Below are 65166 nucleotides of genomic sequence, written 5' to 3'. Positions count from 1 at the left end.
CAAGATATTTGAATTTTTCTACCTCTTCGAAGGATAAATCTGCAATTTTTATATTTCCATTTCGTACAATATTCTGGTCACGAGACATAATAATATACTTCGTCTTTTCGGGATTTACTTCCAAACCTATCTCTTTACTTGCTTCAAGTAAAATTCCCGTGTTTTAACTAATCGTTTGAGTATTTTTTCCTAACATATTCACGTCATTCGCATAGACAAGCAGCTGATGTAGCCCGTTCAATTCCAAACCCTCTCTGTTATCCTGGACTTTCCTAATGGCATATTCTAGAGCGAAGTTAAAAAGTAAAGGTGATAGTGCATCTCCTTGCAACACAGTTCAACTCCTTGCTTCCCTGTTGGATGCTGATAGCCGATGGACTGCGCGTGAGTTAGCAGCGGAAATCGGAGTATGTCACAAAATTGTGCTCCACATTCTGCAAGACATTCTGGGTTACCGCAAAATTACAGGGCGTTGGATACACCATGAAATTTCCTAAGTTTAACAATGGCATCGCTATGCAGTCGCACAGGCCTTGTTGGACCGGTACCAAAGGAAAGATGACTTTCTTGGACGAATCGTCGCTATGGACGAAACCTGGACTCGCTCATACGAACCAACCAAATGAATGGAAGCAACCAGGTTCTTCTCGCCCGAAGAAAGTGCGTCCTACACAAAGTGCTGTGAAAGTGATGTTCATTGTGACGTATGACATTGATGGGGTAATACTGCACCACGCTGTACCTCCAAGGCAGACGGCAAACGCGGACTACTACTGCAGGTTCCTGTAGCACCACCTTCTTCCAGACCTCAGGAGAAAACAACGACACTTGGTAGTACAGAATCCTATCATTCTTCATGATAATGCAAGGAGTCACACCGCTGCTGCTGTCAAGGACCTCTTGCGCCGCTGGCAATGGGAGATTCTGGAACATCCACCGTACTCACCCGATATGAGTCCATGCGATTACGATCTTTTCACCAAAGTGAAAGAACCACTGCGAGGGACCCGGTACAATACCAGAGATGAACTTATCCGTGCAATAGGGCGGACAATACGGAATATCAACAAAGATGGACGCGCTGATAGTGTACGACGATTTCCAAACATTTGGCAAAAGGTAATAAATAAGGGGGGCGACTATATAGAAGGTACGTAAATGTTGTACCCCTGTGAATAAAGCCATGTCAGAAATATCGAACTGTTGCCATTACTTTTTATCCAGCCCTAGTATATACTACATAGCCGCCATTCAGTAAATTATAGAAATGAAGATCTAATTTCATATATTCTCTACATCTACTTATATAACCCCAAAAGTTTCACTTTCATATCATCAATATAGCATTAATAGGTATAATTAATGAAAAATAGTCGCATCATGGCATTAATTATAATAACATTTAATTTCTAATGGTACTAATGTCATCAAACCACCTCAAGTTTTGTAGATTTTAATATCCAATACACAGCTGTACTCATAAAATTACACACCAGCAATCAGCCTGTAAATTATTTTTAGTAAGCCTTGAAGTTTTTAATAACCAATTGAATTTGAGCTCTAAATATGTCAGCAATCCTGCAGGTCATGGCCTTCGTGTAATAGTCTATTGTTTATTGTAGGCTAGTGTGTTTTGTTTTATTCTGAAATGATGCAATTAGTTCTCAAAACTGACGAAAGATGGTTTTTGGAAAATATGAAAATTCTGTAGGAAAACTAACGCTTCACTGAAAGTTACTATTTTTCTGAAAAACTTCGGGTTCTAAGCTTCAAAATGAGGGGTCATTCATTAAAATCCGTTCAGCCGTTTTCCCGTAATTTCCATTACCAGTTCAAATTATATATATTCAAAATTACCTGATCTGCTACAAGTCACGACGACTGCAAATGAAATGTGGTTGTCGTCCAAAAATGAACCCATCAGCGCCAGTCTGTCGGGCGTGATAATCTTTGCTTGAAATAACTGAACTTCGAGAAGGAAAATGAACATCAACAACAATGACCGTTCCAGATACAACATATTGCCAATTTGCGCAGTTTTATGAAATGAGAATTTGTTGTATCATTATAAATCCGTATCACTGATTCCGATACATTATATGAGTTGGAGTTTCAGTTTACAGTTGCCATTCTACAGTAATTATCTCAGACCAAACGCCATTATCTTGCTTTTATGTACAATCATGTCGGGGGATACGACTGCGCAGTGCTATAAATTTTCACATAAATATCACAGATGATAAAGTAGCATTTTTTGCATGAAACTGATATGTTTACAATGTAGTTACTCAACAGTATTTTTATATCACTTTCCGTAAATTCTTGCATTTATATTCAGATGCACAAATTCAATGATGGACAGTTACGATGTTTAAATATTTGTATAAGAATTGAGTAAGATTGTGGCCAGATAACACGAAACTAATCCTGTGTTTGGCGTGTCATTTATTCAGCGTTTATTTGCAAGAGGAGATTTCTAGAACAAAAGTTGAGGTTACATAGGACTTCGTCCAGACATAAAATCAGTACCGGTATCACTAAGTCTCAGAAAAGGTAATGGTTAATTACATTACAAATAAAATGCTTCTTTCCACTTCTACATTGCTTCATCCTCTTGCATTTTTTAGCCATGACAATTTCACTTCAAAAGCTATTTTGTCGTGCATAACAATGTTAACTTAAGACATTTCGAGAGTGATAGTGTCCATTTATCTTACGTCAGTGTTTGGTCAAACTGTGCAGTTTCATCTACGTCAAAACCAGTTAAGCAAATAGCTGCTTTAATGTAGTTTACTGTTCGGACATGTAACATGTCAGAAGGGGGGAAAAATTAGATAAAATACACGAAAGATATAGAAAGACAAGAGAGTAAAGCAGAAGTAAAGAAGAAAAGAAAATCTGAGAGAAAATAAGGAATGGAAAGCAGAAGGAAAGTAAGGAAGGAAGAACAGACGGAAATTAAGGAAAGAAAAGAAAAGCAGAAAGAAAATAAGAAAAGAAAACCAAAAGGAAATAGGGAAAGAAGAACACAAGAAAATTAAGAAATGAAAAGTGAAGGAAATTAAGGAAAGAAAATCAGGAGGAAATTAAGAAAAGGAAATCAGAAGGAAATTAAGGAAATAAAATCACTATGAAAATAAGGCTAGAAAAGCAAAAGTAAAATAAGGAAAGAAAACGGAAGAAAAATAAGAAAAAACTAAAGAAATACTAGGAAGAAGAGTAGAAGAAAGGCAAAGAAAGAAAAGGAGAAGATCTTTAAAAAAAGAAAACCAAAACAAAAATAAGAAAAGGAAAGTATAAGAAAAATAAGGAAAGAAAGGCAGAAGGAAATTAAGGAAAGAAAAGCAGCAGGAAAATAAGGGCATAAAATCAAAAGGAAAATAAAGACAGAAAACAGAAGAAAAATGGGGAACGGAAAAAGAAGAAAAATTATGAAAATACTAAGGAAAATAAGAAAACTTAAGAAATACTGGGAAAGAAAAGAGAAGATCATTAAAAAAAAGAAAAGCAGAACAAAAATAAGAAAGGAAAGTATAAGAAAAATAAGGAAAGAAAAGCAGAAGGAAAGTAAGGACATAAAATCAAAAGGAAAATAAAGAAAGAAAACAGAAGAAAAATGGGGAACGGAAAAAGAAAAAAAATTATGAAAAAACTAAGGAAAAAAGCGGAAGAAAAATAAGAAATACTAGGAAGAAGAACAGAAGAAAGGTAAGGAAAGAAAAGGAGAAGATCATTAAAAACAGAAAAGCAGAACAAAAATAAGAAAAGGAAAATATAAGAAAAATAAGGAAATAAAAGCAGAAGGAAATAAGAATAGAAAGGCAGAAGGAAATTAAGGAAAGAAAAGCAGCAGGAAAATAAGGACATAAAATCAAAAGGAAAATAAAGAAAACAGAAGAAAAATGGGAAACGGAAAAAGAAGAAAAGTTATGAAAAAACTAAGGAAAAAAGCGGAAGAAAAATAAGAAAACTGAAGAAATACTAGGAAAGAAAGGGAGAAGATCATTAAAAAAAGAAAAGCAGAACAAAAATAAGAAAAGGAAAGTATAAGAAAAATAAGGAAAGAAAAGCAGCAGGAAAGTAAGGACATAAAATCAAAAGGAATATAAAGAAAACAGAAGAAAAATGGGTAACGGAAAAAAAAGAAAAATTATGAAAAAAACTAAGGAAAAAGGCGGAAGAAAAATAAGAAAACTAAAGAAATACTGGGAAAGAAAAGAGAAGATCATTCAAAAAAGAAAAGCAGAACAAAAATAAGAAAAGGAAAGTATAAGAATAATAAGGAAAGAAAAGCAGCGGGAAAATAAGGCCATAAAATCAAAAGGAAAATAAAGAAAACAGAAGAAAAATGGGTAACGGAAAAAGAAGAAAAATTATGAAAAAACTAAGGAAAAAAGCAGAAGAAAAATAAGAAAACTGAAGAAATACTAGGAAAGAAAAGAGAAGATGATTAAAAAAGGAAAGCAGAGCAAAAATAAGATGGGAGTGTCTCAGTGTCCAACAAAATGTGATAGTTTGAAGAAAGGAGTCTCAAATTCATATTCTTCTATTCCACAGTACATTCTTTCCGTCATCAAATGCCGTATATTGTTAATGCTGAGTTCCTGGTAATAAAGCCAAAGGGAAGCAAAAATGGACAAAGTTCCATTGATCAATTATGCCTTGCAACACTTTTATAGGTATTAAAAAATGTTAATGTGGTCCGTTGGGCAAACAGTATTTATATATTTTTATTCGTATCCACAGCAAATAATTTTTTGTGTATATCTATTGAACAGTCCACACCTGTGGAGTAACGGTCAGTGCGTCTGGGCGCGAAACCAGTTGGCCCGGGTTCGAATCCCGGTCGGGGCAAGTTACCTGGTTTAGGTTTTTTCCGGGGTTTTCCCTTAACCCAATACGAGCAAATGCTGGGCAACTTTCGGTGCTGGACTCCGGACTTATTTCACCGGCATTATCACCTTCATTTAATTCAGACTATAAATTACCTAGATGTTGATACAGCGTCGTAAAATAAGCCAATAAAATAAAAAAATCTATTGAACACTGTTTCAAGAAAATAAAATATATACGCATAATATTATAGTACATGGCATCAGTTGTTTTTATAGTACGTTCTTATAGTCATTCACTGCCTCAAATAGCTTGTGTATCTTCTATCTTATGGTCTTGATTTCTAATTAGTTTTTTTTTTCGTTGTTGGTAACTCTAGAGCATCTATTACATGCTTTATGGTTGTGCTAGCAGATGGAGCTACTTGTCAACAATGTGACGCTGAAACGTGTGTTCAGGTGTACTGCCCAGCGACAGTCCTGATGTATTTTTATTAATTTGTGATGATTGGTTAATTAATATTAACCCGGCACACTCACACTCACATTCATACAAATTTCCAGACTCTAGACACCCAGGGAATTCCTCTTCTTCAAGAAAAATTCACCGAGAGCCGAGCCCGGGAATCGAACCAGGGACCTCCTGATCTGGAAGCCAGCATGCTCACCAACAGACCACGTAGGCAGTCCTAATTAGTATTGATTTACTTTTTCCTTTATAATAAACTCCGTAGACAAAACTATGCCATGTTCAGAATTATTTCAACAGTTACTGGTATTGTGAATGCACATTATAAACAAAACATCCTCTACAAATACCGGTATTGCCAACTTCTGTTTCAGTTCGGCTAATTATGGAATAGATAAACTTCGAATAAACGAACGTCGCGTCATACAAAACGATATTCCGCTTATTCTAGTGAATTAGACCATTCTATGTACGAATTCGATCGTATAACTCAACCTAAATTCGGTTAACTTACTTATTCACATCTCTCCTGATGGGATGCTGTCACCACCACCACCACCACCACCACCACCACCACCACCACCACCACCACCACCACCACCACCACCACCGGGTTTTATATTGATTTTTATTTGTAACTTCGAAGTTTCCATATTTTCCTGTTAATGTCTACTATCTTCTGTTAACTTAAAGAAGAGACTATATTTTACCGGTACACTTGATGTATAATGAATTTACATGATCTGCAAATTGTCTTACCAGGTCCGTTGATTAATTGTAATTTAGTTTAATTGCTTGTCTATGCGGATGACGTGAATATGTTAGGAGAAAATCCACAAACTATTAGACAAAACACGGGAATCTTAATTGAAGCAAATAAAGAGGCAGGTTTGGAAGTAAATCCCGAAAAGACTAAGTATATGATTATGTCTCGTGACCAAAATATTGTACGAAATAGAAATATAAAAATTGAAAATTTATCCTCTGAAAAGGTGTAAAAATTCAAATATCTTGGAGCAACAGTAACAAATATAAATGACACTCGGGAGGAAATTAAACGCAGAATAAATATGTAAAATGCCCGTTATTATTAGGTTGAGAAGATTCTGTTATCCAGTCTGCTCTCAAAAAATAAAAAAAAAAAACTGAAAGTTATAATTTCTAAAACAGTTATATTACCGGTTGTTCTGTATGGTTGCGAAACTTGGACTCCCACTTTGAGAGAGGAACAGAGATTAAGGGTGTTTAACAATATGTTGCTTAGGAAAATATTTGGGGCTAAGAGGGATGAAGTCACAGGAGAATGGAGAAAGTTACACAACACAGAACTGCACGCATTGTATTCTTCACCTGACATAATCAGGAACATCAAATCCAGACGTTTTAGATGAGCAGGGCATGTAGCACGTATGGGCGAATCCAGAAATGCATATAGAGTGTTAGTTGGAAGGTTGGAGGGAAAAAGACCTTTAGGGAGGCTGAGACGTAGATGGGAGGATAATATTAAAATTGTTTTGAGGGAGGTGGGATATGATTGTAAGGACTGCATTAATCTTACTCAGGATAAGGACCGATGGCGGGATTATGTGAGGGCGGCAATGAACCTGCGGGTTCTCTAAAGCAATTTTGCAAGTAAGTAAGCTTCAATTCGAACCTTTGCGTCCTCATCGTGATAATTAGAAAAGTAGTGGATGACTTGTTAGAAAAAAGTAGAGTGACAAGTTGTATCCTATCATCACTACGGTAACAAATTGGCGATAACCATGAAACTCCAGCCTAGACTAACAGAGGCAATGGTGAAGTCATCGCAAGCACAATCACCGGCACGATGGATTCATTCAGATTCAGAGAATATTAAGGGGAGAGGATGGTATTTTTTGGTGAAAAATGAGTAAATTTTCAAAAAAAAAAATCCTTTAGAGTACTCTGTGATATGTGTGCAATGCATAGCATAACATTTTTTGGGTATTTGTGCCCTTATCGGATGTTGAGACGTCATTTTTAAACTTCCTATATTATGGATTTTTAAATCACTCGCCCACTTTTATTGTTGTTTCCTGTAAATTAAATTTAAAAAAAATTCTCTAAAATACCCTTTGATATGTGTGGAATTCATTGCATAACATTTTGTGGGTATTTGTGCCCTTATCGGATGTTGAGTCGCCATTTTTATAATTCCTGCGCTATGGATTTTTAAATCACACGCCCGCTTTTATCGGTTTCCAGTAACTTCATTTTTTTGCTACATTGCCAGACAAAAATGGATATAATTTCTGAACTATTAAAGATACATGCATGAAATTTAGAACACACATTCTTTAGACTATTAGGAAACTTTTCTCTGTAACAGAATTATGTTAATTGATTTCATTTTAAAAATATGTCCGTTTGTTTGCAAGAAAGGAAATCAGAAAATTGTTATTAAATGTAATTGTTTATTTTACAAACGTAGGGACTAATATCAAAATTCTGTTACAGACAGTTTATAGAACATGCTTTTGCAAATACATTGCAAAAAACTGTTTGATTCTATCTTTAAGAACGGTTTACATATATTGGTTGTAGTACAATCCTGCATTGGGTATATTTTTTTCAAATTTGGGTCCCCAATTTTTTTTTTTCAAAATATTTTTATTTGGTTGAGCTCTCTACATACAAAAAATTAATATTTTACACCAAATAGGAAAAAAGTTAAAAAAAATACCATTCTTTCCCCTTAACAAAAAAAAAATAGAGCCAGGAAGATAATCCAAAGACGTCTACTCGAAAAAATGGCATATTAATTTAAGAACGTGGATATTTTTATGAACTCTAATGCCAAAACACAATTTCCCTATAACCAATTTCACGTGCGCCACATAATCGTGCAGTTATCGTGCATCTAGACATCTATAAAAGTTACATGCGGCCAGCTTGCACTAAAATGTAGAGAAACTCAACAAGTATTTTATGTCGTGAAATTGGCGAATCTGTTATTCCTATTGTTGTGTATACACATATTATTTTCCAAAATGGCTCCATTCACACCGCAAGAAAATTCTCGTTAGTAAAATGAAAAATAGCCATACCTACAGTAAGAAAGAAATGTAAGGAAAGGAGTGACAAAGAGTACAACGTTCACAACTTTATTGTGTTCCTTCTTAACTACAGAGCATATATTATAAAAAGAGTGAGACGATATAGCCTATACCGTACTACACACAAGTTTACCAGTTACATGTAGTTATTGTAGTATAAATTGATCTACTTCTACAATCTACTTTATTTCGCCACCACCTATACAGTAAGAAACCTAACTACAGCAAAATACACCGTGTCCGAAATGAAACCTACCGATAAAGAAATGAATTAACTAGACATCTATAAAAGTTACATGCGGCCAGCTTGCACTAAAATGTAGAGAAACTCAACAAGTTTTTTTATGTCGTAAAATTGGCGAATCTGTTATTCCTATTGTTGTGTATACACAGATTGTTCTCCAAAATGGTTCCATTCACACCGCAAGAAAAAGTGCAGTGCTGTTATTGGTTAGCAGAGTTTAAGTTTCCGGTTACAGTTCAGCGGAGATTTCGTGAAAAATACTGAAGTGCAGTTCCTGATATGCACACCATTTTTCACTGGCACAAACATCTATAAATATAATTTGAACTGGTAATGGAAATTACGGGAAAACAGCTGAACGGATTTTAATAAATGACCCCTCATTCTGAAGCTTGGAACCCAAAGTTTTTCAGAAAAATAGTAGTTTTCAGTGAAATGTCAATTTTTCAACATAATTTTCCTATTTTCTAAAATCCATCTGACGTCACTAATTGCATTTCAGAACAAAACAAAAGACACACTACAGTAAACAATATTACACGAAGGCCATGATCTGCAAGAATGCTGACATATTTAGAGCTCAAATTAAATTGGTTATTAAAAACTTAACTTACTAAAAATAATTTACAGGTTCGATTCTGTGGTGTGTAATTTTCTGAGTACAGCTGTGTATTCGATATTAAAATCTACAAAACTTGAGGTGGTTTGATGACATTATTACCATTAGAAATGATATATTATTATAGTTAATGCCATGATGTGACTGTTTTTCATAAATTTTAATGTTTTATTGGTGATATGAAAGTGAAACGTTTTGGGGTTATATAAGTAGATGTAGAGAATATCTTAAATTATATCTTGATTTATATAATTTACTGAGTGGCGGCTAAATAGTATATGTTATTGAAAACTATAAAACTTACGTAAAATAATAATATTGTTATTAAAAATCAAATATTTTTCTAGTTATTAATCAAGTGGGTTTGGGTCTTTTTTATATATTTAATGGCGGTGTGGTGGTGCGTGATTCTCTTCACTATTGGCTCGAGGGAGCGCAAAAATTAGAGTTCCTAAGGAAAGACCAAAAGGTATTACTTACTGATAAAATATGAGGCCTACAAGATTTTGTAATCTCCCGATCATTTCAGCAAGATCTCTTAGCAGGATAAAATGATTTTACCCTCTACATTTCAAGGTAGTTTACGAAACATGCAGCAGCTATACCAAGATGCTATGTCTATTGTTCGAAAGCACAGCAAACCTGACTTTTTTTTTTAATTTTCACCTACAATTCGCAATGATCTGAAATAGCTACTGCTTTACTCACACATGAAAAACCGACTGATCGTCCTGACATTGTTACTTGCGTTTTCGCGTTCAAATTAAAAAACTGAAGGTGTATAGGTTCAAGAAAAAGTATTTGGCATAAAAAACATTCAGAGAGAGTATGTTTCATTATTATGGTAGGAAATAACTTTCAGAATGTCTGATATTCTTCATTGAAAATAATTCTGAAAAATGTTCATTTGAACGTCTAATGAGCTTTGTTTTTAGCATTTGCTGCAAAAGCCACTAGTTTGCTAGAAAATGGAGACTTTCAGCGACATGCTGGCGGCGGTAGGAAGAGGACGTCGGATGAAAACGTCGAAGCCATTCGTGAAGGATTCATACGAAGCCCATGGAAATCTGTCAGGTAAGCAGTTGAACCTTTACACAATCATTTCCCTGGACGATGGATTGGTCGTGGTGGTCCTATTGCATGGCCCTCACGATCTCCTGATCTTAACCACTGGACTTTTTTCTTTGGAGATTCGTGAAAGACTGTGTTTACAACATCAGAATGGATAACCTTCAAGTGTTACGTCAAATGATTATCACCACAGTAAGATCTGTAACTCCGCAGATGTTACACAATGCCTGGAGAAGGATTGAATACAGATTAGATGTGTGTCGTGCTACTAGAGGGGGACATGTTGAGATTTACTGATGGCGAAATAAATTTGTTGAGTTGATTAATATTTTCCCCTAATTTGTTTTTGTGTGTCATACTTACTTATTTACAAATGGCTTTTAAGGAACCCGAAGGTTCATTGCCGCCCTCAAATAAGCCCGCCATCGGTCCCTATCCTGTGCAAGATTAATCCAGTCTCTATCATCATATCCCACCTAACTCAAATCCATTTTAATATTATCCTCTCATCTACGTCTCGGCCTCCCTAAAGGTCTTTTTCCCTCTGGTCTCCCAACTAACACTCTATATGTATTTCTGGATTCGCCCATACGTGCTACATGCCCTGCCCATCTCAAACGTCTGGATTTTAAGTTCCTAATTATGTTAGGTGAAGAATACAATGCGTGAAGTTCTGTGTTGTGTAACTTTCTCCATTCTCCTGTAACTTCATCCCGCTTAGCCCCAAATATTTTCCTAAGCACCTTATTCTCAAACACCGTTAACCTATGTTCCTCTCTCAGAGTGAGAGTCCAAGTTTCACAACCATAAAGAACAACCGGTAATATAACTGTTTTATAAATTCTAACTTTCAGATTTTTGGACAGCAGACTGGATGATAAGAGCTTCTCAACCGAATAATAACACGCATTTCCCATATTTATTCTGCGTTTAATTTCCTCCCGAGTGTCATTTATATTTGTTACTGTTGCTCCAAGATATTTGAATTTTTCCACCTCTTCGAAGGATAAATCTCCAATTTTTATATTTCCATTTCGTACAATATTCTGGTCACGAGACATAATCATATACTTTGTCTTTTCGGGATTTATTTCCAAACCAATCGCTTTACTTGCTTCAAGTAAAATTTCCGTGTTTTCCCTAACATATTCACGTCATCTGCATAGACAAGAAGCTGATGTAACCCGTTCAATTCCAAACCCTCTCCGTTATCCTGAACTTTCCTAATGGCATATTCTAAAGCGAAGTTAAAAAGTAAAGGTGATAGTGCATCTCCCTGCTTTAGCCCGCAGTGAATTGGAAAAGCATCAGATAGAAACTGGCCTATACAGACTCTGATGTATGTTTCACTGAGGCACATTTTAATTAATCGAACTAGTTTCTTGGGAATACCAAATTCAATAAGAACTAGTGGCTTGTGCAGGAAATACTGCTGCAAACTAAGTTCGTTAGACGTTCAAATAAAACTTTTTGAGATTTATTTTCAATGAAGAATACTTGTCTTTTTGATAGTTATTTGTTTCCATAATAATGAAACATACTCCCTCTGAATGGATTTTTTTAGGCCAAATACTTTTTCTTGAACCTATCCAACTTCAGTTTTTGAGTTTCAACGCGAAAACGCAAGTATCAATGTCAGGACGATAGCAGTAGCTATTTCAGGTCATTGTGGATTATAGGCAAAAGTTAAAAAAATGTCAGGTTTGCTAAGCTTTCGAACAATGGCATTTTCGTATAGCTGCTGCATGTAGAACTTGAAATGTAGAGCGTAAAATCATTTTATCCTACTAAGAGATCTTGCTGAAATGATCAGGAGACTACAAAATTTTCTAGGCCTCTTATTTTATCAGTAAGTAATACCTTTTGATCTTTCCTTAGGAACTGTAATTTTTGCGCTCTCTCGAGCCAATACTGAAGGCAATGACACATACTGTATCAATATCTACACTACACCGCCATTAAGTATATGAAAAAGACCCAACGTATAAAAATATATTGATTTTTAATAATATTATTATCTTACTTAAGTTTTGTAGTTATATATAGCAGCCACTCAGTAAATTAAAGAAATGAAGATCTAAATTAAGATATTCTCTACATTTACTTACATAACCACAAAACGTTTCACTTTCATGTCATCAATATAACATCAAAATTATGTACAATTAATTAAATAATAGATGCATCATGATATTAACTATAATAATATTTAATTTCTAATGGTAATAATGTCATCAAACCACCTCAAGTTTCGTAGATTTGAATATCCAATACACATCTGTACTCACAAAATTATACACTGCAGAATCAGTTTTTAATAACAAATTGAATTGAGCTCTAAATATGTCGGCAATCCTGCAGGTCATGGCCTTCGTGTAATAGCCTATTGTTTATTGTAGTGTGTGTTTTGTTCTGAAATTCAATCAAGTCGGCCGTGATTCAATAAAATTAGTTATCAAAACTGACAACAGATGGATTTTGGAAAATAGGAAAATTATGTAGGAAAATTGACATTTCACTGAAAACTACTACTTTTCCGAAAAACTTTGGATGCCAGGCATGAAAATGAGGGGTCACTCATTAAAATCCGTTCAGCCGTTTTCCCGTAATTTCCATTACCAGTTCAAATTATATATATAGATATCATATAATACTTCCCTCTTAACTTTTGTGTGTCATAATTAAGGAATAAATTATTTAGTGTCTTTATCGGTAGGTTTCGTTTCGGACACGGTGTACATTACGTTTACAGCTGAAGAGTAAGTGAAATTACCAATTCCTAATTTTTGTGGGAGTGCTCCGTAGGACTTCGTATCTTGAAGTACACCATCTCCAGAACCAGGATTCCTACGGAGATAGCAGCGCCATACGCAAGGACGAGCAAGGCCGGGTAGAAGTCCTGGATTCGAACACTGGTGAAGCTCTCAGTGTGGCCTTGACACTTGGGAAACTGGATCACCCAGAACTTGTATTCACGGTCCGACAGTCCAGACTCCTTTAACCATCGTGCCCTGAAACGTTTCACAATACGTCTAGTGAACATACGTCTTCTATCATGTGCGTTTATTAGATACTAGCTGAAAGCACCCGGCGTTGCACGGGTTTTCCTTTCTGCTTCTATTTTTAATTAAACTGGTTATTACATTTTCGGGAAACTCGGAAACCTAACTATAGACATCCAAAACGAATTGTCTTTACTAAGCTAAGATGAATCTTTACTTAACGTGACTTACATGAATTGATGAACTCCTTAGAATTCAGCTGGATAAAACACAGCCTGCTCACCAACTACAACTGCATCAAGAAATTCATAATACGGTCCTGGACTGCGTAAAGATATTTATTGCACGAATTATCTAGTTTTAGCCTTCATGATGTGTATCAACAATGTTATTTAATTTCGTGTTTTTTTTCTCTCGCTGTTATTTATACCACAGTCTACTATATACAGTCGCGAAGCTCAATATGTAGTAAAAATGCAAACAGGGTAGTTGCCCACCACTAGGATCGCTACTATCGCCTCATCATCGCAGATCTCTCTCCTAGCAGACGACAAAATATGTTACACTTTCGTTGTCGTGTTCTTTTGGAAAAATTAACACCTTCCTTCCATTATTGAAATATTAAATGCATAAAGTTAATTTATTATTTTAATGAAGTATATTAAATTCCACCATAAACTCGAAGATACCTGCAAGATATAAGTAATATAATTTTTGTTTGTGCAAAACGAACTGAAATTTACTCACTCATTCAAAATTATAGCGATAATTAACTATGAAACCAATAAATATTAATTTTCATTTCCTTTTCAACAATAATAATGGAAATATGAATTACTGGAGTAACTTACGCGTACCGGTACTTGTAGTGTAGGCTTACGTAATTAACAAAGTGGGATGAGGTTAAGCAATAATAATCACACCAGAATTGGAAATAAAACGTGATCAATAAATTTTATTGTAACAGACTTTTTCTACGTCTCTAGTAAAGCAACAAATAAAAATAACAACAAAATTAACAGCTATAATTAAAAACATATCCTTTGAAAAAAAAATAGGCCTAAGCAATAACAATCCCACCAGAATTGAAAATAAAACGTGATCAATAAATTTCATTAAAACAAACTTAATTTTTCTACGTCTTTAGTAAAATAACACATAAAATTATAACAAAATTAATAGCTAAAATTAAAAATATATCCTCTGAAAAAAAAGTAGACCTAACCTTTATTTCTCTGGAAATTTAGCAGCCTAAGTGACAGAACTTTAACCGGTATATAATGTCCTTTCGGTTAGACTGAAACATTTCATTGTGAAATTTAAGGATATAATGTATTCTAACAGTCACAAAGAACTTCAAAATTAAGAGTTTTGTTTCTGCACAGCATTCTTTCGGAAATCGGACAAAGGATAACTATGGCCTCTTTCTCTTACTGTTGCTACAATTTATAGCACTGCAAACGTCTCCTCCTTGTCCCATATTATTATTCAAATTATTATATTTTAGCCATTAACATTTTCATTACAACCAATAACGAACATTTCACAAGCATCAATGTGAAATACGCAACGAGCTAACACTCGATAGAAATACGACACAGTACAAAGTCGACCATGGACAGTCTATTGTTTCTAGTTGCTAACCGCTTGGAGCGCTTTATCACGAGATTTGCAAAAAAACACCTCAAGCTTCGCGACTGTATATAGTAGACTGTGGTTATACTCGCTTTAACATCTTTGGTCATATCGCGAGTATTTCGTGTATAATTTCCATGGCCTCGTGACAACAGAATACAACAGACAATAATAAAAAAAAAACAATTGACTATAGAAGATTGCATTTTAGTATTACCACAGTCTACTATATACAGTCGCGAAGCTTGAGGTGATTTTTTTTGCAAATCTCGCGATAAAGCGCTCCAAGCTGTTAGCAACTAGAAACAATAGACTGTCCACGGTCGACTTTGGACTGTGTCGTATTTCCATCGAGTGCTAGCTCGTTGCGTATTTCACATTGATGCTTGTGAAATGTTCGTTATTGGTTGTAATGGAAATGTTAATGGCTAAAATACAATAATTGGAATAATATTATTTTACTAGAGACGTAGAAAAATTAAGTTTGTTTTAATGAAATTTATTGTTCACGTTTTATTTTCAATTCTGGTGGGATTATTATTGCTTAGGCCTACTTTTTTCTTCAAAGGATACGTTTTTAATTATAGCTGTTAATTTTGTTGTTATTTTTATTTGTTGCTTTACTAGAGACGTAGAAAAAGTCTGTTACAATAAAAGTTATTGATCACGTTTTATTTCCAATTCTGGTGTGATTATTATTGCTTAACCTCATCCCACTTTGTTAACTACGTAAGCATACTACAAGTACCGGTACACGTAAGTTACTCCATTAATTCATACTTCCATTATTATTGTTGTAAAGGGAAATGAAAATTAATATTTATTGGTTTCATAGTTAATTATCGCCATAATCTTGAATGAGTGAAGCGATTATAGTAAATTTCAGTTCGCTTTGCACAAACAAAAATGATATTAACCTATTTCTTGCAGATATCTTCGAGTTTATGGTGGAATTTAATATACTTCATTAAAATAATAAATTAACTTTATGCATTTAATATTTCAATAATGGAAGGAAGGTGCTAATTTTTCCAAAAGAACACGACAACGAAAGTGTAACATATTTTGTCGTCTGCTAGGAAAGAGATCTGCGATGATGAGGCGATAGTAGCGATCCTAGTGGTGGGCAACTACCCATGTTTGCATTTTTACTACATATTGAGCTTCGCGACTGTATATAGTTGACTGTGGTATTACACTTGAATATTTGATTGTATTTATTCTTAGTTTTTATTTTTTATTTAATTTAACGTCCATTTGCACAATTTTAACATAGCCTATGTTTTTTTTTCTCCTGGTTATGAAGGTCAAATGTGCAAACTTTGGTACATTTCGGTCAAAGCGTGTATATTTGTATAGAGAACATACATACATACATACATACATACATACATACATACATACATACATACATACATACATACATACATACATACATACATACATTCACTTTTATATATTAGATGGTACTTAATTCGGAAAATACTATCAAGTAATCAATTAATTGAAAAACTATTTTTCAATAAAACAAAATAATTACTTTTTCGTAAAAGTACTATGGATCAATATAAGAGATACAAACAGGGTTTTATGAAGGAAAGTTACTGCAGAAATAAGCTCAATTAGAAAGCAATACGGAAATGTTAAGAGTATTCCCCTCACCCTCTCGTGATGTGTTCTCGATGTGGCGACCCCTTCGGCACGGCGAACGCTACTTGTAGCGTCGAGAACATTTTAATCCGCTTCAGCCTACACTTCTCGTACTCGTCAAACGTTTCGCTGATGATCTTGAAAGCGTCTGCTTCTCCGTGGAACGCGTGAAGTCCCAGCCGGACGTTCTTCACCCCGATCTCCGTGGAGGTGAAGGCTTCGCTCTGAGGTTGGGTGTACAGCTTCTTGTAGTACAGTGCCCTGATGTCGCGGTCCGTGGTTTCCTTTAAAATGAAAAAAACTTTCATTATAAGTTTAACTTCCATATGCTTCAACGACATCTATACTAATAATAAATCTGTAGCCGAAATTTTCCTGGTAATTTTCGATTTTCCAAAAATAATTGGTCCTAACATATATAATTAACCACCCTCAAACCGAAAATCGCTTTTTTTAAATTTTTGTTTGTATGTATGTCTGTCTGTCTGTCTGTCTGTATGTTTGTTACCTTTTCACGCGATAATGGCTGAACCGATTTCGATGAAAATTGGAATATAAATTAAGTTCGTTGTAACTTAGATTATAGGCTATATGGCATTCAAAATACATTATTTAAAGGGGGGGGGTTATAAGAGGGCCTGAATTAAATAAATCGAAATATCTCTCTTATTATTGATTTTTATGAAAACTGTTACATAACAAACATTTCTTTAAAAATAATTTCCGATATGTTTTATTCTTTGAAAAACTTTGATAGGACTGATATTTAATGAGATAAATGAGTTTTAAAATTAAAATAACTGCCATATAAGGCCGTGTAATGAATTAAAAAACAAAAGACTTCGTCTATAAGGGGCCTTGGTCAGCAACAATTGAAAGCTATGAAAGATAGCCTACAGGGAATGTTTCTGTGTTTGTATGAAGCAATATCGGAAGCTAAATTAACCGATTTGTATAATTATTATTATTTCATCATTGGAAAATGTAGTTTCTCTGAATGGACATAATGCTATAATGTTATTACAGTAACGTATGAGTGAATTGAGGACAGGTAAGATTAAAATAGCTTCTTATGCACAGAAAACTTGATAGGTTATTCTGTATATTTATTTCCTGTATTTCTTATAATAATGTTTATGAACATATTCATTTTTATCTCAGAGAATCAACGAACAACGAGAGTGTATTGATTTAGTATGCAGTAATAGTACGTTAGCTTAGCAATCCATTATTTTATAATTCAAATTTTAACTATGCTCAATTCAATCGTGTTAAAATACATAAAATACATATGCAATAAATGAAATGCAAAAAAATTGGGTAATGAGCCAAGCAGATTATGTTGCGCTGTTGTAAAAGTTGTTCCTCCTGAGATTCAAGAGCTCCCACAACAAATTAAAAACTTTCTAATTCGAGTACATCCGTTATCAACACACTTTTTCATAATATAATATAATATAAACATAATAATAAATCTGTAGCCAAAATTTTTCTGTTAATTTTCGCTTTTCCAAAATTAATTGGTAATAACAATTAAGAAACATGTTAAAGGAATTGTCATTGCACCAAATGAGTGTCTCTGGATCAAAATGATCGCATTTTAATTTTGTAATAAAATTTAAATTAAGTAACATATTAAACGATTTATCCTTCTATCAAACACGAATGTTCCCTGGATCGAATGTCCTATTTTAATTATGTAATTACTTTATATTTATTTCTAACGGGTGCAGCGGAGCGCACGGGTACGGCTAGTTTATAAATAATTGGTTGAGAAGAAATTGTCTTCTGAAGGATGCACTGGAAGAAATTGTGAACGGGAGAAGAGTTCGGGGCAAAAAAAGATATTAGATTATACAGGGTATTGGAATTTAGTAGCGTTCAAAAGTAAAATTATTAAGCATTTTCTTACTGCGTAGAGTAGGTTTAATTTTTACTTAATTAATAAAAAACAGAGTGTTTGTCTCTTCGTAACTTTTAAAATAAACTGTCTAGCTTTTTATTAATCAGTTAATCTTTTAGTACTTTCATTTGTATTGTATTTGCAAATTTAATATTAATTCTAATTATAATTGTAATTGTATTCTTAATATTGTGGTTGTAATCCACTGGTAGAGGGGAAGAGAAGGCCTGATGGCCTTATATCTACCTTACTTCTTACTTACTGGCTTTTAAGGAACCCGGAGGTTCATTGCCGCCCTCACATAAGCCCGCCATTGGTCCCTATCCTGAGCAAGATTAATCCAGTCTTTACCATCATATCCCACCTCCCTCAAATCCATTTTAATATTATCTTCCCATCTATGTCTCGGCCTCTCCAAAGGTCTTTTCCCCTCCGGTCTCCCAACTAACACTCTATATGCATTTCTGGTTTCGCCCATATGTGCTACATGCCCTGCCCATCTCAAACGTCTGGCTTATATCTACCAGGTTGAATGAATGAATGAATGAATGAATGAATGAATGAATGAATGAATGAATGAATGAATGAATGAATGAATGAATGAATGAATGAATGAATGAATAAATAAATAAATAAATAAATTTTATTTTATGCTTGCTTACTCGTTCGTTCATTCATTCATTAATTTATTTATTTAATCTGGCGGAGTTAAGGTCATCAGGCCTTCTCTACCACACCACCAGAATACAAATAGACATGCAAATCTAATCTATCAGGTAAAGCTTCCTGTAAAGCACATTTGAATAATTTCAAGGGAAAAATTGTTCCGGGGCCGGGAATCGATCCCTTGACCTCTGGTACGTTCAACCAGAGGTCCCGGGATCGATACCCGGCCCCGGAACAATTTTTCCCTTGAAATTATTCACAAATAGACATATTATACAAGAAACAAATGCAGAGAGGAGGGGGAAATAATAAATAGTAGTAAAATTGCAGACACAAATATAAAAAAGACAAATGCAAAAATAATGATAGGAATACTTGACATTTCCTTGAAATTGAAGTAGTTTTGTTCACGATATGTTTCGAAAGTTTCAGTTTCCTGCCGCATGGTGACACTGACAATGACGACCGTAGTGACTGCTTACAGAGCTTAACTCACTGAGTCAGTAAATTTAGCGGGATTCATATTAGCAGAATTACTGATCTAATTTTACGATCTAGTGTAAGGAAATGTAGAATAATATGATCAGCACGTACATTTATATAATTTCTGTTGACGACGAAGTCCTTCATGCTCATTTTGAAAGGACTGTCCAGGAGATCCTTAAATGTCTGAATAGCTGAGCTTGTGGTCTGCAGCAAGGATACAATGATGGCGGAGTAGGACACGGTCACGAATAAAGACAGCATCAAAAACGAAAGGAATAGAATCCTGAAAGAGAAAATCTTGGGATCTCGAGTCGCTCCTGTCACAAGAAGAAAAAGTTTATCAATGTCAATAATAGATGCTGGAAGAAATGTAATCAAATCAGACACAGATACAACGATGCCTGCGACATATTAATAAAATAAGGAATGATACTAGATATTTAGTACCAACAAAGTTGCAAAGTCAGCGATTTATAGCTATATCTGGCGAGTATGGGTAACAATTTCCTACAGACTTTGTCTAACTAGCCAGAAATCTGCATTTTTGTTTACTTATGGGGTTAGGTATAGCTTACAGCAGTAAAATTTTTCGAAATATTGAACTTTTTTTTTTCTCTATTACTGTAGCTTGTACAATAATGAAAATTGGTATGTGTAAAACACTGTCCTTTTGCTATATGAAATAGTACATTATGCAACGAGCCTATAATGATAGTAATTAAGACGCGAGTATGTTTGTTTATGAGACGAGCGCAAGCGAGTTTCATAATTTCATACCAGCGTCTTAATTATTATCATTATAGGCAAGTTTCATGCGACTTTTTATGCTCGACCATATTTATAACTTGAAATTATTCAGACGTATTCATTTTATTCGTATCTGACTGAAGATCGGAAGTGACCTTGTGCATAGCTCGTAAATTGTGAGATGTGCGCAGACGCGAAACTATTGATTTTTTCCGAGGAACGATAATGTCATTGACCTTGATGTAATCTAGAGAATAACATGAACTAATTTTGATATAACCTGGAAATTGATTTAGAATTGAAAAACGAGATGACAAATTGAATTTATTTGAATATTATTTACAATTAACGCTAATTATTATAGTAACAGAACATAACCTTCTGCTACAGTATTGGATTTCCAGCCTCCGTGACGTTTCCCTCGTTGTCTTTCGATTGGATATCCGAGAATAATCGAAAACCTGAACTTTAATGAATAGGTGTACTTCAATGACATGCATTAAAGGACTGCTACCAGGTGTATAATTACTAGATTTCGGCATGGTCGAGCATGAAAATATATATGCGATTTAAAAAAAAAAATATTTATATATATTTTTTTCAAAATTCAAAATGTTGGCAGTTCACTGAGCAGTGATGAAGCGTTTCCCTCATAACTCATAAACTTGTTAACTTTTTCATTTTTTCTCTCTTTTATTTTATTGCTGAAACTCATGTTTACAATATCATGCTCTTTCAACTACATTCCTTAATACATTATTATTTTTTATTTTCTGTTAAAAGAAAATACTGATATTTGACCATTTTTAAAATAAATTTATATTTTATCAGACATCTATCAAAGGTAGAGTAGTGATCTTGCAACGTATTGTAGACATGACATGCATAAATACACACAAAAAGTTTCATCATATGATGTTAGATAGTTTTTGAGTTATGTGGGAAATGCTTCATCACTGCACAGTGAACTGAATTTAAAAAAAAAAAAAGAAGTATTTTTTTAACCGTAAAAATATATTTTTTTTTTCATATTGCGGAAGGACAGTGTTTTACACATACTAATTTTCATTATTATACAAGATACAGTAATGGAGGAAAAAAAGTTGAATATTTCCAAAATTTCACTGCTGTAAGCTGTACCTAACCCTTTAAGAGAAAAAAATTCAGCAAGTTTTAAGGTACCGTAACCATGAAGTGTAAATTCACTACAAAATACAGTAGCGCACATTTCTTTCTGTACAAAGGAATCTACTTGACATTTTTAAGAGAGATAAAAAAACTCTGATGAACAATCCCTGTACATTTCAACATTTTAGTAAACGTATAAAAATGTTAATAAAATATTTTGTAAAATAAAAATTGCAGAAAGAAACTGAAAACAATGAGATATAAACGCCTATTTTTCTCAGAAACTAGTAAAGTGATGGGAATGAAATTTTTTGACATGAAATAAAGACATAATTTAATTTTGGAAATTAGAATCATTTTTTTTATATATCGATTTGGATATTACATGCGATTTTTTTTTTTTTTTTTTTGAAATTTGAAAAATTAATGTAATTTTCTTCATATTTTGCAGCGATTATTGGTACTAATTTCTATGAAATAATTAAAATATTCAAACAGTCTTTTTTTTTAGTAGGTTATTTTACGACGCTTTATCAACATCTTCGGTTATTTAGCGTCTGAATGATATGAAGGTGATAATGCCGGTGAAAAGAGTCCGGGGTCCAGCACCGAAAGTTACCCAGCATCAAACAGTCTTAGTTCACAGAATTCAGACATTATTTAATAATGTGTGTGAAACATTCACGCAAGTTGATTGGTCCAAGCAATTTAGTTTGAAAAAATAAGTTTACGGAAAAATTAAGAAATACTGCATCGTCCACTTTTAAAACAAAGATTGACTTTCTTCCGTTTTTTAAACAAACAGAGATGGACGTGTCCATTTTGTAAACACAAAACCAAGAATTAGGATAATCATGAAAAAAAAAACTATTCTAAAATTATTTCAGGATTGAAAAAAAGCCTGAGAGAGAGCATGATATTTAAATACACAAGTTTCACACCTATACGGTAATTTAAAACTATCTTTGAGGCTTCAAATATTATTTTTTGCAACAAATCATAGGGTCTACATCAAATGAATCCTAGAGAAATGTAGATCTTTTTTTTCAAAATTAAAATGCATGATTACTTGAACAGACACAGTAAATTACATTCGCTCTTAAATGTAATATTCGTAAGGAATATCGTCGTTGTTCCTGCAATAATTACCTATGTGACTTATTTGTCGATTTTCAGATTTTTGCTCTGTTAAATAACTTAAATAGTGATACAGCAAATAATAAACTCTCCAGAGCAGATGGCTACGGACTGGAAGGTCCGGGGTTCGATCCCTGGCGGTGACAGGATTTTTTCTCGTTGCCAAACTTTCAGAACGGCCCCGAGGTTCACTCAGCCTCCTATAAAATTGAGTACCGGGTCTTTCCCGGGGGTAAAAGGCGGTCAGAGCGTGGTGCCGACCACCACCTCATTCTAGTGCCGAGGTCATGGAAAGCATGGGGCTCTAACTCCATGCCCCCCCATGTGCCTTCATGGCATGTTACGGGGATACCTTTACCTTTACCTATATGTAATTATATTGCTTTGTTTCGAAAATGTAAGAATTCACGGTCTCCTAGATGTACGGCTGCCATAGGATCAATGAATGTGTTTTTTCTTCCTACTGAAAAATTTTATATTTTGCACATAGGAGTTATTGCAGGAACAATAATAATATTTAATAATTTGAATTTTTTCAGAGTAGTTTAATGAATTGATTTTATCTTAATATGTTAAACAGTGATTGTATTTAAATATCCAAATAATTGTATTTTTACTTCATAAATGATTGTCCTAAGTAATTTATGTTTACATTTCTAATGTAATCAGATTAACTGGTAACTTAGATAAGTTTCAATAATAGTATTTCACATTATTATTATTAATATTATTATTATTATTATTATTATTATTACTATTATTTATGCACTTGTATTAATTGTTGATATGGTTGAGTGTAAGAGAAGGCCTTAAGGCCTTAACTCTGCCGGGTAAAACAAAATAAATTATTATTATTATTATTATTATTATTATTATTATTATTATTATTATTACTATTATTTATGCACTTGTATTAATTGTTTATATGGTTGAGTGTAAGAGAAGGCCTTAAGGCCTTAACTCTGCCGGGTAAAACAAAATAAATTATTATTATTATTATTATTATTATTATTATTATTACTATTATTTATGCACTTTTATTAATTGTTGATATGGTTGAGTGTAAGAGAAGGCCTTAAGGCCTTAACTCTGCCGGGTAAAACAAAATAAATTATTATTATTATTATTATTATTATTATTATTATTATTATTATTACTATTATTTATGCACTTGTATTAATTGTTGATATGGTTGAGTGTAAGAGAAGGCCTTAAGGCCTTAACTCTGCCGGGTAAAACAAAATAAATTATTATTATTATTATTATTATTATTATTATTATTATTATTATTATTACTATTATTTATGCACTTGTATTAATTGTTGATATGGTTGAGTGTAAGAGAAGGCCTTAAGGCCTTAACTCTGCCGGGTAAAACAAAATAAATTATTATTATTATTATTATTATTATTACTATTATTTATGCACTTGTATTAATTGTTGATGTGGTTGAGTGTAAGAGAAGGCCTTAAGGCCTTAACTCTGCCGGGTAAAACAAAATAAATTATTATTATTATTATTATTATTATTATTATTATTATTATTTATGCACATATATTAATTCTAGATATGGTTTAATGTAAGAGAAGGCCTTAAGGCCTTAACTCTGCCGGGTAAAATAAAATAAATTATTATTAATATTTATGCACTTGTATTAATTCTAGGTATGGTCGAGTGTAAGAGAAGGCCTTTAGGCCTTAACTCTACTAGGTAAAATAAAATAAATTATTATTATTATTATTATTATTATTATTATTATTATTATTAATGCACTTGTATTAATTATTGTAGATATGGTTGAGTGTAAGAGAAGGCCTTAAGGTCTTAACTCTGTCAGGTAAAATAAAATGAATTATTATTATTATTATTATTATTATTAAGAGAACTGAATTCACTGTCAACTCTGTCTATTATGTACGGATAGTAAGGTTTTTAAACTACAAGATCACTGAAAGAATGAATATTAGAACATATTCTTTATATTATATCATGGACTTATTGGAAAAATCCGTTAAGTGTTAATTTATCAAGTTTTGGAAAAAGAGGGGGCATTTTAAGTTTCTTTATTACAAGAGCAAGAAATAATCCACTATTAATCGGTACTGAAATAGTTTTGGTTCATGACATTCACGGAGACATTAATCAATTTACACCCGTCAAGGAAAAATGGCGCATTAATTACATACAAATGAGCCTCGTATTATGAAAAAACAATTAAATTATGTACTAATTCGTGTTCCCATTAACATTTTATTAAGAAAAAAACAACATTAAAATTCTGGATCAACTGAAATCAAATTAAAATCATTAGATTTACTGTAGTTCTTTGAACATAAAAGTACATGTCCACTTTGTTTCCGAAATCTAATCATAAACTAAGTTTGAATTTAAAATATGGCAATTTTCCGGGTCAATCTAAATACTTTTCTACAAGATTAAAGCGACTTTCAAAATTTCGAGTTGGCAATAAACTTCACCGTAGAACAATATACAGGAGCATACCCACCTTCTTGGCAGATGACCGCAATCGACGTGAAGATGGATTCAATCATCGTCACAGGCTCTGCTTGCTTCGAATTCAACAGTCTGTCCTCTGCGTTTTGGCTGACATACATGGCGACGGTGAAGATGGTCATGATGACGAAGTAGGCCAGCCACACGGCGCGGCTGAAGGGCAGCGTGTAGATGTTGGATATTTCCGACAGGGAAGGCTCCAGGAACATAAATGTTCCTCTGGAAAAATATGTCTGATTTTTTCTTTTTTCATTTTCTCAATCTCTGGCTATGTTTCCAGTTAATTCACAGTTAAGTCATGTGACATTGTATCACAGTCTACTATAAACAGTCGCGAAGCTCAATATGTAGTAAAAATGCAAACATGGGTAGTTACCCACCACTAGGATCGCTACTATCGCCTCATCATCACAGATCTCTCCTAGCAGACGACAAAATATGTTACACTTTCGTTGTCGGGTTCTTTTGGAAAAATTAACACCTTCCTTCCATTATTGAAATATTAAATGGATAAAGTTAATTTATTATTTTAATTAAGTATATTAAATTCTGCCATAAACTCGAAGATACCTGCAAGAAATAGGTTAATATTGTTTTGTTTGTGCAAAACGAACTGAAATTTACTATAATCGCTTCACTCATTCAAGATTACAGCGATAATGAACTATGAAACCAATAAATATTAATTTGCATTTCCTTTACAACAATAATATAATAACAATAATAATGGAAATATGAATTAATGGGAGTAACTTACGTGTACCTGTACTTGTAGTGTAGGCTTACGTAGTTAACAAAGTGGGATGAGTTAACAAAGCAATAATAATCACACCAGAATTGGAAATAAAACGTGATCAATAAATTTTATTGTAACAGGCTTACTTTTTCTACGTCTCTAGTAAAGCAACAAATAAAAATAGCAACAAAATTAACAGCTACAATTAAAAACATATCCTTTGAAAAAAAAAAAAGTAGGCCTAAGTTGTCTGAAAATTTACAATTATTCAAGGAATCAGCTGATACAGACGTAGAATTAGTGCAAAGCTTTTGTTTCTCAGCTGCAGGTAATACCAGAACAGGTTTATTTGAAACACCAAATGAAGTTCGAACTGAATTCCAGATTAATTTATTTTTGTTTTCATTCATAAATTGTGTGTTTTCAAAATGAAGAGAGCAAAACTTTATATTATTATAAAGATATGCTTCATTCTTTGTCATTCGATCTTCCCTCCTGCTGTTTATTAACCAATTTTTGCATCTAGAAGTAAAATAAGAAATAGATGTTAGGATTTTTCTTCACAAGCATCAATGCGAAATACGCAACGACCTAGCGCTCGATGGAAATAAGACACAGTCGACTCTAAATCCAAAGTGGACAGTGGACAGTCTATTGTTTCTAGTTGCTAACCGCTTGGAGCGCTTTATCGCGAGATTTGCAAAAAATCACCTCAAGCTTCGCGACTGTATATAGTAGACTGTGATTGTATGATATGAATAGCCTACAGGGCGACCCATATTTATGTCCAACTTTTTATTCGTTTATCACAAGTAAATGAATTAACATGACAGGATCAAAGTAGCATGAACTAACAGTCCAGTCATTAGGGTTGCTTAAAAACGCACCAATATTAAAATTCGATGTAAGCACCAACATTTGCTGCACATTTTTCCAGACGTGGCTGAACGTTCCGTACTGCTCTCACAAGCATTTCATTTGGCACCAGCCACACTCCTCTCGTCTGATCATAGAAAGGTCGCAAACTGCATTCTGATATCACAGTCCTCACATGACAGAGCTTGCACGAAGTGTGGCTTCCATGGCCGCCAATTTATTTCCTTTAGCAACCGCTGCACGGACCCATAGGATCAGTGGCGGCTTCTCAAGGGGGTTGCAGATTTGTACACCCCCCCCCCAGTAATTTTCCTAATCTCCCGGCTTTGTTACTATTAAAAAAATATAATTTTATTTTACAATTTCCATTCATGACTATCTGCAGCTGGCGTCTTGTTTTGTACGTCTGCAGGAGCCTCCGAGTCTCTTGGTTTGCAAAGACGTTGAAAACCTAGGGAAGGTAGTTTATAGAGATGTTCGGCTAATGCGGGGACAGGGGGGTTAGAGGCGTGGTCTACTACTTTCCTCATTGAGAACGGTTTGTCGCACTCCCTGGAATGGATACCAACGTCAGTGCAGAAGAAACTAAATTCAATGGAAAAGTATCTGTTTCAACTAGACGTTTGTCCGAAGTAATAAGCATGAAAAATGTATTCATTCCGCTTGTGCAACGAACAGTCGCATATTTCGCATATTACTTTCTCAATCTGCATGCACACAAACGGCACAATACATGAAGGAGCTTGTATTTTGCTTCAAAGTTCTAAGAGTTGTCGTTCTGACAATAAGTGCTGCTATATCCCGACAGCCTACGAAAGCTGCATTTAAATTTTTTGAACGAAAACGTTTCACTTCGTACTTAGTACTATTCTGGTTACGATTCTGTGCTCAAATGTTTTTCATGAGGGTAAATCGCAATATAGAGAGCTCCGATCACGACCCCTTCCACTTTTGGACGTCTCTGTATAAATAGGTATGCTTGTACTTAGTAATTTTACTTATTAATTGCATATAAATTAGCTTTATATGTATACGCTCTAAGGTATACACGGTTTTAAACTTTAAAGTAAAGTATGTTTAACTTCTCTTCGATATCCATTGTGCACCACCTTATTTTCAAACCACCAGCCGCCACTGCATAGGATGCACCAGATTCCCGCTGGTACTGTCGAATGGATTTCTTAGGACTTCTCTGGAAGGCCTCAGTAGCAGCTGCTTTGGCCTCCTCTGTGATCACTGTTTTTGGTCGGCCAGCACCCTTCTGTTGCGTAACTGAGCCAGTGAGAATCAAGTTGGCGTGAAGTCTCTTGATGGTCTTGTAGTCCAGCTTCGCATTTCACCATTCTCCACCATCTCTGCACCATAATTGGGGACTGCCACACCTCCATTCGAGCAGCAATTCGTGTTCGATCGTACACAGACAGTCTTGTGGCCATGGTTACGGTTTTAAGATTTACACTACATTTTTCTGGTTACATTAAATGTTTCGGACCGTACTGAGAACACAATAAAGTAAAATAAAATGACAGCTGTTTTTGTGCTTTTAATGGTATGGAACACGGTGCATTTTAGCGGTGGAATAGGTCACTTTACCTGATTGGTTTCGCTACTACAGTGTAATAAAAAGTTAGACATAAATATGGATCGCTCTGTTTAACGTGACCTAGTAAAATACATGGAGCGATGAACAACGATGTGATATAAGAATCTATTTATGACACACTTTACTTACTCGTAGAGTCCACTCTCTCCAGAATAGTCTATAATATCCCAACGTTTGGTTTTTATCATAACGCCAGCTGACGAGACTTCGATATCTCCCCGTTGTAAAAGGCCAACTACACCATCGTAATGTGTGGCATTCTTTGGATATCCCCAAGAATTCTCTTGCGTCACATTTGTCCTGAAATGTGAGTAGTGGTTTTAAAAGTGCGGGGTAATAATTACTGAGGATATAGTTTGTTGTAGACAAATCATTTAAAATGTTTAAAAGTTTACAAATATATATGAGTACATTGCATTACAACCACTACCCTCAAACAAGAAAACTTTAATATAATTTAGCAGTACAAAACAAAAGCGAAAAACATTGTGAGCCATTCTGTGACTACACAGACAAGCGACTACAATACTGGGTGTTCATTTCAAAGTGTGTCATGACGTCACTGTTGTTGAGTCACCGATTTGAAGCGAGTTTCAGCTTATATGTCAGAGAAGTTGCCTATTATTCAAGGCGTTCTTCAATCTGAACTTGAGAACGTGTACGGTATAACTTGAACGTCGTAGCAACAGATGGCGGTCTGTACGGTCTGTGTGCTACCATAACCTCTTTCGAACTGTGTTTTGCGCCGGCAAGTCGTACGCAGGGTATTTGTTATCATCGGTTGCGTACGGTAACATTCCACAACACAAATCAAATGCTCCGTGTCCATGTTGACCGTCGAAGTTAATGTCAACAAATACGTAAGTAATCGTCTTAACCCTCTCCCCATATCCCGACAGTACGTATTTCCAAACAGTTCACATTCCTGCCACTACCGGCATTACCGTACGTATCGGTACGTACTCTTCAGAATGAACGCCGTACTTGCTAGGCAACTTCTCTGCCTCATAGGTAATACACCTCTGCGGAAGTGTAGGAAGATTGAATTCTCTAGGCTCATCGGCTAGCCACATGACGGCATACAGCGAGCCATGACACACTTTGAACTGAACACCCAGTATAGTTAATATACGTACCATTTGATACAGTAGACACGGACCTTCTATTATGTAAATTAAGACTTCTGAATCTTTCTGAAAGTTCCATTACTTGGTATGAATCCTACTTCGCGAACGTCAACAATGTGTCATTGCAAGCTATTGTATCTTCAAAATCGGCTTTGCTTCATTTCAGAATGAAGACGTGATAAACATTTTATCGTTCTTAATAAGCTATTTTAAGTAAGTTAGTTTACGACGCTTTATCAACATCTTAGGTTATATTTTAGTTTCTGAATGAGATGAAGGTGATAATACCGGTGAAATGAGTCCGGGGTCCAGCACCGATAGTTACCCAGCATTAGCTAACATTGGGTTGAGGGAAAACTCCGGAAAAACCTTAACCATGTAATTTGCCCTGACCGGAAATCGAAACCGGGCCACCTGGTTTCGCGGCGAGACACGCTAACCGTTACTCCACATGTGTGGACAATAAGCTATTAATATGTTCCACTTTAATATACCAAATTAGGATATAATACAAAAATATGATAAGCACATTTTAATGCGAATATTACCTATAACGGAAGTCAGAAGGAAAAAAAAAACTAGTAACTTCAAAATTTAAAATATATTTTTGCAGCTCGCTATTTTCCCTAACCTATTAAAATAAACACGAAAAAATAATTACCTGAAGTTGTAATATCTGGCGATGAATTCTGTTTGCACGTAGGCGTATTTTGGAAAAGAGTTTATATGTTTGTAGCGTACATCAAGGTAGTTCTTCCATTCGTCTTCCAAAACCTGAAAACGTAACCTCATAAAAGTTGTTTTTGTTGTTAACTTTCTAATATTGAGTAATGATTTACTTCCACGTAGTAAAAAGACATTTTGACAAACATCCGGCCTCTACACATAAGATAATCTATGTAGCATAAATTGTTCCGATATTTTTTGTACATTATGAATACTTACCACAGCCGCTGTTCGAAAAACAATTCCACCAAAATCGTTCCTTGGAGGTCCAGCAGGAAATCTCTGTCCAAGACTCCAACCACGTTCGGGAGTGATTACGAGGGACGACCCGTCCAAGATCTTGTACACCTCTTGCAGTAGAAATTCATCCTTCCCGGACCCTGACCGCACCAGCGTGAACTGACTGTCTAGAAAAATGTTCACCTTCTGCAAAGCAGCGACAGTAACTTTCGAGTCTGCAGGACGATCAGTGAACACCAGCCAGAAGTGTAGCGTGCTGAACAGTTTCCGCTCGGAGGCCTGGAATAGAAAAATCAGTCTTACTGCTTTCAGATTTTACACACAAAAAAACCTAAGAAGCCATATCGGGCTCAACTTCTCCACAAAACCGGTGCTGCCCTCACACCGCCAGTCCAGTACTACAGCCAACTTATAGCTGTTTACTGACAAGATAGAAACGGTCACTGCTTTCCTTTGTACAGTATGTGCCAAAACAAACAGTACTGAAAATGTTCATTGAACTGAAAATTTATACAATTTTTTATAGAGTGTAAGGGGTATAAGTGCCGTCCTTTTCGTCGGGGACGGTCCACAGAATCAAAAAATTTCCTACAACGTAGGATCGAAACTCGATAGTTTTCCCAGAAAAAAATATTTATTTTCTTATTTTATTTACATTATACTGCTTATATCGTTATTAAAATTACGAAAACAATTACATCAGAAGGTATATCTAGCAAATTCAAATAAATTCAAATTCAAATTCATTCACAATTTACATTTGAAATGAGTACATATGAATAGATACCCGAAATGAGCATATGCTCGTGCTCGGGTACAGTCCAGTAGTCTACATAAAATTTACAGAGATCAAATAATAATGCTGATGATAGAAATAATAGTAACAACAACAATAGCAATAATAATAATAATAATAATAATAATTAAATAATAATAATAATAATAATAATAATAATAATAATAATAATAATAATAATAATAGAATAACCGTGACGGAGATGATACAAAGATAATAATACAAAATAATTGTAATCTTCATCTACCGATGTTTGGTGACGTATACACGTCCGTTGATGTGACATTAATGAATTTAAATACTATTATAGTCACAATCATGCCATGGTATGAAAGAAAAATTTCACAACCTCGAGCGGGAATCGAACCTGCGACTTCCTGTTCTCCGGTCAGGCCTCTACCACTGAGCTATCAAGTTCGTCTCACGCCAAAGGCTTGGAATTATCCTTTCATACTGGCGACTCTGTTATAGAGTACTGTCCATAGCGTCTGATCTAGTCAGCACTGCTTATGGCTTGAAAGAAACTTTACAAATGACTAGATCAGACGCTATGGACAGTAGTCTATAACAGAGTCGCCAGTATGAAAAGATAATTCCGAGCCTTTGGCGTGAGACGAACTCGATAGCTCAGTGGTAGAGCGCCTGACTGGAGAACAGGAAGTCGCAGGTTCGATTCCCGCTCGAGGTTGTGAAATTTTTCTTTCATACCATGGCATGATTGTGACTATAATAGTATTTAAATTCACAAAATAATTCATTAATAATAATAATAGTAGTGATAAAAATAATTTACAATAATAAAATGAATACTAAGACGGATAAAATAAAATATAAAACCACTAGCGAGAGTTAACACAACTTAAATAAGCATATAATAACCTGAAAAAAATGACGAACTCGAAAATCAACAGAAAAGTTCATTGTATCGCAGACGACAGCAACCGCCGTATTGACATTGTGTTGTGCATTAATGGTAGTAAGGGGGGCCGAAAGTCTACGTAACTGCCGTTCTCTTCGAATCTTCTCGTACAATCATGGGAAGTTAATACTGCAAAAACAAAATGTCTACGAGGCAAACTGTTCATTATTACCAGGATGAATACAAATAATACTGAAATATATTAAGTTTCAGTTATAGATCTCCCTTTTGTGCAAGAGGTATCATATCAAAATATTTTATGAATGGAGGGGATAATATAAATTTCAAGATCTCTCTAGTGATAAGAGATAGTGACAAGTACAATCAAGTGTATTTGTGGAGATGCTAAGAAATCATAGAGCATAGAGTTAATATTATTTTAAATAAATATTTGTGTGTTCTATTACGTTTTCGTGAAATTAAATAAAAATTCGTGCTTAAATTTGTTAATATTCTGGCGTGAGAGACGTGGCAACGTGTTCAGCAGGCAGTACTCTGCACAGACGTACGTAAGTACGAGTCAGCTGAGTTTAAGCTCCCTGTCCATAGCTCTACTGCCGAGCGGATGACAGTTCAGTACAGGGTATTCGATAAACAACTTACAATGTCATTTACAGTTTAGGAATATCACATTATGTTATTAATTTATGGAGAAAGTCGTCGTTATTCAAGTGAGGCAAGAAGTATATATCGTCAACGTTTTCCTCGAAGAATGTTACCTATTGGGCGAACTTTTGTGGCAGTTTCTCAATGATTATTAGAAACTAGGAGTCTCTTACCCCGTTTCGAAAATCACACAACCAGAAATTTGTATAAAAATGATACTGTTTTACGGAAGCGGGAGATATTAAAACTTTGCATTAGAAAAAATATTCGTGTGATTTTGTGCAGAAAACCATTATTGTTTATTTTTAGACGTACAATTAAAGAATGGAGCAATATTGTTACATAAAATGTAAATTTACCATAATGTTCTCTTAATGAGCTTGAAAGTTCGTATTTGCTGCTCGTTTCATATAAACAACAGTATTGTCATAGTCCGCCCCTGCATTAGAACAGAGCATCTGTTTTGTACCGATATGTCTGTAACCGCTTGAACTGTACTGTGTACTTCTAAAGGCTGGTTCACAATAAACCGGGAACGGAAACGAGAACGGAAATAATGTTAAGATAAATGTATTTAAACGTGAGCGTTCACAATAGTTAATTGGAAATGTTCATATTTAAATACATTTATTTTAACAAAATTTTCCATTCTCGTTCTCGTTTCCGTTCCCGGTTTATTGTGAACCAGCCTTAAATCCCCTCCTTCCCATACAGCAGCGCTGCAAAACGTCTAATATTGTAAACTTTAATAATTAGTTAAATATTGCAATTAGAAAAAAAAATGTAAGGACATTTTTTCTTCCTTATGACATGGATAATCATCAGTTAGAATAACGGCACTTATACCCCTTACACCCTGTATAATGAACATGAAGACATGAAGATGTCTCACTTTTCTCTAACGTTCTCTATAAAGAAAATGTTAAAAATGATTTCCATTATGTTCTGAGCAATACTCATAAGTTCATAATAAAATTATTCTACCCGTTCCAGACTTGACATATATTTCACCAAGTACAAATATAGTACTACAGGCAATAGTTTTATTTCCATGTTTTATAAAATTTATAATTCTTTACCACTGCATATAAGAAACACGTCATATTTTACTTTCAGAAGGATGGTGAGAAGGACATTGATGGCAAATCCAATCTAAAGTGTCAATGATTTTAGCAATATTACGTTTTAGATACTATTTGTTTTAACCTCAAATCTGTACATTTTAACCTGATTTTATACTATTTCTTTTAAAACTTTTAACCTTTTTTTGTGATTATCTGGTGATTGTATATTTATTTCTGATTTTATTTTTACATTTATTCATATTGTAGTAGCCATGTATTATTTATATATATATATATATATATATATATATATATATATATATATATATATATATATACACTCTGACGTTGTCTATGGCTGTAAATCGCTGAATGACATTAAATTCATCTGTCTGTCTGTCTTTCTGTCTGTCTGTCTATCATAACGTTCGCGTAGATTTAGAAACATGTTCGTACAGCAGATTTTAATATAACAACATGGAGTTCTATTGCAGGAGAATTTCTTGTACACTAAATGATATAAGGTGATATAAAGGTTTACTATTTGTATTTACGATGTAAGATCTCAGAAGAGGCAACGAACATAGGCCTATTACAAAATGTATAACGTAAAAATAACCGAGCGAATTGACTCAGACGATAACGTTTGAGACTCGCATTCGGGAGGTCCCGGGTTCAAATCCCGTCAACTCTCAATTCCTACCCTATCGCACTGACCTCCTTCAAAACGGCGGTGCTGCCCTCACACTGCCAGTCCAGAAATACAGCCAGCTTGTACATATCCACCGACAACAAAGAAGCGACGTCTAGTGGTTCACCTGCATACTGAATCTTCACTCGGATGCCTGTGTTTGAGAAGAACTTGGCGATCAGCACGTCCTCTGAGACACAAGAGACCAAAAATAAAGTTTACTGAATACGTCACACGTTACAAGATTCCGTCGTTACTACAACCACAGTCTAGTATATACAGTCACGAAGCTTGAGTTTATGAGGGTACTAGAAACAACAGACTGTGCAGGTACTATTTCGTATTGTCTGTAATGAGGCGATAGTAGCGATCCTAGTGGTTAGCAACTATCTATGGATGCATATTTACTACGTATTGAGCTTCGTGACTATATATTAGACTGTGCTGGAACTGTGTTTCTCAACTATTAAGGGAAATGTATTTTAGTACATTATGCAACGAGCCTATAATGATAGTAATTAAGAAGCGAGTATGAATGTTTATGAAACGAACGCAAGCGAGTTTCATAATTTTCATACGAGCTTCTTAATTACCATTATAGGCGAGTTTCATACGACTTTTTATGCTCGACCATATTTCTAACTTGAAATTACAGTATTCAGATGTATACATTTTATTTGTATCTGACAAGATCGGAAGTGACCTTGTTCTAGGTCGTGAATTGTGACATGTGCGCAGACGCGAAAGTATTGATTTTTTCCGAGGAACAATAATGTCATTGACCTTGTGTAATCCGTTAAACTTGGTATAACTTTGATTATTGAATTCGACATTGAAAAACGAGATGACAAATTGAATTTATTTGAATATTATTTACAATTAACGCTAATTATTATAGTAACAGAACATAACCTTCTGCGACAGTATTGGATTTCCAGCCTCCGTGACTTTTCACTAATCCTCTTTCGATTGCATATCCGAGAATAATTGATACTTGCGGTTTTATAACGGTACAAAGCTGACTCGTTATTGGCTGAACACCTGTAAGCTGAGTTGTCATTGGCTGAAAACATCTGAACTTTAATGAGTAGGTGTACTTTAATGACATGCATTAAAGGACTGCTACCAGGTGTATAATTACTACATTTCGGCATGGTCGAGCATAAAATAATTTATGACAGTAAATTGATATAAAACAAGTACCTATGTAAAGATTATTTAGTAATTCATCGGTTTGGAATAGTGGTCAAGATATCTGACTATGAAACTAGCGAGTTCGGGATATAACCCTGGTTGCAACAAGTTGCCTGGTTGAGATTTTTCCGGGGTTTATCCCCAACCCATTGAGAGCAAATGTTTGTAACTTTCAGCGTTGCACCCAGGAATGGTTTTCCATTTCGCTGTCAATATCACCTTCATTTTCATCCATCCTACATACTTCCAACACTCACGCCATCCTATTATATGGAGCGAACAGAATCCGACCAAATATGTCAACATGAGAACAGAATTCTTCACATCATTAAAGGTGGTAAATTCTCGCAATCCCATAAAATGGGAAATGTGTCCAAATTATTTAAATGTAGTAGACCTACCAGAAATATCTGGGGCTAAGAGGGTTGAAGTTACAGGAGAATGGAGAAAGTTGCACAACGCAGAACTGCACGCATTGTATTCTTCTTACTTACTTACTTACAAATGGCTTTTAAGGAACCCGAAGGTTCATTGCCGCCCTCACATAAGCCCGCCAGCGGTCCCTATCCTGTGCAAGATTAATCCAGTCTCTATCATCATATCCCACCTCCCTCAAATCCATTTTAATATTATCCTCCCATCTACGTCTCGGCCTCCCTAAAGGTCTTTTTCCCTCCGGTCTCCCAACTAACACTCTATATGCATTTCTGGATTCGCCCATACGTGCTACATGCCCTGCCCATCTCAAACGTCTGGATTTAATGTTCCTAATTATGTCAGGTGAAGAATACAATGCGTGCAGTTCTGTGTTGTGTAACTTTCTCCATTCTCCTGTAACTTCATCCCGCTTAGCCCCAAATATTTTCCTAAGCACCTTATTCTCAAACACCCTGAACCTATGTTCCTCTCTCAGAGTGAGAGTCCAAGTTTCACAACCATACAGAACAACCGGTAATATAACTGTTTTATAAATTCTAACTTTCAGATTTTTGGACAGCAGACTGGATGATAAGAGCTTCTCAACCGAATAATAACACGCATTTCCCATATTTATTCTGCGTTTGATTTCCTCCCGAGTGTCATTTATATTTGTTACTGTTGCTCCAAGATATTTGAATTTTTCCACCTCTTCGAAGGATAAATCTCCAATTTTTATATTTCCATTTCGTACAATATTCTGGTCACGAGACATAATCATATACTTTGTCTTTTCGGGATTTACTTCCATGTATTCTTCACCTGACATAATTAGGAACATTAAATCCAGACGTTTGAGATGGGCAGGGCATGTAGCACGTATGGGCGAATCCAGAAATGCATATAGAGTGTTAGTTGGGAGGCCGGAGGAAAAAAGACATTTGGGGAGACCGAGATGTAGATGGGAGGATAATATTAAAATGGATTTGAGGGAGGTGGGATATGATGATAGAGACTGGATTAATCTTGCTCGGGATAGGGACCGATGGCGGGCTTATGTGAGAGCGGCAATGAACCTACGGGTTCCTTAGAAGCCATAATGAAGTAAATATTAGATCTAACGATAATTTTATGTTTAGAAGCATGTTGAGCATATTACTGTAGTTTTTAAATCCGCAATAAAACGCGAAATTTAGGCCTATGTGTTTCTGCAGAATATGAGCGAAATTACTTTTTTGAATTTTTTTTTTTTTTTTTGTGTTTTTCTAATAAAATATATCTGTGTAAATGCTCCACCACATCTTACATTTTTCACTTTTTTTTTTTTTTTCAAATAGTTCGGTTACCCAACCTCGTTAGCCTAAAGCACCAAGTTCAGCGCTGATATTTGTAGCCTGTAAACGAGGTGCAACAGTGACATAGAATCTTAGAATCGCATTCAGGCACACACTTGTAAGATATTCTACGTCAGGGATGCGGAAGTGAGGCAGAAGTTAGCCGAATGGTTCTCAGCTCGATGATAGGGAAAGGCTACGATATTGAAAGATAGTCAGCTCTGTATAAACAAGCTCTTTTTTTATTATTTAGGAATAAATTTATGTGAGAGAGATGCAATGAGTGTTTTCCGTTAAAGGGAAAAATGCTTATTGGAATAACAAAAGTACTTCACTGCTCAAATAGATTTATTTATATCTTACATTTTGGAGGAACAAAATACTTTCGCAAAAAGCTGAGAACACGTTCTCTTCACTAGTTCATGAATATTACTGCGATGTACCGAAGTACATATGATATTTCCGTGCAGGAATTCTGCGTTATCAAATGATCAAGAACGGGTGGAGCGGAGAAAAATTCTCTTCGGCACCAGGACTGGAACCCGGGTTTTCAGTTCTACGTGCTGACGCTACTGGAGCTAAATGACAGCTGTAAGCAGTATGGGTTTAAGATAAATTCAAACAAGACGAAGACCATGGTTGTCGGAAGAAAATAAAGAAGGTAAACTTGCGAAATCTAAATGAAGCAGTAGAGCAAGTGGACAGCTTCAAATACTTGAGATGTACTACAGGGACATCATTTTATTTTTACTAACATTTCTAATATTAACCTGGCTATACCTTTGGATCAACGATTAAGACCCGGAAACACCGTTTGCTACTATCTTCCACGACTGGAGTTCGATGATACTGGCGTAATATACAAACAAATCACTTTACTAGGTATAGGAGGGAAGAAAAGTAGTTCATCCATTTACACAAACTAGGAAATATTGCGATTTTGAGTTTGATAATTTTCATTAGGTTTTTATTTAATCAAAATAAAGTACTGTATTAACAGTGAGTGTTTTTACTCACGAACTGAGCTGTCCATGCGGACGTATTCATTATGCAGTGTATATTATACTGTCTACAGCACATTAGCGTACAATATAGAGAATGAAGTTAAATTGAAAAATAATCATAATATGGATATTTAAACACATTTTTGAAAATGATGGCCTTTCATTTCGATTCAGGCTTCAGTTCTTTTGTGCATATTATCGCACTATAGACTATTGTACCTAATCCCAATTATCAGTTTCGTCCTTCGTACTAGTAACTCATGTTGAAATAATTCTGTATCTACTCTATAAAAGAGACCTTACGTGCTGTAAATTCAATCTTCACTTCTGCCCGATCCGAAAAGATAAAACTACTCCGACATATTATCTACTATCCGTCGAAGTGGTTACGTCGCAGCGTCGTAGAAAGGGACAGTTAATTACTTAACGAGGTCCTTTTATTTAAGTTATTTAAAACAATTATATGGGTATAATATTACGTAGACGTCCAATTCCTAACAGAAATTAATGTTCTCAGAAAAGAGCTAAGACAGCCCAGCCACTAGCATTTACAGAGAGGCGAATAGAAGAAAGTGGGGGGAAACCGGGATGCGACCTAGGCAAATGGAAAATGATGCAATATTGAAAGCTCTTTCGTCACTGGAAAACGCGAACATATTTTTGGAACGTACTGTTTACTACGACAGTAAGGCTACTATGATTGTATATGCGGTCTTGGATCTGTGTGGAGGACGGTTGAACTTCATTAGTAGAAGGGGTGGGAGTGAAGTACATTCAAAAAGTCTTGATAGAATAAAAATTGAAGTAAAAATAAAATTATATCCCTGTATAAGCAGTAACATGAGCTGCTGCCAGGAAGTCAAAAGGAGAGCAATGGCAAAGGAAGCTTTTAATAGAAAAAGGAGCATCTTCTGCAGACATCTGGAGAAAGGACTAAGGAAAAGACTAGTGAAGTGCTTTGTGTGGAGTGTGGCATTTATCGGGCAGAAACATGGATATTACGACGAAGTGAAGAAAAGCGACTAGAAGCATTGGAAATGTGGATATGGAGAAGGATGGAGCGTGTGAAATGGACAGACAGAATAAGAAACCAAGCTGGTTGGAGAGAGTGGTTGAAGAATGATGCTGAAACTAATCAGGAAGAGGAAAAGAAAGTGGTTGGGTCACTGCTTGAGTAGAAACTGCCTACTGAAGGTGCATTACTGGAAGGAATGGTGAACGGGAGAAGAGTTCGGGGCAGAAGGAGATATCAGATGATAGACGACATTAAGATATATGGATCATATGCGAAGACTAAGAGGAAGGCAGAAAATAGGAAAGACTGAAGAATGCTGGGTTTACAGTGAAAGATCTGTCCATGAGCAGAACACTATGAATGAATGAATTTGCAATTAGGCCTACCTGATCTGTTACAAGTCACGGCGACTGCAAATGAAATGTGGTTGTCGTCCAATAATGAACCCATCAGCGCCAATCTGTTGGAAGTAACAATCTCCGCTTGAAATAACTGAACATCGAAAAAGAAAAGTAACAGCAATAATTGTTCCAGATACATAATATTGTCAAGTTTATGCAGTTTTATGAAAAGATAATCTTCAATGTTGTTATAAATCCGGATCACTACTTTCGACACTATATTTATTACACATATAATTACATGAAAATCGATGGGGTTAAGTCAACATGTATTTCCACTTCAACATTACTTTCTTGCTTTTTTAATGTACAGATATCAGGAGCTACGGTTACGTAAAACTGCAAACCTCGCATATACGACAAATTAACGAGAAAGTCGCATTTTTACATGGAACAGATAATACAATATAGTTACTCAGCGGCATTTTTTATATTCCGTTCCCCGAATAATTGTATTTACATTCAGACAGACAAATTCAATAATGCACTGTATTCTTTTGTTTTAATATTTGTATAAGCATTGGATAAAGATGCGCGTTCACTGCTTCGTATCGCACTCATCGGACGAATCGCTGGGATCGGAGAAAAACAATCTTTGCTATAAAAATTATTATGTAATCGCGTTCACTATATCGTATCGTGTTCATAGGCTGTCGGTAAATCCGTCCACGACTCGCGGAAGAGCAACTATTTCGATGCGTGCGACCATGGCCTTCTTTAATAAATCAATTGTAATACGCTAAGAACCCATCACCGTAAAAAAAACAGCTTGTTACGAATCCATACAATAAAGGATTAATCTTGCTCAGGATTGGGACCGATGGCGGGCTTATGTGAGGGCGGCAATGAACCTGCGGGTTCCTTAAAGGTCATTTGTAGCTAAGTAATTGCTAAACTGTCGACATTACGAGCGTATTCCGAATCTCAGGGCTGAGCAATCTGATGGCTTCACTGATGTTCCACCGGAGTCGCACCGGTGCCATCAGCTTGCAGAGGTGGTGGCAGTCTCCATCAGCCGCCATCAGTGAATCTGATTGGTTCTTGCAAATCTAGTCTTTCAGTTGAAGCTCCCTGTAATGCAGATTTGAATAATTTCAAGGGAAAAATTGTTCCGGGGCAGGGTATCGATCCCGGGATCTCTGGTTGAACGTACCAGAGCTCTGCCAACTGAGCTACCCGGGAACTCCACCCGCCACCGTCTCAACTTTTCCCTTTATATCCACACAACTCGCGTGGGCTGACGAAACGCCAGAGACCCACATCGAGTGCACACAATCTCTGTGTGACTTGGAATTGTGGTTTTCTGTTAACGTACACAGTGACGTATTGGTGATTGGTTCTTGTATAGGGCGGGAATTAGCGGACGAATGACATCGTGCACTGTTGTGTCATGGCGGTGTGTTCTGCTTTATAATCCCGTCGCTCTAATTTCCGGCAGCCAATAACGTTGCAGGTCGGCTACATTTAAACGTGTGCGTCTTGTGATTCGCTGTTGAAGACATTGTGCATTTCCTAAGCCTCAGTAAAAACTTAATATAATCGCCCGCCATTTTAGCTCTTTCGTTGGCGTTCGCAGAAAGCACACTAGGACGTTATTTTCCGCTCAATTATTTGCTGAATTACAGTGCGTTTGATTTATTATCATAGGAGCTACGACATGATAATGTTTAACGGTGTGGCAAATAGATTCCTGGTATGGTAGCTCGGCAAGGAAAGAACAAAAATGGCGAACGATACTACTTATCTAGACTTTATAGAGCCTTCACTTCCTAAGACGTAAGAAAAAAGGAGGAGTCACGCCGGGAATAACAGCGTCGCGACTATAGTTCTGCTGTATTGTTTGTAATTAGCACAACGTAAAAACAGTATGTTAATGGCTTATGAGCGAACATGTCAACGGACCAGTTATTACTACCGGTTCAAGAAATAAATTGTTTATGTTCTCTTTTCTTTGAACGAGATGGTAGTACGGAAATTTCGTGAAATTTTGCTAGCGTAGCACAGACAACAACTTAGGCCTATACAGTCGCCATGACAGCCATCGATCCTTCTAGCAGTTTTGTTCCTATTTCGCTGCAGCGTGACGCCATTGTTGTCCACCGGTCCGGTGAGATTCGGAATACGCTGTATGTTGTGTCATTTTCAGTGTAGCGTCAAAATGGAAGGCGGAAAACTTATTTCGCTTGTAGAAAACTACGAAGAATTATGCAGGGTGGAAGGTAAGGTATGACATTAAATTGATAGGAGCCACAGATCTCGTTATTTAGAGTAAGTTTTGTCAAAACAAATTATAGGACTTACAAATAATGAGATAATTACAAGTGTTTCGACGGCAATTGCAAGATGTGTCAACGCCGCATAAGTAGTATCTCAAACCCCACGAGGTCAGTGATTTGAAGGGGGTGGGGTTAAGTTAAGTATTTAAATATTTAAATTAAAGATTTTTGTTTTATTGGGTTATTTTACGACGCTGTATCAACATCTAGGTTATTTAGCGTCTGAATGAAATGAAGGTGATAATGCCGTTGAAATGAGTCCGGGGTCCAGCACCGAAAGTTACCCAGCATTTGCTCGTATTGGGTTGAGGGAAAACCCCGGAAAAAACCTCAACCAGGTAACTTGCCCCGGCCGGGATTCGAACCCGGGCCACCTGGTTTCGCGGCCAGACGCGCTGACCGTTACTCCACAGGTGTGGACGAAATAAAAGAAAATCTTGAACTTTGATTAACAATTTTTTTCACTTTTCATATATTTTTTCCCTCGTGTTGTGTGTCTGATTTTTTTTTATTTTAGGAGGTTATTTTACGACGCTTTATCAACAGCTTAGGTTATTTAGTGTCTGAATGAGATGAAGGTGATAATGCCGGTGAAATGAGTCCGGGGTCCTACACCGAAAGTTACCCAGTATTTGCTCATATTGGGTTGAGGGAAAACCCCGGAGAAAACTTCAACTAGGTAACTTGCCCCGGCCGGGAATCGAACCCGGGCCACCTAGTTTCGCGGCTAGGCGCGCTAACCGTTACTCCACAGGCGTGGATTGTGTTTGTGATATTCTTAAACTCATAGCTCTACTGTGTACAACACAGGCTGCGGAAAACACTGAAAAAATTTCGTGTAAATTGATTCAGTAGTTTCAGAGAAAAATGCACTTAAGTTTGAGAAATATCAACTTACGGAAAACTGCATTTAAAAAAAAAGGATGTATGAATTATAAGCGTCACCAAATTTAAAGAGGCTATTTAAAGGGCTTATCTGCAGAGATACTCTACACAAAAAAATTATATATATATATATATATATATATATATATATATATATATATATATATATTGTGACAGCGACGTGAGATTCGAACTCACGACCAGCGTCCCGCAAGAAAGCAGATCGCACAGGCTCCACGGAACATTGAGTGACGTCGCGCGGTGGAGAGAAGAGAGAGGGTGTATTACGTCAACGCGAAGAGTTTGCGCGCGCATCTGGTGCTGGTAGAGAGGAGAGGGCTCTGGATTTCTCTGGAGTGCCATCTCTAGAGATGCGTGGAACCTTCGAGGCTACGTCGCTGTGGTTATAAATTACGGACGCGAAGGAACGACAGGAGTTTTTGCAGTTTGCAGTTTCAGAGTTTTCAGTTATTCAGTCAGTGAGTAAGCCAGAGCAAGCAAGCCAGACTTGTGTGCCGGAGTTCGACTCGAGTGTGCGTCCGCATCTGCGTCAGCATCCGAAGGCCTGAGTTCGAGTTCAGTGGATCGCAGTTGGAGGGACCTGAGTTCGAGTGCAGTGGACCGCAGTTGGAGGGACCCGAGTTCGAATACAGTGAACTGTCTCTGAAGGTCTGTGGTTCGAGATACTGTGAACTCGAGTGACTGAGATAGAAGAACTGTGAACTGAGAACTGATAGTTCTGATTTGTAAATAGTGCTTTGTAAATATTAGTTAAGATTAACAGTTCATTGTTGTGCGTAATAGTCCAAGTAAATTGTCATTGTCGTCGGTGGAGTGCTATAACGAATACTGTGTTGAGTGAAGATCCAATTGTTGACGAGAGCGTTTAAGGCGAATTGTAGAAAGGAATTATTGTTGTGACAAATAAATTACATTGTTGTTACTAACATACTCACAATATATATATATATATATATATATATATATATATATATATATATATATATATATATTGTTTCAAAGAGCAAGTTTTTGTCTTTTTTAAGGGTATATGTACGTGAACGACCACAAATGCTATCAGAAAATGCAGGCCCTAAATTTCTAAAAATTTTTAAGGAAATGAACTCACAATTAGACAAAAATTAGAAGGTACCACAACAAGACTTATTAGAACTTAAATATCTGCTAAAAGTATAAAAAAGGTTACTAATAATATTTTTTTAGGATTATTATTTCATAACTCCACAACCATTAGAGATAGAATTCTCAAATTTTGTACAATAATTTTACGTGCATTTATGCACAAGGTAGACTACAATAATGCCCATTTCTTTGAAAATAGAAAAATTAGGTCATAAAACATTATGTAAATTTTAATATACTTTATATAGGACAAATAAAAAATTAATTGTATTAAAATGAACAACTCTACATGTCTGAGAGCAGTCTACTTTTCAGAAATAAGTGTTTATTACATGCAGGAAAAATATTAAAGATGCCACAGAGACCATAACAATGTTATGGTTACCAAATGATGTAACTGTAGATTTTTTGTTTCCCCCCCCCCCGTACTTTGATAAAACTGGTTTGAAAAATATTATTAGTAAACTTTTTAATATTTTTATCAGTTATTTAAGTTCTAATATGTCTTGTTGTGGTACCTTGTAATTTTTGTCCAATTGTAAGTTCATTTTCTCATAAAATTTTAGAAAATTAGAGCCTGCATTTTCTGATAATATTTGTGGTTGTTCACGTACATATAGCCTTAAAAAATACCAAATAAAAAATTGGATTTTTTACCCCTAATCATTACCCGGTCCCCTTAAGATAAAAACTTTAAGAAAATATGTTGGGCAGTATGGACAAAATGTGTTTTTTGTTCACGACAATTAACTCTCTTGCAAGTTGTGTGTAGTAATTTTTTTAGTTGGTTATCTAATACGACGAAATGATAGCACAGAAAGAGTCCACAGAATCATGACAGCTTGCATGTTGAAAGTTCATCATTTGTGAAACAAGCAGTACGAATAGCCTTCAGAGCTTTATAATGCAATAGTATAAATAACAAACGGCTCTCCCGGTGGCCTTAGCTATGCATACACAAAGTTCGTATGACAATGCAATGCAGTATTTATCGAAAAAAAAAATACTTATTTGGTGTTGCTGGACACGGAAGATATTAAATGACAACAAAGAACATAGATTACTTATTTTAGTAAACTGCTTTGCTTACGTAAATTAAAAAAAAAAGTTGAACTAAGATTTTGTTTCGGTTGTATCCATAGCAACTTTTTTCGCTACGTGTCATTGCAATATGAGTAATTAATATTTAGGTTTACTTCATACAAAATGCTGTGTTTATCTCTAATGCTTACATGAAAACATTAGTAGTCTATATCTCTGGTCACCGGAGTGGTCAAGAGCTTAGCGAGCGGTACTCGTGCTCTGAGAATTAAGTCGGGACAGGTTCGAATCCGACTTGTACTAGTTGCTTCTTTGGACTTTTTCCGAGATTTTTCTCCAAATATAAGTCGAATGTTACGTAATTCTCAAGGCGATTTCTTAGATATACAACAATCTAGGTTGCCAGGAGACGACAGAAAACAAAATATGCGAAAATAAATGACTGAGGTGTATAAATTCATAGTTAATAATAAAAACATTAGGGTGCCATTTGAAATTTCAAATTGGAGATGGCTGGGGGTGGAGAGTGAAATCTAAAATGAAATAGAGCCTGGTTTCAGATTTCCCCCTCAATAACTAAATTGTCGTATTTTTTGTTTAAATTGAATTCAATTTAAATAATTAGTTATTTAGAGTTGGAAGTTTTGAAATGAAAGCCCTGTATGTTGACATATATTAAATCAACTGCTATTATACAAAGAGCGCACTCAATTGAGTGATTTGGTGGCCGAAATTCCACAGCATATGAACTGTTGGGCGAAGATTTAAACAGCCTATGTCAACATATATGTCGAACATGGCCACAAAGGGAAAAACACTAGAAGAGCAAGATTCGATCCGTCGTAGCTCAGTGGTTAGAGCGTTTGGTACGTAGAACAAAGGACCCGGGTTCGATCCCCGGCGTCGGAGCGAATTTTTCTCCTCCAATAACCATTGTTACCATAACAGATAAATTCTGTAGGCCCAAAAAATTAATCTTTACATATAATTAGTGTGTTTTATGTAGTCGTTTTACTCTAAAATCTGAGATCTAGTCATGAGCCCTAACCCCCGACATCTATCGATGGCGAGTTAGTTTATGTACAAGTAGAAAAGAAGAAGAAACAATATTTAACGCCGGAAGAAAAGATCGTCTGACAGATCCACAACTGATAAAAGGTTCAACTTTTTAGGATGAAGACAAATGAGGACTAAGCGCTGAGGCAATTCCCTTCGTACTCCGCTTATATACCTTGCGTACGATACGAATCTGTGATAGGTTAGATTTGGTTAGTTTAGGCTTTTATTATTCCTTGCATATACGATCAACTTATCTCCACAAAAATATATCCCTTACAAATTCAACGATTTTCATTTCCAAAATCACCTGAACTACCTCAGCGCTAGTTTCATCGAAATAAGATTATTATTTCAATAATTATTTCATGCTTGACAACACAATTTCCTACTGCACAAAACCACAAAGATACAATCAAAATTGAGGGGTTGGGTGCAAGGAAGGCACTTCTCTCAAATGCAAATTTCGTGAAAATTGAGGTTGAAAATTCAAACCGTAATGAATGTGGATCTATGCACGCCTTTATATTTTGGGTACTCCTGACCTCTATGATCACAGTATTGAACTACAACTTGATGGCCATATGCATAACAGATCAAACAACACAATAAAGCGTTTTACTCAAAAAGAGCACATTCTCTAAAATGCCCTTCTTGCGCCCAGCCCCTCAATTTTTGCGGAGTTTTTTGTACATTATAGATACTTACTAGTGCCCTCGTTCGAAGACCAATTCCACCAAAATCGTTCGGCTATAGTAAATGGTTATGGTCAGCCTTCCATAACATGTATTTCACTCATCTATGCTTTATTCACTGCCTACTGGATCAATTGTGCTAGGACGAGTCCATTACTAGATGGAGGGGTCAGCGAATAGGGATTATATGCTGTAGAATGGACAATGATTGAAACATCCTGTTCTGTTTTTCTATGCGCATGTGCTCCGTCGGCGTTTAGTTCCACTTTCAAGCGCTAGAGGTCAGTGTAATCAAGCACACACTACAGTTCCTCGATAGCAATCCGGGATCCGAACATCGCCTACCTTGTTGCATAATCCAGTAACGGTTTTGCTTCCAATAAATTGAAATTAACAGATTTTTCTTATTTCTCAGTGATAAATTAGCTGTGATAATAATGTTTATGTTTTATATATAATAAATTATATTATAAATAATATAATACATTATAAAGTTACGTATCAAATTCTACGTACAATGACAGCTCAACCAGTTGTTCCTCCCCCCTCTTTGTAAATTCGTCTACTGTGCTCCAACCAGTGTTGCCAACAGTTGTTCGTATAATCCCGCTAGATGGCTTTCGAAAATACGCGATTTTCTAACAAATATCTCTAGATTTTAATGTATACTTATTATTCAATAATAATAATAATAATAATAATAATAATAATAATAATAATAATAATAATAATAATAATAACGGTCAAGATAGAGCATCCGCCCGCCAATGTAACGAATACTGCACACTATTATCATTGCCAATGTGGCGCTATAAAGCAATTTTGAACACTTTTATCACACACACAACATATTTAAATTCTTATTGCACGATATATGTTACCGTTAAAACCCAAAATTCGACAAAACTAGTTTCAACTAGTAAAACCTAGTTTTAAAAGATAGACAGACAGACAGACAGACAGATAGAAAGCGAATTTTCGTAAGATGTAGAATCAGTGACAGGTCAGGTTTGGTTTGCTTAAGATTTTTTATGCTTTTACCAAACAAACGCCTAAACAAACCAAACCTAACCTTACACTGATTCTAGATCACACGAAAACTCACTTTCTATCTATCTTTATTTGTTTAAACTAGTTTTTACTATTAATAAGTATTTAATGAATTTCAATCTTAAGGCATATAAACTTGCAAATGTTTATTTCCTATTTAATAACAATATATGAACGTTTTCGCCGTTTAGGGCATCTTCAGATATAACAAAACATATTATCTGGACCTATGATAACATATTATGCAAATAACAAGGAAAATAGAGAACAATATATGTGGTACATGAAATTCATGAGCTTTATGTAGATATAACATGAAACAGGATGAATATTGAGATAATCTTTGAATTTGAACTTAGACTGGACGAATATTTTATTTTATACATATAGCTCATGTTACAATTAATATACAATGTTTAAAATTTGTCAATGTTTATATGCCTTAAGATTGAAATTCATTAAATACTTATTAATAATTTACCAGGCATATTGATATATTAAAATGAATTGTAAATTAGTTTTTACTAGTTGAAACTAGTTTTGGCGGACTTCGGGTTTTAACGGTAACATATATAATATGGAATTATCACTACACATCCTTTATTTCACAAAACACACACTGAACGAATTAAATGCAATTATGAAAGCCGCTTATAATGCTAATATGTATTTCATTTCAGAAACTTTAAAGATTAAAAACCGCTAGTATTCCCGCTAAGCGGGATAATATAATTTTACCCGCGAGACGGTTATCCAAAAAAGCTAGATTTAGCGGGAAACCCGCTGAATTGGCAACCCTGGCTCCAACTACGAGAAAGTCTCTGCCGGATGAGACGAAACGGAGTAATGCTGTGAATGAATGTTGATGTCATAAGATGTCATAAGGTCACACACGTGGGTACTCATATCTCTATTGGCTCGCTGTCACAGCACAAACAATAACATTGATATAGACATGTTTATACTACCGTAGTTACAAAATTAGATCACTGTTAATCTCCTGGTCCTTTAATCTCTCCATACACATGCAGGAGAGCGCATGGTTTTTAAACTGGCGTTATAACGATAATATTATCTATCTACTTCGCTCCAATAGATGAGGCAATAGTAAGCGCATTCCTTTCACGGTTGATCTCCTGGTTGGAGAACAGTACCAACTTATGCTCCATGGCGCATGCGTAAGGTTGGGTGGAGACGCTCTCCCGACGCGACGGTTTCGCCATGTCATTACAAGGCGTTTCCTTGGCCCTTAAAAACCCTTCATTGACAACCAGACTTGAATTAGTGAACGTCTCAGCCACTATCTAGCATATTAAAAAGAAGACTAAGGACGAAATTCAGAAAGTGTAAATATTATTCACTAAATTTAGAAAAATCTTTTATGGTACGGATTATCCGATTTTTTCGATTCATTACCATTCATTACCACCGATAATAGAGGTTCTACTAGGCTGACCAGACGTCCCCGATTTCCGAGGACAGTCCCCGGGTTTGAGTTGCTGTCCCCTGGAAGCAAATGTCCCCTTTTTGTCCCCGGAAATTAATTTTGTCCCCAGAAATTTTGATTTTGCTTCAATGACATTTTACACATGAATATTTAAGTATCGTGATGGAACTGCTGTAACTCATGCACATTTCTGAACGGTTCTCAGTATGAGACAAAAGAACCAGCCAGCACAGTATGAGATATTCTGCACTCTCTGAGAAGAACATACCAATATACCATCTTTGTCTTCATTCGCGTTGCGCGGAAGCATTAAAAATGCCGCAGCGTCCATGTTTAAGTAGTTCAAAACATGAAAAGTTCTGTGACAAACCAACAGGTGAAAATTGGTGTGATGTTTTTCAACATTTCAAAAAAAGAATTATATTCCATTTGAAAATCTTCTCAGAATAGTATCATTAATCATGTGTCTTTCAGTCAGTAATTCGTCAGTTGAAAGACTTTTGTCCACAATGAACTCAATCTGGACTGCTGAAAAGTCAAGAATGAAAATTGAAACAGCTTTGTTACAAGTGAAAACAAACTTTCATTTCTCATGTGAAGAACTTAGTGTTAAGCTATATGGGAATGAACAGATCCTTAAAACGATACATTCTTCAGACCAGTCTACTTGTAATATGATTTTTTAGAATTCAGTGTGTACAATATTTTGTGAAAGATTTCGATGCTTGCATCAGTACTGAAATTGAATTCTTAGTGGCTATAATTATGTATAGAAGTTACGTGTGTTTATTCATTTAATTCAGAAAGTTAAGATACTCTACAAATTTAATGTGCAAATTTCTATAATTGTATCCACTGTTACATGTAATTTCTGCAATAGTTCAACGGATAGTGACTAGATAAGCGTTTGTGGTTTTTCTTGAAGTTGCCGATGTCCCCTGTTGAACCATAAAAAATCTGGTCAGCCTAGGTTCTACTGTAATCTTTAGATTAATCACTAGTGACTTGTGCAGCAAATGCTGCAAACTAAGTTCATTACACGTTCAAATAAACATTTTTCACATTTATTTTCAATGAAGAATACCAGACATTCTGAAAGTTATTTGCTTCCATAATAATGAAAGATACTCTCTTTCGAGCCATTACTGAAGAGAACCACGCATATAAATATCTACACCACACCGCCATTAAATATATGAAAAAGACCCAACCCCACTTGATTAATAACTATAAAAATATTTGATTTTTAATAATATTATTATCTTAAGTAAGTTTTATAGTTTTCAGTAACATATAGTATATATACTATATAGCCGCCACTCAGTAAAATATAGAAATCAAAATCTAATTTAAGTTATTCTCTACATCTACTTAAATAACCCCAAAACGTTTCACTTTCATATCATCAATATAGCATTAATATGTATAATTAATGAAAAATAGTCACATCATGGCATTAACTACAATAATATTTCATTTCTAATGGTAATAATATTATCAAACCACCTCAGCTGTACCCAGAAAATTACACACCACAGAATCGAACCCTGTAAATTATTTTTAGTAAGTTAAGTTTTTAATAACCAATTCAATTTGAGCTCTAAATATGTCAGCATTCTTGCAGATCATGGCCTTCATCTAATATTGTTTACTATAGTGTGTGTTTTGTGTTATTCTGAAATGCAATTAGCTAGTTTAGCTAGTTCTCAAAACTGACTGATGGATTTTGGAAAATAGGAAAATTATGTTGAAAAATTGACATTTCACTGAAAACTACTTTTTTTTAACTTTGAGTTCCAAGCCTCAAAATGAGGGGTCATTTATCAAAATCCGTTCAGCCGTTTTCCCGTAATTTCCACTACCAGTTCAAATTGTATAGATATTTATAATACCGGGCCTAAGAAGAACGTTTAATATACGTTGAGTCAAAGACACTTTTGACCTTTTCTGAAATTATGCCGACTCTGATAAGAGCCGAAGATTTTTGTGGAATTGGAATTGTTCGGGATTACATCACACAGGATAAAAGTCAGAAATCTGCTGTAACGAATTATTGAAGGCATCCACCGCCTTCTTAAAATTGAAAAGCCTCAATATAAATTCATCTAAGTAGGAAAACAGATTCTCTGTGATGGTTCCACACATTTCCTCATTCTCCTTTTTTTGCATTTTTTTAGAAGCATTCCACATTACTGGTATGGGCTATTCCATCTCAAATCGACCAAAATATAGAGAAAATTGACCTTGCAATTTTTAAATCAATGAAACTTTTTCTATCCATTGAAAACTGTGATACAATGCTTTGTGCAAAGTTTGAGGCATCAGAACTTCATAGTGTTTAAATTAAAATGTTTAAATTTATCGTATTTTCATAAAATTAGCAATTTTAAACTATTGTGGCTCCGAAACCCTTTCACCCAAAATCATGGTTTATTTTGATGCTGAGAAATTAAAGTTTATATTGACATGTAAACAGTTTTTCTTACTTTTTATGGAAATGGAGAAATTTAGATTTTTCTTCATTAAGACGCCTTTGCTTAGAAAAAAATATTTAAAAAATATATGGTTATATTCCGCATTGAAAGTACAAATAAACACATATTTTTACTGGTGCACCGTTGATAAGAAAGTATTGAAAATATCAAATAAAGAAAATAAATAGTACGCGCGTGAACTAACCAGCTGACTGTGAGACAAGCAAGGCCAGGAGACAAACATGTGATGTTTCGTCTAGTAGCGCATAGCTAGGCTAGCTTTATCACAGGTTTTCATAAACACAGGAGTAAAATGACGCCCAACGGTCTTTTATCTTCAGCTCTCGGCCAGTGCGTGCCGTTCAAGTCCAGGCGTGTGAAAATAATTTATTTAATACCCTCGAAACTTATTGCCGAGCCACTAAGCAAACAATGCCAAATCCCTCTTAATAATGTAAGATTTTTTCTCAATTTTTTTTTTTTTCATTTTTACAAATGGGCAAAAAGCCTAAAAGTAAGTAAAATCAGATTATCTGTCTCTCTGTGTACAATAATAATAAGTATTACTTCTTATCATAACCTACCAAATGTCAGCTTCAAAATGAGCTCTGGTTCAATGTTCTGCAGTAAATGGTTCCAGAGTTCTGAGCGCTGAAAGAGGCTTGTTTTTATAAAATACGCTAAATTTGTCGCTCAATAGTACGAAAACCGTTTGACTTTCGACAGTATATTTTTTAAAATGCACTGTCCTCAGCACCTTGTATAAATAGGGAAAAAATTAGAGTATTAAAAAAATGCGAGGTTTTTTACTGATCGATTTCATATGGAATAGCCCGTATGTACTCCTGTCACAGGATCTGCGAAGTTTTGAGATTGGTTCACCGTGTACACTGGAATGACAGGAACAGCACGATATGCCCCCCATTGATCTGAATGAACTCCCATAGCCGGAAGAACACCTTCGACACTAATGGGGGGTATCGAGACACAAACTCGAAAACTTCTATTCTCCTGTTACAGTTGTACATACAGCGTAGAGGATCAATCTTGCTTCTGCTTTGTCATCTGGCTTTCGTCCGCTTGGACAGCAGTTCCGGGTAGGGTTGCCAGGTCTTACGTTTTTCCACTAAGCTTTACTTTTTTCCTCATATTTTAAGGCTTACGTTTTTCTTTTGCCTGTAAGACTACTTGAATCGCTATATATTAAAAGGGCGGAAGTCACATTTTTTTTTTTTCAAAATTCATTTTTTATTGAAATATGTTCTCTTACCATATTAGCATCATTTAAAATGGAACCAACACATTAATTACCTTTGTAATAAATTGCGTAAAATAGTATATTATTTTGTTTTATTGAGGAATTACTCGTCAATAAGTTTATTACGTACAATATATTTAACTTTATTTCAACCAGTAATTATGTATGGAAATGATAGGAACGGATAGCTCATTTAAATCCAATTTTAATCCACTTTATTTATTACAGAAGAAAATAATTAAAATATGTCTTCATAAACCTATTGATTGAATAATTTCGAGGGAAAAATTGTTCCGGAGCCGGGTATCGAACCCGGGACCTTTGGTTTAACGTACCGACGCTCTACCACTGAGCTACTCGGGAACTCTAACCGACACCGATCCAATTTTTCCCTCTATATCCACAGACCTCAAAGTGGGCTGACAACCGTCAAGCAACCAACTTCGAGTGCACACTAACTCCGTGTGACTTAAATTGTGGTTTTCTGTTTACGAACAGTGACGTGTATTATGCAAATCAAGATTTTCAGGTATAACTCCCTGTAAAGGTCCCGGGTTCGATACCAGGCTCCGGAACAATTTTTCCCTCGAAATTATTCAAATCAACTTTACAGGGAGTTATACCTGAAAATCTTGATTTGCAACCTATTGATTTTCCATCTCAAAATTTGTTTTTAGACTTTAATATACTTAACGTGAGACAAATTTTATTATATTGTATTAATAAAATTCATACATAAAAATCGAAATAATTTTGAATTGTATTCTCATAGTTATGATACAAAAGGTATGAATTCTTTAAGATTGTTTGAACCAAAATGCAACACTGTTACAGTATTAAAATCATAGTAGTAATTTAGGCCCAAGAATATATAACACATTTATATTTAAATAGCCTAATCTTGTCAATTCTAATAGTTCTAGTATTAAATTAAAAAGTTATGTATGGATTTTATAAAAATTGAAAAATTGTAAATTTAGATTTATATACTATAATTGCATAGTAGACATAAGACAAATTGTATTGTATACTTATTAATTTCAATTCAGGAATCCGCCCCTGAGCACGAGTTCTCCTCTTTCAGGAGCGAGCTAAAGTTTTTCTGTATATATTATATTTTATGTTACAATTATTAGCAAAATAATAAATTAATTAAATAAATAAATAAATAAATAAATTTTATGTTAAAAGAACTTAAAAAAGCCAGTAAAATGGTTAAAATGCAACATAACATTTTATAATTTATATTAAAATTGCGGATGTGCTTGACAGTTTTTTTGTCTCCCCTGTAAAATTTGTATTTTTGGACTTCCGCCCTTTTAAGAAATGACGATTCATTTATTCCTTTTTTATCTTTAATCCGCGTACATTATTTTGAAAGTCCCGGAATATTGCAATAACAATGACATTACATAGATGACAATATTCCTTTTTTAATAGTTCTGTTAAATTTTTTGTGAGTTTTATGCCAGTATGCAGTATTATCTTGAAAAATGCTATAATTTTACATGAAATAATGGATATTGAAAGTTACATAGCTTTTCATCTAATCAAAAATTTAAAGTTGATATATCGACACTGCAAGAATTTGTGAACCTTGATGAATCGACAGAGGAATTTTTTGAGAGTAGGGTTGTTTTATTAGAACGTAATCATTATCAAAGTAGTAGTGTTTGTAAGTGGCCTTACTTTCTTTTTTTTCTAAGGTTTATAAACAAAGTCATAATTCTGTGGCCGGGAGGGAAAAGGTCTTAAGTAAAAATTTTATACTTTTCAGGAAAGCAGTAGAAATAATGAAATTGTTGTCAATTATAGAGTTTTTTTTAATTAGGAGGTTTTTCCTGGATATTATTTGTTTACATTTCTTCTAAAATAGGTAACGCTGCTCATTTAACAATTTTCTTGATTATTTCCAAAAATAGCCGCACTTAAGCCCTTTTAAGACCAGAAGCCAAACTGAGTAGAAGGGACTATTAAACATAAGACCTTTTTCATGTCAAAATAAATTAGAAATGTAAATTATTAGGAATGCAAAATGGGTCTTAAACAATTATAGGACTGTTTACCTGGTGCTTAAAGTTTTAAAAGGAAAGGGCTTCAGTATGTGATAAAAAGCTAAAATACAAGTTAGACCTTTTTAATAAGGAAGCATGGAAAGTAAACATGTGATGGTTTGTAAGGAATAAAGTATTAAACATTCTTAAGTCCTTTATTCTGTGTGTGCTCGATTCAAAAAGTACTTAGGACATTTGGTAACGCTCCATAAGTCCAGTCAGGAGTCTTATTTGACTTTAGCCGTTTTACCAGATTGTAGAGAATTGTTTCCGCTTTCAGAATATATAAAAATCTCATTGTCACAAAAAATTGACTTAAGACCTTTTTCCTCCGAACCACAGAATTAAGGTTCCTACTAGCATTCCAGCTTCTGATGCCTTCGTAGAAAGGGTTTTACACTAATGAAGAATATATTGCCGATTGCTATAAACAGGAGTCATCCTGAGCAAAGCAAAACTACAAACTGAATTTTTCTTTCATTTGTGAACATTTTCACTAATTTACAAAACAGGATGAAAAATTGTTAAGAGCAGCTAAATTTCAAGAGAAATACGAGAAGGAATAAATTAAACATATATTGTGTAAACAGTGTTCTATTCAGAGTAATAATAAATAAATGCATCATGGCAAATCTTCCTTTTCATTTCTTAAAAAAACCTGACAACCTAGTCCCAGTTCCTCCAAGTCTCACCGGATTCTGCACCAGCCACCAGTCTGCATCTAGGAAGTACCGGTGCTGTAGAATAGCCGTTATATGAGATCCTAGAGCTGTCTTGCTATTCCAAGTGGAATCGAGTAAGCCCAAAGATAAGCAAGCAAGAGGAAGATATTTAAAGCCAAATTCTGTCACCTTTCATGGATCGCTTACGTCAGGCATGTCAATTGATGCCCACAGGAGCAAGCGCGCGCTTTAGAGCCCAGGGGAGCCTGAGCGCTTTACAGCGGAAAGGAAAGAGACAGACGAAAGAGGTGGTATATGCCGCTTGGTCGAGCTATATTCACGGATGACCAGCACTAATTCAATATATAAAGGAAAGAGAACTTATTAAAACTGTATCCATGTTAATTTTTAGATTTGCCTGAGAAGTATAAGTGCATTATAAGAATGAAAGTTTTAATTTTAATGCTCATTTTTCACAAGTTTGATTTTTTTATTCAAAAGAAATATTTTCTCAACTTTCCGTATAGAAAAGTGAAATTTTCAGTTATAGGCGTATTTATTTAGTAGCCTTACAGAATGTTTTCGTAAATCTAATATACCGTATATACGTATTACTGAAGATAGTGTACTGAAAATTTTGAAAATATTCGCATGGATATTTTTTGCAAGGAAATTTATTAACAAAGCAACTACTGTTACATCATAAGCAAAATATATGTGCCCATGTGTTGTAAAAATGTCAGCTCTATAACTTCAGCAGATTTCGAGAAAATAATTTAATATTCTGATGATAGGATGTTGCTCACAAATATCACCTTAAAATTATAATGCGATAAGAGTTTTGTTATGTAATATTAGTTACATTTAAACAGATACAGTACCTAGGTAACTTTGCTTTGTACTGTAATATTGTTTTGATTAGTTTATTGATTACTTTTGTAAGGCTAAAGATACTATCAATATAAATTCCAAGTTATCATGTCATACTCAATCTCTTTCTTTGGAATATCACTTTCTTTATGAATGATGTGTTTCATCCACTTAATACAGTATAACATTATACTACTATGGAATTTAAGTGAATATTCCTTCTTAACTCTCTATTATGTTATCAAGATTTAAAACACAAGTGCAATATTAAGAAATCAGTGTTAGTACTTTTGTTTCACAGACAATATAGATAATATTAAACAGAAAGAAGCCATATAAAAATAACGACATAAAATTTCACGTCTTCCGTTTGAAGTTTGTGTACCACTGTTTTCTTAATCTAACAGGCTGCTTATTCACATACACAACCCTTCCTTTTTCCATACTTAGCGCTTGCTGCCCGCGGACGACGTCAAGGTCATAAAAATGCGCTTGCTTTGACAACACTGGCTTATGTGATGGACACCGCCACAGTACGCCGTCATTGACGTAGTATCGTACCTGGGTCATTTGCCCACCACATCCAAACGGCAGGATTTCTGGCTAATATCCCGCGATCCCGAAGAAAACCAATTTGCCAATTCCATAGTTGAAACTTCTGTCTATGCTTCAAACAAGTTCATCGTCTTGAGCAACTGGACACACTACTTATCATTAGTGAAGCTGCAGATATGATGCTTTATGTCAGCGATGGGCGTTTGAGTGCATTTGCCCTCGTTGCGCGCGGGGAATTCCAAGAGCGAGCGCTGTAGTGTGCCAGCAGCTGTAACAGATCTTACAGCTTTTAAATGAGCTGAATTTAGGACTTCAGGGAAAAGAAATTCTTAATACACAATTTGCAGATAGAATTGCAGCTTTTAAGGAGAAATTGCTGTTATGGATACGTCAAATGCAAAAGGGCGAAATATATCATTTGCCATCCTTATCTAAGCGCATAAAAATTTGAAAAATGAAAATTTCGAAATGTAAGCATGTATTCTATCCGGTCTATTAGAGGAATTTACATCAAGGTTCCACGATTTAGATTGCCTGGAAATGGATTTGCGTATTTTTGCTACATGTTCTGATTCCAACTGATTATTATTGATAACGTCCCCCCCTTCATTATAGTGTGAATTGATTGACCTGCGATGTGATCGAGAGATGCGAGCAAAATATGATTTAAGGTCGAGTCTTATGCAGTTTTATGACGGATTCCCAAGGGGACGTTTTCCCAATCTGCATAAGCTGTGTGAGAAAGTTTTGTGTTTATTTGGTTCCACTTATAGATGTGAACAGTTATTTTCTATTACGAAAATAAACAAATCTCAAACAAGAAATTATGATGAAAGAGTAATGGAACGGAGAAAAATTCTCTCCGGCGCCGGGATTTGAAGCCGGGTTTTCAGCTATACGTGCTGACGCTTTATCCACTAAGCCACATCGGATTCCACCCCGGCGTCGGAAGAATCGTCTCAGTTTTAAGTTCCAACTCTTGGGTTCCCTCTAGTGGCCGCCCTCTGCACTACGTCATAGATATCTATGAACTTAGGACCGAAGTCCACACATGTGCTGAGGTGCACTCGTAATGAGTGACTAGCTGGCCGGGATCCGACGGAATAAGCGCCGTCTTAAATCACGAAGTGATTTACGCATATCATATATATTATTTTAATGTACCGAAGTACATATGATATTTCCATGCAGATATTCTGCGTCATCATACGATGAAAGAGTAATGTAACGGAGAAAAATTCTCTCCGGCGCCGGGAGTGGCTTAGTGGATAAAGCGTCAGCACGTAGGGCTGAAAACCCGGGTTCAAATCCCGGCACCGGAGAGAATTTTTCTCCGTTCCATTACTCTTTCATCGTATGATGACGCAGAATATCTGCATCGAAATATCATATGTACTTCGGTACATTACAATAATATATAAGAAATGATGGGCTTTTAACGGCAGTTCTTGGCATAGCTTGTGCTAATACAGTTTCTCCAAATCTTGAGAAATTGAGTAATATGAATTAATGTGCAATAGACATGTTTTGTTTTGTGTTTAAGGAAGTGTTCCATTACTTTGTGTTCTTATTTAGTTTGGTAGAATAACATGTTATTTTGAAACATACAGTACGTACCGCAACTTGAATAAACCGGTTTTCGTGCACTCTATAGGCACACTTCTCTAGTAGTGCACCGTGCAAGCACAGAGTGCATAATTCTGCCCAACCCTGCTTTATGTTAATAATTACGTCATATCCGACCTCCTTAAAATAGATCAGTTCAAAACGAGAAAAAAACCCGAAGCATAATTTAAAATTCTGTTTCCACATTATTTCCTGTACCACAAAGGGAGGCCTATAGAGAAAAAAAAACGCCATTTTTGTACAGAAAAAAATCTATTTTTCAATTTGTTCTGAAAATGATTCCCAATAATCTACTCTACGTGTTTTCAAAGTTAAAAGGGACAAAGTCGACTGAAACCCTTAGTAATGACGTCATAATTAAAGGTCCGCTATGTGACTTTTTTTTTGTGTTTTAAAGTGTTATATGCTTCCCATTTCTTATTCCTTCCTGTTTCGTGATTTCATAATCGCATAACCGCCTCTCCGTAATAGCCCCTATTCGGTGGTAAGAGATGAATCAGAAGCAACATTGTTCAAAAAATGACACATTCCATTACACGCTTGCTTCAAATGTGCCTCTTACGAGGAAGTGGAACAATAACCTGACCTATCTGTAAGACGCTTTGAAGGCGATGTGATCGAATAGGCCAGTCTTGCGATGGTGATTAATAATTCCGAGCGAGAGCTCTTTTATGCCCGCTGCGCGCGCGCGGAGCTCTTTTACCTGTAAACATTGCTAAAGGATGTACAGATCTTAGAACACAGCGCATCATGACGGAACGGAAGCGCTTAAAGCTTTCAAGGAAGAGTGGAAGATACAATATTTATGCTTCGAACATGGTGATGAGGTCCAGTGTTTGTTATGCAAAAAAAAATATCATTTGCAAAAAAGCAACAAAAACGGCATTATGAGACGCAACATGAAAAAAATATATAGGCATTATTCAGGAGAAGAGAGAAATAAATTCATTTCGGAATTGACATCGAAGTAAATCAATTTATATTTGGGTCAGTAGATTGTATCTAGATTCCTTTTTTTCTTTATTTTAAATGTATTGTTGATGTTTTATTTGTTGCTTGTTTCTGGATATTTACTTTTATTAGACTACGTGTTTCTTTAATTTAGAAATAATATTTTATCTTTGATTGCACTTTAACTTATACTATTACTAAGCTCAAAATGCTAATTCACTTTTATTTCAATAACTATTTTCAGGATTTTGAGCAAATATGAACTAAACATTTTGAAAACTTTGATGCAAGGAGCTTTTTTAGTAACGTCAATATAAAATATACTTAAAAATATAATTTCAAAACTATTAGACCTAATTGCACCAAATTTTGTACAGATGATATTATTATAGATCTGTTTACATAGTTTAAATTTCACAAATTTTCACCGAAATTGTGGAAGTTTGAAAAGTCATACATATCCCCTTAAATGATTGACCCCAAAAATTACGATGGCTCTCAATATCTTAATTTGATCAATTTGTTTTTTCGTGTTACATGCATCTCACAAATCGCTCTAAGAAAACTGATTACATAATCACGACTGGAGAGTGAGGACTACATTTTCACAATCACATAATCAATAAACTCTATTTCAATCAATATTGCCATTATTATTTTTTCAACAAATACTCAAAAGTACTTAGAGATCACACACGTCGAGCAGGTAGACCCTATTAGTTTCTCCTAACCAATGAAGTGAAGTATTTACATAATAAATAATTGCTTTTAACAATAAAATGGTTTACATACAATTAACTTTTCCTATTTCTCTTTTTGTTCCTAAAAAACCCTTCCCTTTGCGATTCGTTTATATATGTACATGTATATTAAATAACTTAGTAATTAGCCCTATTACATAGCCAGACATTTAGTAACGCAAGTTATTGTAATAATTGCTGCCTTTAATCGCTGCATGTGCATGTACTGTACATCCCTGTTGTCTACGTTACGACGCTACGTAGTGGATGCGCTATTCGCTCGTGATCAAGGTCGAGCTCTTCTACCATGATTGGGAGCTAATATCGTCTCATCCCTGGAGTAGGCAGTGACTCACAAGCAAAGAGAAATGAAATACATACAAAGAACTTCGGACCATAACCATTTACCATTGCCAATCGTTCTTTGGAGATCCAGCAGGAAATCTCTGTCCAAGACTCCAACCACGTTCTGGGGTCATTACGAGGGACGATCCGTCCATGATCTTGTACACGTCCTGCAGAATAAATTCATCCTTCCCGGATCCTAACCGCACCAGCGCGAACTGGCTGTCTAGAAGAATGTTCACCTCGTGCGAAGCTATGACAGTACCATTCGATTCTGCAGAACGGTCAGTGAAGACCAGCCAGAAGTGTAGCGTACTGAACAACGTGTGTTCGCAGGCCTGGAATATAAAAAAAATCAGACTTATTGCTTTGCTCTTTTACACTCAAACACATTTCCTGCACTGAAATATCATATGTACTTCGGTACATCATTGTAATATGATACGCGTAAGTAATCACTTCGTGATTCAAGACGGTGCCTTGTCCCGTCGGATCCCGGCCACTTAATCACTCGTAATGAGTGCACCTCTGTAGGTCTACATAGTGTTGGACATTGTGCCACTGTCACATATTCTGTGACGCAGTACATGAGGGTAGGCAACCAAAAGGGGCACAGAGAGGTAGAACTTAAATTGAGAAGGATTCAATCCGGCATCGGAACTGGAATCCGGTGTGGCTTACAAGGAGAGGACACGCTCTGTATATCACCGAATTAAATCAGATTTTGTGACATGAAAGTACAAGACGTACTGTTTAAAGTCATACCTGGTATGGGTGGCCAATGACCCCTCGTTTTGGAAATATTGGCTATTGTTTGTGACATACTTCCGTTAGGTGTCTAATAGGAAAACATTAGACTGTGTAACGGCGTAGCTCATATGGTTCGATGCTGAGTTGTCATCCAGGCACCCCGAGTTCGAATCCTAATGCCTTTTCATTTTTTAAACTTGATATTATTATTATTATTATTATTATTATTATTAGTATTATCATTACTATTATTTTATTATTATTATTATTATTATTATTATTATTATTTCTTCTTTTATTTTTTTATTCACTTTCAGTTGTCAGCTCCTATATTCAAAGCCATGTTGAAATATGCGTGGTATGCATCAAAATTAATAAACGAACAACAAGTTTTTGTGAATGTGAATGATATCTGTTTCGCAGCAGAAGTGCGGAAAAATGTGTGTGACTGTGGACAACCTTCTTTCATTTGCTGTGCAGGAAATATGTTTATTTTGTGTGTTTTTATGACATCATAATGAATCGGGTACAAAATGAAATGGAATAGCTGCTGCAGAAATAGAACAGACACCAGTGACACATCTTACCTTCCTACGTGAGTAGTATTTCATTGTTTATCCTTTAGAATACGATGTTAGTTAATTAGTAATTTGTTTAAAACATGATGAAGCATTCAATACATTGAGAAATATGATATAGGTATGTAAATAGATAACTGTGATCACAATATTAATCATTAATAAAAGAAAAAATATATAGGACGAGTTAATATTCGAACTTGGGTTGTCTGGATTACAACTCAGCACCCAACCATATGGGCTACGCCCTTACACAGTCTAATGCTTCCCTATCGAGCACCTAACGGAAGTATGTCACGAACAATAGCAAATATTTTCAAAACGAGGGGTCATTGGCCACCCATACCAGGTATGACTTTAAACAGTACGTCTTGTACTTTCATCTCACACAATCGTATTTCATTCGGTGATATACAGAGCGTGTCCTCTCCTTGTTAGTGAATAAAGCGTCAGAACGTAGAGCTGAAAACCCGGGTTCGAGTCCCGGTGCCGGAGAGAATTTTTTTTTCTCCGTTCTACCCATTCTTCACTAAATGGTAATGCAAAATTCTTGCACGGAAATATCATATGTACGTCAGTAAATCATTGTAACATGTTAAAAAGCTAATTATACTAGCAACCAGCCAAGAAAAACGTGTTGTAAAAAAGGCGGGACACGACACAGTGCCTTCGTTTATATAGTGATATAACTTTCATCCAGTATAATTCACCAAGAAGCACTACGAAACAAAACAACAAATATGAAAAATGTTATGAAGTTGGTTGTTGCTCCAATATCTGTCGAATACAAAAAATCTTATCAATAGTCGATTTATTACGCCTGAAATCACACTGATGATTCCCAATAATTTCATCCATATATGAAGTTAATTTTCTCAAAAGAATATTGGACAAAATTTTGTACGACGTCAACGAAAGTGGTATTTCTCGAAGGTTACTGTTATTATTATTATTAGGCCTATTATTATTATTAATTATTATTATATTATTATTATGTTACGGTATATTTATTAGTATTATACTACTTTACTTATTTTAGTAGGTTATTTTACGACGCTTTATCAACATCTTAGGTTATTTAGAGTCTGAATGAGATGGTGTTACTGCCGGTGAAATGAGTCCGGGGTCCAACACCGAAAGTTACCCAGCATTTGCTCATGTTGGGTTGAGGGAAAACTCCGGAAAAAAACCTCAACCAGATAACTTGTCCCGACCGAGAATCGAACCCGGGGCACCTAGTTTCGCAGCTAGACGCGCTAATCGTTACTCCACAGGTGTGGACAGTATTGTACTATGTTGTAATAAACGTAAAAGTGTTTTCCTGAGTTAAAGGTAACGAAGAGCTTGAATAAATTATTTTTAAACAGTGAATCTTAACTTACTCATACCACACGTTTCTTCTGTTACATTCTCAAATTAAATTCCTTTTAATATATTTTATGCTCGACCATGCCGAAATGTAGTAATTGTACACCTGGTAGTAGCTCTTTAATGCACCTCATTAAAGTACACCTATTCATCATAGTTCAGTTGTTCAGCCAATGAGAAATCACCATTGCACCATTATAAAACCGTAAGTATCGATTATTCTCGGATATGCAATCGAAACACAATTAGCGAAACGTCACGAAGGCTGGAAATCCAATACTGTCGCAGAAGGTTATGTTCTGTTACTATAATAATTAGCGTTAATTGTAAATAATATTCAAATAAATTCAATTTGTCATCTCGTTTTTCAATTCTAAATCAATTTCCAGGTTATATCAATATTAATGTTCATGTTATTCTCTAGATTATATCAAGGTCAATGACATTCGTCCCTCGGAAAAAATTAATACTTTCGCGTCTGCGCACATCTCACAATTTAGAAGGTCAGTTCCGCTCTTCACTTAGATAACCATAACATGAATACTTACTTATTCATAATTTCAAGTTAGAAATATGGTCGAGCATAAAAAGTAGTATGAAACTTGCCTATAATGGTAATTAAGACGCTCGTATGAAAATTATAAAACTCGCTTGAGCTCATTTCATAAACAAACATACTCGCGTCTTAATTACCACCATTATAGGCTCGTTGCATAATGTACTATTACGTTAAACTCAATCGATTAGACTGAAATTGGCAATAAGTATTTGTAAATAAACTAATGTTTCTCGGAGAACTATAATTGTTTACATTAGCTACTGAAAAAAACTTTACTTTTGCTGTAGTTTTCGCAATAGTTGAATTTAATAACATTAATTTGATCAGTAACATAAAACTAACAGCTTTTCCATAAATGCTATGAATTTGAAATGTAGAAAAAAAATCAGTCGGCTAAAGTAGTACTTCAAGCAAAAAAAAAAAAAAAAAAAAAAAAAAAAAAAAAAAAAAAAAAAAAAAAAGCGAAAGAAAGAAAAAAATGTGAGAGTAAACAAAAAAAAAATTACACACTTACTGAAAAATATTCGGATCCGAACCACTACACGATCCGAATAAAGGAATGCTCATCAGAAAGTGTGTATCTGCTCCTCGCACATATACAACCTGCGCTGCACGGCTTCAATCGGAGATAATCCGGAGGCATTCGAGTGATAGAACGTAAACAACTGCTCCGAATACAACCTAATCATGCGTAGCACTTCATGTCACATAGCTATCCCCTCATTTAACCCATAACGAAAACAAATGAGCCGTCAGTCCTGTATGCGGTGATATCGAAGATTGGCCAGAATCTAAGTTTTAAGTTTTGTTGAAAAGTTCAAGCAAAAGAATACAGCACATTCGGTAACTACGTC

At 35.2% G+C, this 65166-nt stretch overlaps 1 protein-coding gene across 1 annotated transcript; it reads right to left on the bottom strand.

Moving 5' to 3' along the window:
• Nucleotides 1–12619: 12619 nt before the first annotated feature.
• LOC138715603 (ionotropic receptor 75a-like) lies at nucleotides 12620–62418 on the bottom strand. Its single transcript, XM_069848679.1, has 12 exons — nucleotides 62395–62418; nucleotides 61121–61395; nucleotides 56001–56085; nucleotides 39915–40020; nucleotides 34591–34754; nucleotides 30468–30767; nucleotides 30184–30296; nucleotides 28525–28695; nucleotides 25173–25399; nucleotides 19763–19971; nucleotides 16612–16883; nucleotides 12620–13323 (listed from the first exon to the last, which is right to left on the bottom strand). The coding sequence occupies exons 1-12, from the start codon at nucleotides 62416–62418 to the stop codon at nucleotides 13092–13094; spliced, it is 2178 nt and encodes a 725-aa protein (XP_069704780.1). The 3' UTR covers nucleotides 12620–13091.
• Nucleotides 62419–65166: the final 2748 nt, after the last annotated feature.

Source organism: Periplaneta americana, chromosome 15 (assembly GCF_040183065.1).
Source record: "Periplaneta americana isolate PAMFEO1 chromosome 15, P.americana_PAMFEO1_priV1, whole genome shotgun sequence".
Lineage (NCBI taxonomy): Eukaryota > Metazoa > Arthropoda > Insecta > Blattodea > Blattidae > Periplaneta > Periplaneta americana.
The sequence above is the reverse complement of the archived record's forward strand: the minus strand, read 5'-3'. Positions and strand labels throughout refer to the sequence as shown.

Excerpts from the sequence above, each read along its gene's own strand:
- LOC138715603 (XM_069848679.1), bottom strand. The coding sequence starts at position 62,418 with ATGAAATACTACTCACGTAGGAAG. Across the intron at positions 40,021-56,000 it reads GGTGGCTGGTGCAGAATCCG|TTATTTCAAGCGGAGATTGT; the intron begins GTGAGACTTGGA and ends TTCGATGTTCAG. Across the intron at positions 16,884-19,762 it reads TCAACAGAAATTATATAAAT|GAAACCACGGACCGCGACAT; the intron begins GTACGTGCTGAT and ends TTCATTTTAAAG.